The sequence below is a fragment of the Anser brachyrhynchus genome (assembly GCF_964034855.1).
Source record: "Anser brachyrhynchus genome assembly, chromosome: 2".
NCBI classification, from domain to species: Eukaryota; Metazoa; Chordata; class Aves; order Anseriformes; family Anatidae; genus Anser; species Anser brachyrhynchus.
Window position 1 is genome coordinate 119073070 of NC_137695.1, and position 72089 is coordinate 119145158.

Here is a 72089-nt window from a genome sequence, read left to right on the forward strand (position 1 = left end):
ACCTGCCGTAATGCAATACTGCCCTCTTCTGGTGTGATTTGATACGCACACAATTTTTGATACAATTCAGCAACAAGGTGAGAAAGTGTTTTTTTGTTTTTGTTTTTGTTTTTTTTTTTTTACTGAGCAAACAGTACAAAAATACTGCACTATGTTTGCTCTTGCTGATTAAAATATGCAAATCTACTCTACCATTTAGTAGAGAGAAACAAAACAAAGGCCAATCCAACTTCAAAAGCTTAAAAACAGATATTTAAAGGGCTTAAAATGTCAAGCAAAATCTGTTTTCAAGTTAACATACAAAGATTACTGATTGTATGGATGCAAGAAGAAATACGAACGGCTGAACAAACTGGTCTGTTGTTACTCTTTATCTGCCATTTACTCCACCCCATACAAATTTCCCGTCCTTTGTTTCTTTATCCCTGCTCCTGTCCCAGCATCCAAAAAAAAAAAAAATAAATCTCCAGTTAACCTAGTGCCTATAGCTAGACATGGTGTCTATAGCATGTTTTACCCATGTTTATCTTTGTGGCACAAACATAGCTTTACATTGACAGCAGTGACAAGAAGCTGTTCTCAGCAGGATGAGGTATTCATGACCCTAACGTAAGTGCAAAGAAATACTGGCCTGCTACAAGACCAGCAGCCCCGGGAAGTCACTTCCCCACAGAAATCCACCACATTAGCCATGCACGATTTGCCCTTGGTGATGCCACACTGGCAGTCTCAGATCACCTCCTTGTCTTGCACGTGCCTTGAGATCACTTTCCAGGAGGATCTGTTCCATGATCTCCCCAGGCACAGAGGATAGGTCCACAGTTCCCTGGATCCTCCTTTTTACCCTTATTATTTACAGAAGAGAAGGCTGCAGGGCAACCTCATCACAGCCTTTCAATACTTAAAGGTGTTTTATAAAAAAGATGGAGAAGGACTCTTTACTCAGGTAGATAATGACAGGACAAGGGTGGAATGATCTTAAACTAAGAGAGGGTAGATTTAGATCAGAGGTTAGGGGGAAATTCTTCACTCAGAGGGTGGTGAGGCACTGGAACAGGTTTCCCAGAGAGGTTTGGGATGCCCCAGCCCTGGAGGTGTTCAAGACCAGATTAGATGAGGTCCTGAACAGCCTGATCTAGTGGGTGGCATCCCTACCTATGGCAGGGGGGTTGGAACTAGGAGATCCTTGAGGTCCTTTCCAACCCAAGCCATTCTGTGATTCTAAAAATGGGAGTGATGTTTCCCTTTTTCCAATCACTGGGGACTTTTCCTGTCATGACAGAGAAGGGCTTGGCAACTGCGTGAGCCAATTCCCTTGGGACCCTAGGGATTCCTTTGAATAGAAGCCATTAGGCACCAAAAATCAAAGTACACAGAACCTGTTCAAACACAGCATGCTAGTGCAAGACCCTGAAAGGATGTCTGAAAGACTAGCATACAGAGGGTGTATCAACAAAGAACAATAAAAAGTAGGCTTGTGTACAATGATAATTTCTAAATTTATGGAGATCATCTATCTGTTTGCATTACATAGTTGAAGGAGTTGAGTCAAATAACCAGGGGAGTAGCAGGAGAATAGCTCTGCATTGTCCTAGATGAGGAAGCAGAAGTACTAATGAATTAGGAAGATGGCAGGAAAAGGGCAAGGACACTGCTCACAAAGGGAAAAAAATAGTATTGATAAGCTTTCTACTTCAGTTTCGTATCCTGGACACTGGCCATCGTGGCTGCAGGTGAACACGAGGGAGGAAAGGAAGTATTTCACTGCTTTGCTCCAGCATTGAAGTAGTTTGCAAAACATCCTGGCAAGGTGTAACAGCTTCCCAGTTTGCAGACAGCACAGACAGCAAAGGAGGGACATTGAGCTGGGAGGTGCAAGTTTCTTTACCTCCCCTAATAAACTTCTGAAACATTACAGAATAGAAAATGTGGCAATCGATATTCTAGAAAGAAAATATCACCATCATATCAGAGTATTAGAAAGCATTAATTAATATTCTTGGTTACCTACTGCCTGTAAGCATGGTGCAAACCTGTCGCTAAACAAGCCAGCTTTCCTTGCAGAGTAATTCACGAAGCTGACATGCACTCTGGAGTTACAGAAGGAAAACAGGCATTTATCAAGCCAGCAATGTAGATTTTACTGGAAGTATATCAAGAAACACTTAACTTGAAAGCTTCAGTGATCCAATAAGGTGTCCAAGGACCTTCTCAAAATAGGTTTATGGGAAGTGCCTCACAGAATTCTACTGTTGTCAGAGTAATTACTAGCTCATTAAGGTAGCCTTCTGTATACACATCTAGGAAGAACACAGCACACAATTCCTTTACTTTTTATAATTGATTAGTAAGTCATAAAAGTAGAAGCTTTCACTTTTAATCAACTGCACAGACAATGGAAGGAGACACTCCTGAGGAGACATTACTATTTAATGAGCTAAAACAGCTTTAATTCAAACTGAGCACATTTGTTTAAATTCCTTATTTATTTTCAAACTGACCAGTAAAAAGTAGCTTAGAGAAAAGCTGGGTGGCTATATTAAGAAAACAATACCCCCCTGAACAGACCTGGTCCAACACATTTAAATGTAAACAGATTGACAAATTTTTGGGACAGCTGTAGTTCAATTTTTCCTGTATATGACATTAAAAACTTCAGGTCTTCCAAAAGACTGCAGTAGTCCCAAGACCCCCTCCAAACCAAAGTATATGAAAAATATCTGAAAAAAACTGAAGTTCCAATTCATCACATCCTTTCTTACTGTGATTACAACTGCAGTATTGCTAGTCAGCTTAGCCTACCCACGTTTTTCTAACTGCTAACAACATATGTCAGCATTAAGACAGCTTCAGTAAGTAGTGAAACTCATTATTTGCTCAGAACCCTTGCTACTCTTACCTCAAAGTTTTCCTTCTTTATTTTGACCAAGTATTAGCTTTGTTCAGGGTTAAACCAATCTCAGTATTTAGAAAAAAAGTAAAAACTGTTCTGGAGTGTATATACATCTTAAGCTGTATACTCAAGCTTTTGGGCTCTCCAGAAAAGCTAACTTTCCACGTAAGTGCTTCAGAAGTAATACTGGGCCCAAAACAGCTTTCCTGTGTCATGAGTAGTATCTCACCCTACAACCTTTACAAAAATTCAAGATTTATCGAGATTTATCCATTATTTCTGAGCTTCAATAATAGTCTTTATTATGAAGTCAGTGACCTAACTATGAACACACCGATACCTGAATTTCCAGATGATCCAGATGAACTTAATACTTTCACAGAAACAAATTCAAGCAAGCAGAAAACACCAGAAAAACCATTTTATTGCAACAATGTCCCCATCATCAACTGAGATGGCAAAAATCAAGTTTTAATACAATTTGCATTTCTACCTTTTTATTTATGTAAATATAAATTCAAGAGTGTAAAATAAATCCACATATAAAACACAGAAGAAACATTCTCTTTCAGTGAATGCAAAAAAACTTACATACTGAATAATCATGACAAATCATCCGTTGTCCATTTTTCCAAGTACACAGGAGTGAAAGAACGCAGAAGTTTACTCTCCAAAAGCATCCTGTATAGAGTCCTTAAAGTATTTAATATTCAGTAACCTCAAATCCTTGAGCTTATAGATGTAGATTCCAAGAAAAGGCTAGAGAAAACATCTCAAGCTTCAGATGATCTGAACCCCATCTAAAACAACCCATTTAAAACAAGATTATGCTCAATTCTTACAGCTGAAGCATCACAATTACTTTATTAGTATCATTATTTTGGAAAACTATTTCCTAGTAGTTTTTCCCGCTTTCAAAATAGTCAAGAGTATTTATTTCAAATAGTATTGTTTACTTATACTGTAAATATATTGCGGAAAGTAACTCCACATGCTGGTACAACAGGCCTTCATGAAGTTCCACTTAAACATTACTACCATGTACCTTAAAAAAAAAAAGGAGGGGGGACTAAAGCATGAAATGCACAATAAGGAGCCAGTGTTGTGGGATTATTCATCTTCTTTCTTAGCTTATATATTTCGAAGTCAATATTCGACTGTTAGACCGCGTGAGTATTGGCTGGTTATAAATACTTAGACTATGAACCTTTACAGTTTTAGAAAAATATTTTCTCATTATTACAACAAAAAAATTATTACCAGCATTATAAATGCATCATGCAGGGTATTTCTTCACAAGGAATGTTTTTCACTGGGTCCAACAGGCAGATTGTTCCAATGACTGTGGCTTTTAATGCATATCATGCCAAATTCTTAAGCAGTGTTTTCCCTCATGGTTATGTTACAACACAGAATGAAGAAATTAAGATGTTAAAAGCAAACAGATTTAAAAAACAAGAACTGCAAGTAACTTCACAACTAGGAGAAGAAAAATTGTAGAAGGATTAAGTCAGCACTATTGTGGGTCCCCACAGTTGTACTGCTACTCTTAGGTTTCCAAAAGATGCATATGATTTTATAAATATTTTTGTGCTAAGAGCCATGCTCAGAAACAAAATATAGGCTAGCACAAGTCTACCTTCTTGGAGACGCATCTTAAGTATAAAATCCACTTACTAAAGTGCATTTGCCAAACAAATTCTAACTTCTACTCTAACAGCTATTCCAAAAAGCAATACAAACTAAAGTTTGTTGAAGTTCTACCTCTACTTAAAAGCAGTAAATATAGACGACTGAAATCTACATTACAATCTTGTATTGCCAAACATTGTGTCTCAATGCCATGAGCTATAGAAATAAACAAAATGTACTGTCCTAAGCTTCCCACAACTGAGGAAGTGCCTCTAGTTAGGAATACTGAAAGCATAGAATGGAGTTAAGTATAAGCAGAGCTGAAGCAAGCATTGCTTTGCTTTATATTCAATATGTTTCTTTAAGGCTCTGAGAGAAGCTATTACTTTTCTCAAGATCTTTTGGCAAAAGATGCAGAAGTAGCAGGGCCATCTGACGTTCCAGAACTTGTATTTTCATATTCCATTAAAGCCAGCTCATTCAGTGTCTGTATACATTTATTGCACTTGTGTTGTTGGAACACATCTATACCAACATAGTAATAATGATTGCAACAAAGCCATAGTAAAATAAACTTTTAAAAGGGTCTGATACCAACATTAGAGGATAAGTGTCTGCATGTTTAAAATGTTCCCCTAATAATAAATACAGACAAATTGCTCAAGTCAGATGCACATGTTTAACAATTATTTAGCATATATAAAATTTCACTCATCCTTTATCAATACAAATCTGTTAGGGATCAAAAAGACTTACCATGCAAAATATTGATTAGTGCTGCATAATGGAATATATATTTTTATCAGAGTTAAAACAGCATTTTCAAAATTTAAAGAAAAATAGATTTTTAAAAAGGGAGTCTACTGTTGAATGCAAGTCTTCCTTGTAGCAAAGACAAGATAGAGATAAGTTACGATTTATCGCTGTACTTCAGTCTTGATGAAAGACTAATAATCTGTCCACCTATTTCTTAATAAATGCTACATTTTCAAGAATAAAGGAACTATCAGTAGGCATTACTTCTACTTAAAACAAGTTACTTCTCTCTGTAATAGGTCAAGTATGCTTTTAAAGATTCAGGTAACGGTAGACTCATAATTTTCTCTCTCAGTAGATTTCGAGGAGGCTCTTCTGGCTTCAAGGCCTCACTGTGATCTTTATCCTCCTCCTCTTTATTATCATCTTCCATTCTTTCATCTTCTTCACTATCTAGAGGCTGAGGAATGAGCTGATTACCAACAAACACATAGGTATTAATCCTGCGTCTACGACATCTCCTGCGTTTTCGTTTTGGAGGAGCCTTCTGAGCAATGCCCTTGGCTTTCATCTCCTCATTTATGAAGTTTCTAAGGGTGCGTCTGATATATATTCGAGCTAGGTCCTGGAGATTCCTAACAGCGCATGGAGCTAAAATGAAAGAGAATGAGTTATATTCACTTAGAAAAATTTCCCTATAACAAAAACATCTGCAAGACAGCAAGACTTATAAGAACAAATGAAATTTTAAGTACAGGATGCAATATACAAATGAAACAAGGGTAGAGAGATCTTGGCAAACCATTTAGAATATTCACTACTGAAAAATGTCCCTTACTTCAGACACACTCAGATTTGAGCTGAAGATGACTTCTGGAATATGACTGATCTTTTAGAGAAAATACATAGTCCAAAAAATTAAGAGATCTTTTGACAGATGTGCAAGTAAAGCAGAAAAACATTAACAGATTAAGCATAAATTTCAGAAAACATACACCATATACTGCCACCTTTTAGGTTTCTGACACAGCTTGGAACAAGCTGCTGGCATTCTCTTTTAAGGTTCTGCTGCTAGAAAAGTTTCCCCTACCATGTCACATTAGTTTAAACAAGTGCTTTTCTTCCTTTCCACTTCTACTCGCTATGATTTTTCCTGTTTCTTGCTGATGAGGGAGAGCCAAGTCAACTTCACAGCTGACCAACCACGTAAATCACCCTTACCTTTGCAGCAGAAAAGGAATCAAAATTTCTGAGGTTCTAAACAAAACAAGTAACAAAAAAACAAAATACATTTTTTCAATGGTACATAGGTGATGATTACGTGCTACTGAGCTGGTGGATGACCTGCCTTAGATGACCTATGGCTGGATAACTCCAAGTAAAACAAAGCAAAAATGGCACACCAAACATGCAGTGTGTTCAACTTTGTCATTTTTGTTCCTACACAAAATAGAATAAAATTTATGGGACTTACAGCAAAGGAAAATTTAGTGAAGAAATAATTTTGATTAAAAAACCCTTCCAATACACATAGCATTCAGTTTAAAAAGATTAAATTTCAAAACTTTGTTTCATACACTGACTTCAGCGGCATGCTAGCTAGTCAGAGTGTAAGACAAAAAATAGGTTTATTACTGGCAATACTAGCTGCAGTTAAAGCGAACAGAAAAAGTATATCTAAGCAGCGGAAAGTGCATCTTACTAATTCCATTTTACAGGGCAACTTCCACCCCCTAATGAATTTATAATTGTTTAATAGTGGCAAGGTAGTAGCATATTTGTATATTATTTCCTTCTTCCTGTTCTCACTAAAGAGCTAGAGGATCCTATTAAACTACTTACAGGAAACACTTATATTGTATCATAGATCAGTTCTGAATGCCACTGGTCTGTACTGTTTTCATCTTTAGTATGAGTATTCAGGAGTGGTAGTAAGGGAACACTTGAAAATCCTCCTTTATCTTCTAGGGAATTAGGTTGTATTAAATCATATTGAGACCAGAAAATAAGTTTAAGCCACCTCTGTATTTCACTGTTAGTCATGATACATGCTATCTATTATGAATTAAGTCTAATGTAAAAAAACAGAAGAAAAGTCTTGTATTAACAAGTTAATTCTAGGAAGTAACTCTGAGGTCTGAAAAGCAAGCATTAAAGTATTAAAGTGAAAAAAATTGTTATTTTTGAAAATAAGCGATTACATAAGTAAAAGGATCATCTGTACTTCGAAGAAAAAAAGTTAAGGTAACTATAATAGAGAATCCTTTGCAAGCTCACACATACCCTCAAAATTAATAGCCATATTAGTAGTTACAGGCACTGCAACCTGACATGATGTCCTAGACTCCTGAATGGTTTACACCTTTTCATTTTAAAATTGTGCATGAAGGCAAGAAGCATGTGATGAGTACAGGGGGATTAGTTCACGTTGGTCATATGTTAACACAACAGAACAGTAGAGAAAAGCTGTTACTGTCTAGTTTCTTTGCTGTATTTCAGATCCAGATGCTACAGACGCCCTGTGTATTACTCCACTCTCGCAGAAGTTTTCATCTCTGTAACTTCTTTTTAACCTCCTTCTTATCACACTATCTTACCTTGGCAACAACTGTGCTTTCACAGACTTTCTAAACCCCTCTGCTAACCTAACTCAAAAGCTCTGCAGTTAGAAAGCCCACCCCAGTGACTACTAGAAACAGCTAGGTGTCACCATATCAGCTGTAGACAGACATAAGCACACTCAGCTACTAACATTCTACAGTACCAGAGCAGTGTAGGCCAGTTTCTTCCTTTTCAGGGGTAAAAGGAAGTTTTTCTCTGGGAGACTGTCAGAAACAAAGCTAGTATTAACTCAGTATGTTATCTGTGCCTCATTAGAAAACAAGAACCTGAACGGAAAAGTAGTCTGGAAAAATAAGCAGGAAACACAGCATCATTTTGATTTGGGATATTAACTGCAGAGCAACACAGAATAGCCAGCAGCACAAACTTATCAATGAGCTACTGCTGCGCTAGATTGTATGTGTCTGTTCTACCATACGTCTGTACAGGATAGTCTTCCCCATTTCCAGAATAACACCAACAGGCACTCTGAAAACCCACCAAACCAAAGAGAAACAGCACAAGTGTCACTTACGCAGTCCCACAGCATCATGTTTGCCGTTGTCATTTCTGTTTGGTTGCACTAGCGGAGCAAATGAAACAGCAAGGATATTTTTACTTTCCCACGTGTTTTGTCCCGTTCTCAAGATTTGTGTTAGCTGCGTAAGAACAACAACAAAACAAAAATCAGTGGTCAGTTTTGTCATACTATTATTCAGACTAGTATTCAAACAGCAATATTTTGATTTGCTTCAAAATTAATGTATAAAGTTTGTTCTCTGAACAGCCAGGACTTCCATATTCCTTGAAGTATTTAGTCACTAGAGGACTGAAGATAGCTCTTCTGCAATGGGAAGAGATGCAACAGGAAAAATAAAAGCTTAAGTCTTGCATTTTTCCTTAATTTTTCCAATACTTTAGGTTGGAAACAGCTTCTGGCATCCAACCTCTAACTTGTAGCTAGCTTTGTGCAAGCAAAATCAGGCAATTCAGAAGCATTTCCAATTAAGTCACAAAAATATCTCCTAGGACTGAGATTCCACAGCCTCTCCAGACAACCTGGTGTGATATTCAACCACTTGTTACGAAAAAATATTTTCCCTCTATCAAGGCAGATTATTCCTTTGCTGCAGTTTGTAAAATTCTTCTTTCAGTCTGCTGTGCACCTGGGACAACATTGTTCACAATCAAATCCCACACCCTTTCGGGCAGCCAAATCAGGAGGTCAGATGTTCCCTAGCTGTTTTTTTCTTCAGGTTAGACAAACCCAGCTCTTTGAGGCTCTTATGTTTTACAGGTTATAGTATCCCAACCACTTGTAAGGCAGAACTACTCAGTTTTAATTTTATGCCCAAATTTGGACTACTTTTAAGTTGAATGCCATCAATTTCAACTGATGGTATCTTAGTCCAATAAATATAGGATAAAGTATTTATGGAACTGAATGACACAGGCTACATTTCAACAACTTGAGTATTTTGATAATGTAGGTATACATGCACTGTGACAATCATTTTTGGAAGGTAACTAGAAAATTTATCAATTTAAGTGTTTCAGTAATTATCTGTACTCATGAAAACATCAACTGAAGTCATAGTCTTTCTTTCTCAACTTCCCTATCAGTAATACAGGGAAAATAATACTTACCTTTGTAAAGCCTTTTGAGATCTAAGGATGAGAAGTGATAGAAGCGCGAAGCATTATTAAATTAATACACCTGTCTGAAAATGAAAAACATCTAATCTAACAAGAAAAAGCAACACTGAAAACTGCTGGAAATAAATCCTTTTTTGTCTTCCCTTACCATTTCCCGTTAATTACAGATATGTCATCATATTTCTCTGAAATCAGTGTTCCTGTTTTAGAGGGTGGTTTTTGTTTTGAAGTATTGACTGACAGAAAGCATGTGGCAGGGAAGATTTCAAAGCAGTTCTGCGAATGATGTAATATACTTAAAACATTTACAAATGGAGTTCTAGCTTCACTGAAGACAAAACAGTTTTGTTACAGACAAGAGGATTTCAGTGTTTTAAGGGGGGAGTTCAAGACTGCATTGCAAAAGACTGGTATCTGCTTAATTGCAGCAAAACACTGAGTCAAGATGTCATCAGCTGAACATTAACTTAGTACAACATACATGTAAAAACATTTCTTAAAATTATATATTTCTTATACTAAAGATAGCAAGGGGAAATTGTCACTAAGTCACCTGATCTTCTATAGGCATTACTAAAATGCCTCCAACTTTCAACAAAATTTTCATGTAGTTTTCATGGTCTTTCTGGACTCCAGCTCCACAGTAAATCCGGTCATACTGATGACTGTCTGAAGCTATTTCCAAACAATTACCAACCACAAAGGCAGGTTCACAGAACTCAAATCTAAGGGGAAGAAAAAAAAAGAGGGGACATTTCAAAATTAGGATTTTTGAGAAAAGTCAGTCGATATAATGACAAAAGTATTTTTCAGATCTTCCCTTAAGTAATGGAAAAAAAGATAAGCATGCATACTTTAAAAAAACTGTATTATATGGAAGTGCTAAATACCAAGCCATTTATTGCTTCTGTCCCATCAAGGACCAAATAAAAATTCCTAAGTTATAGTCAGTATATTACATAAAAAAAGCCTGAAAGAAACACCAGACTTCCTAACTATAAGCAAATAAATTGGTCTAAAGAAACCTTATAAGCCATACAGGAAAGTCTCTTTAAAATAGAAGACTTGTAAACACTTGTGCAATACCCAGCCTGTTGAATAAACGTGGAACCAGTCCAATTCCTAATACATTCTCCCATCCCAGCTTTTAAAAGAGTATACTCTTATGAGTAATTTTTCTCTATGTCCCCCAAATTTCCACCTTGAGCCCAATCAGCTTTTCTCCAAAATAGAATTCAATGGAAAAGTTTGGACTGCACACAAAGAAAGGGAATAAACGATTAGTTCTGAGAAGCACCTGTTCTAATTTTCATCAGCAAATGAAAGTTACATAACTGCTTTTAAGTGGACTTGAGCATACAAAAGAAGTTGCAAGGACTAAGTTCTCCTGGACAGTGCATAAAACGGCAAAGAAAAGACATACGGGATAGAACTTCATTTCCAAAGCTGTGTATGTTTTCTATTACAATGATATTTTCCTGACATTTTTCAGGTCTCTGCTACACCTTTCTGCTTACATCATTAATGCCATGATAATGTAATTTACATCTTTGTTTAAAGAAACACAACACCTCTCTACACACACACACCAACAACATTCAGCCAGTAACTTTGTGTCTCCTGCTCCCCCCCCCACACACACACACTTGAAGAAGAGAGGTTACAGTTGCTCATAGAAAAGAATTATGGTTTTCTTTGAAAAACCACTGAATGAAGTCTAACACTTTGTTGTGGCATGAAGTAGTTCATAGGTCATCTGACAGTATCAAAATCCAAGACCCCTCAAAACTTCACCCAGAAGGAACGAACTTAAGAGTTCTAAATACTTCATTAAATGAATACAGCCATTTTATAAACTACAGCTGATATTCAAAAGGAAATTTTGACTTGGCTTGCAGTAGTAAATCCCAGTACAACTACTACAAATCAGTATTTCCTCAGTTACAGTGAAGCCTGGCAGTTGTCACTGCTTAGGGATACGGCCTATAAGGCTTAGCTGACTCTGTCTACAGCATTGCCATTCACAAATTAAAATTATTAAACTGAATTTTTTGCTTGAAGTCTATTTTGTTCCCAAGATGGGGTGTTTGACCTTGAAAATAATTCAAGGCTTCCTTCTTTGACTAGTCATGGACAAACCCCAGAATCCTTTACCAAGAAACTGCAACTCCCTTATGTGATGTATGTGGCCAACAGTCCATGTTGTTTCCTCATCCAAGTCAAGTGGAAGAAATTAAAACTATGAACAACACTGGTAGACTGAAGAGAAAAAAAGGAAGGGGGAGTGAGGAAGAACTGTACACGACCAGGCAGCTAGCCTGAACTGTGGATGAAATAATTTCAGAGGAAGAAAGAAATATCTGGAAATACATTAGAAAAGGTTAAATGTTGGGAAGAAAATTAAACCCAAAGCACTCATTACTTCACTGAAGAACTCATCTCATTTCATAAGCACGTGGAATATTGTCTATTTTTCAACATTCAGTGAAGGTCAGGCAGTTCAACACAGTTTTAATTTCAGGTTGTCTACAGATGAAGTTAAGCTTCAACACACTGATTTATCTTGAAGGTTTCAGCAAAGTACCCTTTGTGGTTTTAAAAAAGTACAATAAAGACAGGTGGGAATAAAGTACTTCTCTAAAATGCAGTTTTAGATCTTAAGACATTCACTGGTTCTGTGTTCTTAGACAACAGAAGAGAGCCTGCCTGCCTAACCTGGTAACTTTCACAACTTCTCTTCACAAAATGCTCCTTCAAAAGCTGACATAATTACCCGGTACTTCTAAACTGCTTCCTCTACTGGAAGCCACCACTCACACCCTCGGAAAACAAACACCAAATCCTCCAAGGAAGCAAAACCACAAGAGAGACAAAAAGACAAAACATATCCCAGACGCAAAATGTATTTACAAAGCATGGACAAAAAAGGGTTTATGAATACAGTAAAAGCTGAAAATAATTTTTCATATAGCTTCACAGCTTGAAGCCAGATGAACACTAAGTGCGAATGACACAGACATGGCTTCCTATTACAGCTGTAACAATCAGACAGGCTAAGCAGTGGAGACCAACTCTGCCTATAGAGGCATTAAATTGTGGCTCGATCATGTTATTAGTACAAATTTGTGGAGACACGGCTTATTACCAAGACAGACAGGTATTGGTTAGTTCATTCATTTCAAAAATATCTTCACCCCACTAGCTTCAGCTAGTTCCAACCCAGTTAATCAAAAGCAGGAGCATCCTGAAAGACTTCCAACAGCACTATGACACATGCAATTTGCAAAGACTCCTCTTTAACCCATGTCAGATGAAAAACAAGGGGGTCTACTCAGCTCACTTGGCAGTGCAATGATAACACCCACCTAGACTGCAGTGGTATGCTGGCTGTCCATTCAGATCATATGCAGTTCTCAAACTGTCACTCATCTTTCTGGGTAGCAAGAAGCTAACAGTTGTTAGAAGTGGGGCAAAAAAACTAAGTGGTATCTCATCATGGCAACACTTTAGCTCAAAAGCCAACCCCATCCATTCATGCTGCCTGTAGAATTAACGGCTTTGCATGTTATGGTATGAACAGTGACAAAACACCAAGAATAGAAAGGCATATAGGGTTGATACTTGGAGAATTATGGACTTCTTAAACCTAGTTAAGTTGTACAACAGTAAAGCTTACTTCTCCACACTACAATGCAAAATAAACCTAACTGAAGAAATGAGACTCCTTCCCCACTCCCTTAATCTTCAACTGATTTCATTATCATGAAAAGATGCATGCACCTCAGAATCAGAAAGAATTGATAAATGCATATACTAATGTGTGGTATTCATGTAATCCAGCACCTTTACGAATACCTCCTAGTAGAGACTAAAATATAATTTAGAGAATGTCATTAACTTGCCCAAACTATTTGCAAAAAGAGTGAGGTTAAGTTCAACCTCACTGAAGCCTCCCCACCATTTGATAAGGGAATGATCTAAAACAAACAGAAAGATCCTGCAAATACACAGGAGTAAGCAATTTTAAGACTACCTGCCCAACAGTAACACAAGCTTGTCAGTCTTACTGCATGAAAATAGTATCAACCACACTTTTACGATGGAACTTAACCTCAAACCCAAACTACTTTCAGTCCTATTTAACACTACATTCAACAAGCTAATTTCATTCACGTTGCCTTTGGGATATCAAAACAGATCAGATATTCAATTTGTGTTACACTGAGTTATTTTTAGTAGATTATAAACTCTGCTGAAAAGGAATGTTTTATTGCTCTAACATGTAATAGTGACAGTCACATAAGCTACCTATTCAGATGAGGTAGTATTTCACTTAGTTACACATTTGAAATGAACTATGAAAAAGAGTTAAGAAATGTCAAGTGCTATTTACCTTCTGTTGATCTCTATCAAATTGTCAGGGTGGCCTTAGAGACAACTAGATAAGTAACATGAAAAAATTTGTTATTTCACAGATTAGATGCCAAAAAAATGTACTGGAACGACACAGAGAAGTTTGAATCACACAAGGTTCTTCAGTTCAATCTGGTATTTTGATTACAAGCAAGCAGCTAACCGAAGAGAAATTAAGAGTTCCCATTATTGATAGCATAGCAACCAAGTTTCTATGTCTGAATGAACACTTGCCACAAGAACAGATTTAATTTCACACAGATCTTGTTTAGCAATGGCTCAAGACAGTCAAGTACTTTCAAGATTAAGTGTGTTGACCTGATCTTGTCCTTTCCTTTTTATTTCTGTATTCTGTCCCCTGGGGAAAGGAATTCCAAATCCATCCTCCCAGTATTAAAGCTTTATAAATTCAATATAGCCACAGCACTTTTCTTCCAGGTAAGCATCAAAAATTACCTGCAGAATTTAAAGAGCATTTTTGTATTCACTGCAGCAGCTTAAGAGAATAATTAAGGAGTAGATTGTCACTGTATGTGTTTGAGTGAAATTCTCCATAGGTATCAACAGAAAACAACGCTACCATTGTGATAAAACAAACACTCATTTAAAAACGTTTCCAGTAAAAAACTAAGATTAAAATGTATTGCTTTTGTATCCATATCCACCAATCTAGTAGTTGTGTGATAACAAAATATTAGTAAAATATGACAGTACAATAGCCTACCCTCTAACAGTTCCCCCCCACACACACACCTACACACGTTCATTTGCTGGTCCTAAGATAACATCTATCCACACAACCCACAATTTAAGTACTTCTAACTCTGAAGATGTATTGCATGATTTTTTGGACTAAGCTCTTCTGCCTATATGAGTGCAGGACATTATTAATCCTCATGTCTCCTGAGGATCAAACCAGAGGCAATTTTTTTTTTTTTTAAGTAGGAGACATACTTGATTCCCTAGAAATGAACAAGTTCAATGGAACTATGCATAATATTATGTAATTTGAAGGAAAAACCACCTTTAACATCAACAGATATGTGTTTCAAGGGTAAAATGTATCATAAGATACTTAAAAAAACAGTACTGAAGAACTACTTAAACCGCTGACACCTGTCTTCTGCTAATAGAAAGATCAGACAGTTCTTAAAACTACTATCACTCCAGCTACATTTTACACCTCTCCATAGCTATAATTCATTACCAGGATACCACCTAATAGTACACTTCTGCCTATTTTACTAACCACGCTCACATCCCAGCTTGCTGCTCACAACCCTTACAGGAAAAAACTTTTCAGTATGAACTTAGGATTTCTGGGTATTTGTTCACCCACTTTCTTTGGTCAGTCAACTCAAACCCCTCCAAAAGGGTCTGAAATTTCAGTATCAAATGCTCTAAGTGATTTACCGCATAGTCTAGACAACTAGAGTTTCACAGAAAAAAAAGATAAACAGTAATGCTCAGCAGCTCCAAAAAGACAAAAATTAAAACAAATGACTATCTTATTTTTGCAAAGGAAGAGCAGTAAGTTAGGTACATTTAAGCTTACTGAAATTTACAGCACAGAGCACTACTCTTCAACTTTAATGATATATAAAGAGAAGGCTGGCAAGTTAGTAACATTTGCCATTTCAACTGTGCTGATGCTACAGTGGCATAAGAAAAACTCTGGAGCATCCCAAGTTTTAGATACAGCCATTCCTGGGGGGAAAAATATGTTTTAAGATACGTTTTAATACATATATGCAAACAGTAGTGAATCCAGCATAAAAACTCACAGAATGAAATATGTTAAATTCCCTTAATATGTTAATAAGCAGACATTAAAATGAATCTGCAAAGAGTGGAGATTCTGAAAACGTGTGCTATAGACTATTTCTTCTACTGTGACAAGCAAGTAACAAACTTTTGTCCTATACTATACTAACTATACTGTTGACCATGTTTTGCAGCAGAAGGATCCCTCAGAATGGGGGATGAGGATGACAAAAATTAGATTAAGATTAGTAAGCATCTTTTAAATGATTTTCACTAAAAACGAAAACAGAACTATCTTTTTAAAACAGCTACAGAAGCTGAAAAATAAGTATTTCCAGTGCTTATCTGGAAATACTTAAATTACAAATAATTTAATCTACAAAGTTCTAGCTCCTTCATCCATTTGTACTAAAAAGATAATGCTCAGAGCTGCTTCTATATAGAAAAATTTCATAAAACTGCTAAATCTTACTCCTAAAACCTGAAGGAAACCTTCAAGAAGCCCTCAGATCATTTAATCAATTTCAGTTTTTAAACTGACATAAAACTTTCTGCTTTGAAAACCACAGGTGAAGGTCAATGATCTCACATGGGCTTTGTGTAATCTAACATGTCATAGCAATGTGCAACTGAATAATGAAATTTTCTAATTTTCATGCCTTGTTAACATTTTTCAACTTATTGTACTGCAAAACTAATATAGAAGTACTATCAGCCAGATTTAAATGCGTTTCTTTTATAGAGGAAGCAGTTTTCCCATTTCTCAACAAATATTTCCCATGTTCTATCCTGACAGTGATCTCAATTTAAGATCAATCACTAATTAAGAAACTTAAGATTAAGAAACCTAAAAAAGGCAACATGTAATATCAGAAAACAATTTTTAAAGGATGTTAGATCTTTTCCTATTAACTGAAACAGAGGAGCAAGACAGTAAGTTCTTTCCATCCTTTTTTGGCATTTTTCTCCATTGTTCATTCTGCCTTGTTTATGTATTTATTCAAGCTCTTTAAACAACTCTTTGGTTCATGTATAAATGCATTTTCATGGCTTGCTAGCATTTCTACTGAAAAATTACACGCATTTTACTTAATATTGCTATTTGTGAGACCTTCTACGTGTACACTGTGAACATTAGAATAAACAGAAACAGAAGTATTAAATCTTTGCGAAGAAAAACAAGATCTACAATAGCAACTGAAGTTCTTTACATCCAGCTACAATAACGGTAATTAGCATTAGAAAAATAGCCAGAAGTGATGCTGGCATAATTTCTATCCAGTAATCTTTTCCCTGAACGTTTTTTCAGCTTCCAGGCATTGCTGTAGGACAGCAAGCAAGAAATATATTCCAGCTTCACTTCTGTTATCTCAGTTTTTCAACAAGATTGTCATGGTTCTTCTATCACATTTGTCATGGTTCTTCTATCATGTGACTTCAGCTACCTTGCTTATAATTTCTGATACTCAGTTTCATTTAAATGCCTAAAAACCCATTCATTTCTGAAGACAAAACTTAGGACTAACCTCACTCTCCCCTTCAACACTAGTTTACAGAACTTAAACTTCACAATTACAAATCATGATGGTAAAGAGTGAAAGATATTCCTTCAGTTTACTTCTTTAATTCTGCAGTGAATTTTAAGAAGGATAGATTCCTAAGAAATACCAAAGTCAAGTAAGTTTTTCACTTCAGTTTGTCAAGGCCCTAATAAATACAAGGATAGATGTCTGGAGAACACTGTTTCTGGAGACTACACTACTGCATACTACAGGCTTTTCTGAAGCCAGTGATTTGTTAACAAGACACTGAACATTTTCATCAGCTACTTTAAGGTAACAAGTGTTATTAATACTATCGAAACTTGCAGTAACTAGAGACTTTCAAAGAATGACGTTGCCCACCATGGGGCTTATTATTTCTAGAAGATATTTTCTATGTGGTTTTGAGAAAGCAAGAATATAGCTTTCTCCAATTATCAAATACTTTAAAAATACACTTTTAGTTTCTTTCTAGATAGCACTAGACCCAACTATCATTTTTGGAGCCTTCTGGCTTATGAGGTATAGGTGCATTGCTTCTTTTTAATGTCTCCAACTAAAAAACGGACATTCCAAAAGCCTATTTTCTTTTTTGTTTGTTTAATATACCTTCTGGCCTCAAAGAATCCCACTAGATTTCTTACAGTCCTATGTTCTTGTGGTTAGACTAAACCTCAAGAAGAATTTATTCACCACTTTAAAAACACGTTTACTACTTGAAATTAAGAATAAGTTACCAGTTAAATTTAAGTTGAAAAAAACGACAAAGGAGTTTGAGATGGAATGCCTTTCCTGCTTAGATTTTTACTGCTATCATTATCCAGCTGCACAGGAAGGAATGTGCTTTTTCTTTATGTGTATACAAGGAACTTTGTTTTAACTCTGCATTTATGAAAGTGAGCTTTCAAGCATCCTATCAGTAGCCTTGAATTTCAATGAAGACAAATACTTGGTTGGAAGAATAAGCTATTTTTCAATGCCCAACACAATTTATTACAGAACTTCAGAAAGAAGTTTCACCCATAACAGTTATCCCAGAAGTAGTACTAGGGTTCTTGTCACTTACCATTGAAGTGGTTTCTTTTGATCCCGAGAAGGGTTCGTGATTTTCTTTCACAGCAGGGACTTCACCAGCTTACCCAGGTTTGGTTTTTGATAGGGTGCTAGAAGATGGGCAACCTAGCCTTGCCCTGTGGCTCTCTCTCCAAGCTGGATATTCTAGGTCTAGAAGTTGACTGGGAGCAGAAAAGACAACACATTCCCCTTCAATAAACAGGTGAAGCGGGGCCTGGTACTTGCACAAATGTGTTTTAGATAGAGCCTTCTTAAGGAATGTTTTTTCCCCTTAAGTAGCATGCATTCCTTCAAGGGTTTAAGCATGAAAGAGAGCCTTACAGGTATTTCAGACTCAGAACTTTCTTTACACCTAAAATCTTTCACGCTTCAACCATGACAACACTTAAGATGCTGAAGATGGCACATTTCCTTTGCTTCTGCTGGCAAATACATGTTATCAAGTAAAACCAAGGCATCATTTTACCTCTCAGAAGGAACAACTCCACCTCCATTTAAAGGGAAGATATTTTGATAGATTGGTAGGATATGGATACAGATACAAGTGATCATTGGAATTATCTGTCATTCTGAAGCAGGTATCTGAAAAGCTTCCCCTCTGATGAAGGGTTCAATAGACAACAGATAGAAGGATAACCTGTCTTTTAAACAGAGAGTGTAGTGTCTCAAACCCTTTTGTACATTTTTACTTTGCTATCAGTCTTCAGTCAAGCATTTGCCCAATCATAGAAAAACATTACATTTCAAGAGTATTTTTAGCAGTAATCATTAAAAAACATTGTATTATACTACTCAACACTGGATTATTCCCTCATAAAAAGTGGCATCAAAACAATATTCCCTTTTATCGGAGAGGGGAGGAGTACATCATAACAACCCATCTCCGTGCCCAACGTCAGATGCAAAATTAAAGGCACATTGCTTCAAGTGAAAGAACACCACAAATAAAGTATTTATTTAGAATCCTAGCTGAAGCTTTTCAAGGATTTACATATAAGATAAAACCCCCATTTTATTTCTGCTTAAAAAGGAGACTGCTTGAAAAATTCAGACCAGACCGAAGAATGTTATCCACTAAGAAAGAACACAGGGAAGGGACAACACAGTTTTATAGTATTCCCCATCTGCACAACTACGGTCAGGAAACCATAATGTGGTTTTCTGTGCTTTATCCCCTACATGCCTCTTTAAAGGCTGCTGACAAGTGTAAGGTACTTTTCCCCAAAACATGCACACATCCACTGAGACAACTAGCTTCATTTATATCAGTCTGCCAGATAAAATCCATTTTCAAGCAGAAAGGACACCTGCTAGGTATACACCTGTGTTCAACAGTAGGCAGATACTGAAAGTCTTAGGAATCCTTTTTGTTTGGCAGTCTTTCATCCAAATACTAAGCCGACCAAAGCAGTAGTTCAGAAGTCAGTTCACAGAATTTTTCGCATGTCTTTCTTTTGCAAACCAAGATTCAGGAAAAAGTTACTGAAACAATAATTAAACCTAGATTTACTGACCCAGAGCACATTATTTTGAGGTAGATTAAAACTTTAGACACACTGCACACAATTACGTATTTTAATAATGTATGGAAAGGACCCAGTCCATCACAGAAAAAACACTACCCAATCTTCATCAACTATATTAAAAGACAGTTAACCAGGATCAGCTATGCAGACACGAAGTTACAAAGCCTCCCACAAAAAATCCAAACAGACCAGTATTATGTCAACTACAGTTCAGTTATTACGAAGTAGATTTATACCAAAAAGCACTTTCACAGGTATGTTTAAGTTGGCGAGGATGGTACTTCTACAGCCATTGCTGAGAATTTTTCTGTTGTGAAGAAAAGGCAGATTATCATGAAGTATATGCCAAGTGATGTACGTATAAATCAGTGAAAGTTTAGAGGATATTCACCAGCCTGGTTCCGTTCCTTTGCTGGAATAACACTGTATAACTAAAGACCAATTTAGCTATCATTGTAAGTAACACACAACATTCAGAACACTGTTCCCAGAGTCAATCCATCACTGAATTAGCCAAAAATACATTTCTTCTACTTTGAGAATAGTTACATCTTTTTACTAAAAACAGTCTTTTTTCCTTCAAAAAAACACATTATAACATACAGTTACTCCAAATGTAACAACTTCGGAATTTTTTCCTATTTTTTAGAGGCTTCAAAGTGTAAACCCCACTGTTCTAGTATTTATTCATATACACATCAGTTTTGTTTAAAAAATAATCATGTACTTCCTTGGTACCCCTCCACTCAGTTTCTCCTCATTTACGTACATAAAGGTATTACCAAACTGGAAAGGCATTTCAGTCAAAACCATCTTTTTTGTATGTCAGCGTACACATACAGGAATAAAGGTATGCACAGGAATTCATTAGCTGTCAGTTGCATCTTACTTACAGAGCCATTAATGCAGTACTAGTAATGATCATGAGGAACCACAGTTCTCACTCGTACATATACTAACATCAACTAAGGTTAAAAGCCTGTATTAAAATCAGGACAGTGACGATGACAAACTCATTTCATGTTACATAATTTTAGTATTATATTCACCATGTTCTTCAGTAGAATAAAGTTCTCTAACAAATGTTAGAAGTACAGAATTGAATACAGGTAACACTAAGACAACGCTTTAAACTGAACTTCATACTCCACTTAGGAGAGCCTTCTGGTATGCAGGAGCAGAAGGAAGAAGGACTATGATATGACCACAGCTCCAGAAGTTTGGTTTAAGGAAAAAAGTGGACTGAGCTCCAGATAAGAAAACCAAGAGCACAGCAGTTCTTGAAGCACGTTACGAAGGCAAGATGATAAAACTTCTCTGCTCCCCTCTGACCAAGAGAAGACAAGTAAGGACATGCAACTCTTACGCTACATTGACAATTCAAAAAAAAAATCTGGATTTTCAGCAGCTACTTTATAATTACTGCTGGAGAACTTCCTGTCTGTAAGAAAGCCTTTACAGAGAATAAGAGGGCTAGAGGCCTGTTTTTCCTTTCACACAGGCGAAGAGGCCCAAGATACAGATTCTTATGGACACGCTTAAAACTAGTAATAGTAAATTGTTAAGTGGAACCAGCATGTTTCAAAGCCCTGTAAACCTGAAGTAACCAGTAAGAACGAGTTGTATGTGAGCACAGATGAAGACTCCAAAGTCCATCTCTTCAAGTAATAAAGATGAATACAATCAGATAAATTCACTTGTCTTTCATATCTAGATCAACAGTAGTAGATTAGAAAAAAGTTAATTCTGTACAGAAAGATGTCCAGTTATATAATAAAAACTTAGATATTAATTGTCCTATACATGCTAAGACACCTACACACCAGCACACATCATTCTTTACCTATGTATACATATATGTACCTGCATGTACATACACGTGCCCAAAAATGCAGTGAGATCAATTCTGTTAAGTATTACACAGCAGGAATACTCCCACACTTTAAGCCTTAACTTACCTCATGAATTATAGCAACAAATTGAAATTTCTATGTTGCAGCAACAAATACCATTTACCACGTGTGATGCCATTCTCCTCCTCCCCTTACTAAACTCATTTTAAACTAACTACATCATTACAAAACAGAAAATCTGCTGTGAAGTGAACTAGACAAATGAGATACTTACTTATCAAAGCTATCACTGTATTTTATGAAGCTCTCCAATTTTTCCTTGGCATATTCTACCACATCTGAATGAAGCTCTATTCCATGATTTATCCCAAAAGGTCCTGTAAATAGAAACAGCAGTTTTGTTGTTTTTCTTTAAACCACAGCACAAACACATGGAACAATATTGTACCTTTTGTCTATGAAGGTACTAACATCACATAAAACAATGAAGTCATCCAGCACTCTACACAAAGATAATCTGTAGCGCAGATAGAATGGTAAGAGAAAACATAAGGTAAAAGGGCAAAGGATCAAAAAAACAAGGACAGAACCGTGGCAAAACAATTTTGTACAACCGACTTTCATCATAAGGATGCAGAAAATCTTGACTACGTGTAGGACAGTCTGAGCAACTTCCTTTTCAATATATAGCTGGAAGACAACAAATTCAAATTATAATTTAGTCTATTTTGTTATTCAAATTTTGAAAGGTTTTCTTATCGTAGACTTCTCAGTTCCTAAGAATTCAGAGAGATTTTGTATTATATTCATCTACATTGGTTCTTGTATTTATCAAGTTCCTAAATCAGAAGCTTACTCCCGATTTACTCACAGTAATTATCTTCCACTTAGAATACTGCAATTGACTTACATTATGTTCATTCCTCACAATACCATTACAGTTGCAATACTGCTTTCCTGCAATCAAATCCAAGTATATTTCCAAGGTAATTTGTGGGCCAGAAGTTTTTTTTTTTTTTTTTTTTAGGAACAAAAAGAAATCATGAGATAGTTTTATGACTATTATCTACAACAGGAAAGACTCCGAATCAAATAGTCACATTTGCTGTGGGGATTCTATATTTAACATGTATTCAACAGCCCACAGACTTCAGTCATGGAAACACAGAATTGGAAAAGGAAGATAAAAGGGGAAGAAAAGAAAGAAAGCAAACATCAATAGCATTAGGCAAAACTTACATTTAAATCCTCTACTGCATTCTAAATCTCACCTAAATATTTCACTATTTATTTCCAATAAAATTGAGTAAAATGTCTTTTCTTGGACACTGATGAAAAACAAACAGACCTAGGGTTACTGAGAAAACATTTTCTGCAGTAAAAAAACCCTAGTATATGCTACTAAGTTGATTAATAATCGCAATTTTTAATGCAGTTTAGAATATTTTCTATTAGGTAAAGTACCAAACAATAGATTACTATATGTGCTGCTCTTAAGACCTCTCCAACATCAGCCAAGAGGTAGGTATATCATCCAAGGGATGTACTTTGAACTTGTAGAAACATGTACCTCCTGTTGACATTCACACCAATTTTAAATTTGGTTTATTATCTATCACACTGAGAAGCATTAGCATAGGTCATCTTTCAAGGTGTTTATTTAATGTTCCCTTGCACTGTTATAGACTATGACATTCCTAACCAGCAGTTACACTTCCATGAGACACTGCAGCATCTAATGCAAGTTTTCTTTTTATTAAAATTGTCATTCCTTTTGGCCTCTTAACTACAAAGTGCCACTTGTCCCAAAACTCACACGTGTTCCTTTCAAAACTCAGCTTTAACAAACCAAAGAACTAAAGAGCTGTACATGCTGGTTATTCCAAGTTTCAAATTAAATCTGTGAATGTAATATATACACCACATCAGGATACACCACAATAACACTAATCTAAACAGAAATAAAAGATATAGATTCTATTCTTTCACCAGTAAAGTCAAAAGCCAAAGAGTCAGCTAATCTAAAAAAGTGAAACCAACTCCTCTGTTACTCTCCAAAGTCAGCTGGTCTCTTCCACGATAATTGGAAACAATTCTATCACCCAGTTTGAACTACATTTATATTTTAATGGTAGCAACAGTTAATCTCTATGGAGTGGCTTTATTTTTTTTTAAATATGTCACTATATTTGCAAATGTTCACCAGTTTCAACTCACTAATTTCATCTATTTAATTTTGACGCTGTCAGCATGGCAAAAATACACTCGCTATATTGTCAAATTGAAAGATGTCCAACTACTGTCAAAGAACACATGGTTCCCTGTTATACTACACACTGAAATTGGTTTAAAAACATGGGCTTTTAAAAATATCCATGCTTTATATTTATCAGAAGCATACTCCTTTCCTTCTATATTATTTCTACTCCTCTATAAAAGCTGCTGTTCCTTTGCTTAAAACAAACGAAATAATTATTGTAACTAGTGATTTTTATCAAAAGAAGCAGAAAGTAAGAAAATGAAGAACTACATAGCTATGGAAATCCTGCTTTTGTCACTGTAGCACTAACTGCTACAGGCTCCTTGGTGCTGCTGGAGAGGTATCAGCACCTGAGCTGGCAATGTGGAAACATCTGTAGTGTAACTATTTTCCTTGGGGCTGTCAGCCAATCTCACCCTCTACAGAAGACAAGTCTTTTCCTTTCTTATTTCTTCAACTCCACATACAATACTCTGAAGGACAAGGATTCTGCTTGATAAGATTGAACCCAGGAGCATTCAACAAGCAACCAATAGCCATTCATAACAGGTTAAGTACACAGATACAGGTGCAATATATATGATCCAATATCATACTTTTAAACAAAGTCCAGAAAGAATAATAAAAAAGCAAAGCTTAACTACACAGAGAAATGGATGATTACTATTGCACGCTACTCTTAGCACCCATTTTAGAAAAAAGAACTGAACTTAAAATATTCCTAATTAAAATACATTTTTTCATAAATAGAAACACTCAAAAGTGACAAAGTCACTCTAATAGAGTAGGTATCTTTGGTTTTAACTTTTTTTTTTTAAACCTGTGAATGAACATCATTTGTTTGCACAAGAGAATGTAAGTTTGCCAATGAACTTAATTGCAATAAAAGACCGTCAGAGATGCCAACAAATGAAGTTTGTTATATATGTATTAGTGGTAATTTCTACTTTTTAATCACTGAGAAGGAATGACAAAAACTGAGATAAATAAACCAACTCTTCACACCTCAGCTTTGTGCATACACCAACATACCCCAAAACCGTACCACCCGTTACCAAGTTTGCTGCAACCAAAGAAATACACAAAACTCCATTTAATAGTCATTAAAATTACACCTGTGAAAGGTATATTCTAAAGTAGTTATCTTATATAACAGAATTTGTAAAAAAACAACTGATTTGCTAGCACACATTCTATATTAAGTATCATACAGGGTTTGGGAATTAAAAGCACTTTTCTCTAAGGTAGGTTGGTTCAATTTAAAATTTTACAATGATTTCTCATTTTATCTGTTCTCCATACAGGAAGTGTATTTGAGGACAGAATAAAGAACAGTACTAAGTAAAATAGCTTTTAAAACCTAAAAACTGCTTAATCTCTGCAGATCTGAAGTCTACATCCCAGAACTGATTAAATACAACAAAATGATTCAACAAACACATCTTGAGAAAGCTGTCTGCATGCTCATGAAGACTTATTTTTCAGTGAAGTTTCTCCAAGAGATAAGCCTTCACCATTTACTTTTTTGGATAAACAGAAAAAAAAATCAAAACAACGTAAAATAAGGGCATAAATATGGTAAAAATGCAAACTAAAATTTTAGCACTCAAATTGTTCCTCTATGCTTTTCCATTTTATGCAAAAAAAAATACTGTTTCCTTTCTCTCAAATTGAAATTTTAGGCTATAGAAAAAGACAAACATGAATAATTGCACCTTCCAAGACATTCCATGAAATGTCATGGAACAGCTTGTAGAGATAACCTATCATATTGTAAAAGCACAAACACACTGTTTTAAGTATAGGACTATATTTTGAAGACAAAGATTGTACAGGCCCTGTAAAGTGTACAAAAGATATGCAGAAACGATGTATTAAAAAATTCAAAGTTACCTAGTATTAATCCCACCATTGTACTCAAATATCCGGTTCCACTACCCAGATTTAGAAAAGACAATCCAGGTTGAAGCTTCAGAGCTTCCATGACTTCAGAATAAATGCAAGGAGCTGACAAATGTATATTTCCATGCTTCCAGGCCAAGTCTTTGTAAGCATTGTCCCTGTATCCTTCCAGATAATAATCACCACGATCAATTGCTCTGAAGGCTTGCTCCACACTCTCAGTGCGAATATACTGAGCTTCTTTCAAGTTATCAATTAAGTCATCATTGTCTTCTCCAGCACTCACAGCTCCTCCCATGCTGAATTTCTATGGTGATTCAATTAGTTTGCAAAATACATCAGGAGGGGTTTTCCAAAAAGCATTAAGTATGTAATGGATTCTTGGTTCTTCTTTCAAAAGCACATCACAAATGAATCCTGGAAAAAAAGATGTTTACATAACTTGAGTTTCCAAGAGAAACAAATCAACAATGATTAAAGGGTGATAAAACATCATTAGTACTGGACCACTTCACCAAGCAAAGCCATTATAGACTGGACAGTTTATTTCATAAAAAAAATCTGCCCTTCAAATTCATGCCACCTCAATCCACTGCTCTTCAGCTTAGCTTTAATATGTCAACACTGCCTGTCTGCATTAGCAAGCAACACAAGAGTTTATACAGACGACGAAAACACTAACAGCCTCTCACCCATTACTACATAGATTTGTGGGGACAACAGCTGTCTTTGGAATAGATCTAGACCCATTCAGAGGACTAGATGTCCAACAGCAGTTGGAGCATACATCAACTTCCTTATGTTTAAAAGGAGCTGAGTTTACATGCTCTGAAATCACCCTGCAGTGGGAGACAAAGCCAGGTGATTTGTGATGACCGTGAGACGCATTTCAGATACTCACTTTGGAGTTGAATCGAATCAGAATACTAGTGTTGACAACCACACATTGTTCTGGTCTGGATCCAGCACCAGGAACGGTTCTGAGATCCTCCTTATGCCTCCCATATGCACTAAAGGAGTACCATTTCCTGAAGTACCTAAAACCTCTCATCTTGCTGGCTTTTAAGTAACTAGAAAGTTTTGTGAATTCCACACCACATATTCTCTTCAAAATAATTCCTTCAGAGCAGTATTTTATCTGCATTATTACATAATTAACCGCTAAATTAAATAAAAGCCAGATGTTAATGTTTTGATTTTTACATGAATTATCAGCAAAATAGTAAGAGTACTGGAAAGGAAAGATTTCAATCCATCAGTACTAGACTAATAGAGTAACCACAGCGAGCTAGTTGTTAATATTAATTAAAAAGTCACCTTAGCCAAAAGAACAAAACCCAAAGAATCTTGGTCCATATGCTGCTATGTTATCTCACTTCCCTCCTTTCCTTCCCCCAGCTTTGTGTTTTGTTTTAACCATACATCTAACAATACACAATTCAAGTATGAACACAAGTTGTTTTTCCCAACACTTGGTAGACTTTTCTCAAGAAAAATATTGGCTTACAATACAGAAGACAGACTAGTTCGTTCCCAAAAGTATCATTCCAACTGTACAGTAACAAGTAGTATGTTAGACAAAACATGACAACAAATATAAGCAACTGCCACCTTCGGTGCTTTATTTCTAAATGCCACAAACAAAGCCATTATCCCGTTAGTTTCTACAAAATAGGGGCATTCTACCACCAGCGTGAATGACTTCAAGTACGTGATACTTGAAAAAACACGAAGAAACACTCACTCTCTTTAATTGCATTAAGTACCACCATTTTAATACAAATCCACCTGCTTCTTCAAATGTGTGTATTTCACTGAGCGTTCTTTTTTAAAAGATGAATCTTTTGTCTGAGATTACTCCAATACAATTCAGCAAATTCCTGTTTCGTACAAATTAGGCAGTAAGTAATTCTCAGGCACAATCAAGATACCAAAGATACCAGTCACCAGAATGAAGCAGATTCATAAACAGATTGTGGGGATCATTGCCACGGAATTTATGGTTCAATACTTTAAATGAAAATCCTTCTTACACTAATGAATCGTCTTCCATATAACAGGTCTGTATCAAAACTGTACTCATAAGCCTTTCCACGAAGCCTAATGAAAATCTCCACAAACTATGACCAACTTCTAATTTGGTGTGTTCCCCAACCACCAGTATGCAAGATCTGTGCTTCCTGGAGCACTAAGAGGATCAGAATGGTGAAGCTCTGCAAAGGAGAGCTAAACCTAAGAAAGCATTGCTTGAAGCTATTCACTGTAACTTCTTAAGGAAATGAGACTTACAGACTCGTGAAATCCAGAAGTAAATCCACACTTACTAACCTGAGGATTCAAATTTTATTTCAAGCAGTGTTACTTGGTGAGGAAAGGGAAAAACAACTCGGAGTTTAACAGAAGAAGAATGAATACCAAGTGGAACTGTTTCAGCTGAAAGACTACATGTTCAAGATACAAACATCCATTGGTAGGATACACAAATGCACCCCCAGCCTGCTCGCTGGCCAGGTGGTGAGAGAAGCAGGGAAAACCTTGATCTTGTGTAAACAACTCAATGTAAGGCAAAACATCAGTTTTATTGACACTGTTCTCATCACACCCCCCACAAAACAGCATCAAATGAGCTACTACCATGAAGAAAATTAACTGTGTCCCAGCCAAAACTAGTATAGCAAGTGAAAATCTAGTGACAAAAACATAAGTTTTTGCCTTCCCTTTACCCTAAGAGCATTGTGATCGTCTCGATGGATATGTTTAGAAAGAATTATAACTAAAAGAATCAAGTAAGAATCAAGTTTTTGAAGATTAATGCAGCTGGCTACATTTGAGATAGAAACACCACTCCCAGCCCTACCTGCAGAATGCATTCACTACCTCAAGCCAGCAGGTGGAGAACTTCACTAACTATTTATACTCCACGGGTGAGCAGGCACTATGAAACTGCTCAGAAGGAAAAAGCCTGTTCTTTCAACTTAAAATAAAGCTTTGTAGAGTTTCTATCAGTGTCTTCAGTTTCACATAATATTTTTTCCCTGTAAATAATAGTTTACAATTTCAAGATACTCAATAAACTAAAACAAAATTTATTTAGGTATTTTCTGATTTTATGTTCTTGGGATTCTTTGATACCTACAGTTAGTTAATGCAGTATCACCAGAATTTCTGCTGATGACACCCATGAACAAACACCTTAAGTTAAAGAAAATGAAGTATATCTTTTCATGAAAAATGACTTCCTGTGCTGTGGAGAAATATTCTGTCAAGGCATAACATACTTCCTTCCAATGCTTTTATGTAAGATTTTGCCTTGTGAAGGTGAAATGACTTGCTTCTAACAGAGGCAAGAGATGTGTGAAGTCAGATAAACTTTCTGTAATTTTAAATATACAAAAGAAGCCACCCCACAAGCTATTTTAGTAGAGGCTAGAGGAAAAAGGCAAGTCAGTCCAAGGTTCCTTGTGACTGCTGACCCAGGACCAAAATAAGCACAGCAGAACATGCAATGATAAAAACATTCTATGTAGCTACACTCCACAAAGCTTACAGAAAGCATCCTGTGAAGCTCAGCAATCCTAAATTGCAACACCTGCAGAGACAAAGCGTAAGTATCATTGTAATGCCTGTTTTACAAAGAGTTACAGAAGTTACAGAAGAAAGGTGCGTAAAATTAACAAAATGCAGCCATTGTCTAAGCCTCTGGAATACAGCAGCCAACAGAAATTGTAGTTTAGGAATTAGAATTACAATGAAGTCTTAATAAAAGTCCATGCACTGATTAAAACCAATTAAAATGTTTCTCATTATACACTATTTATGAATGTATTTTTACAAATTGGAACAATTTTGCATTTTCTTCTCTTATCCACAAATAAAAATATCACAATTTTCAATTTCTGTAAAACTCCACACAACTGTATCACACCACCTCTGACCTGTATCTGACCTAACTTATAACCAATTTTTACTGTAATTCCTTATCATAAAGAGCTTGGGTTGAAGCTTTTTTTTTTTTTAAATATTGTCACATTAAACAAACAGATTCTTGGGCTATGAGAATCTAAGAAGTGTTAACTGGTTCAGTGTATTTTAATTCTTAGACTTCTTATCCACAAACTATTATCTGAGAAGTTAGTAAATGAATGCAAGCTTTGTCAAGATCTGTTTGCCAGTTCTCAAACGGACACAAATTTTGCACATTTCAGAAGCTAATTTTTTTTTTTTTTTTTTTTTTTTGCTTTTTAAGTTCATTCTTCACATCAGTAAGGACTGCATGCTTTACTTAAAACAGACTGGATACCACACTAGCAAGGCATCCAGTTAATTCAGTAGATAAATTCTTGCCTTTTCTAAGTCCATACAACATCAAATGTTACATATTAGTACCTTGTAATATTGGCATATCCTGACCCCACATAGGTGACTTCCTTAAAATATGTTATTTTAGCCTAGAAAAACAACATGAACAGCATAACAGATGTGATCACCCATATTTTCAAGTCTGCTCCTCAGAACCAACGCATTCTGAGAAAGTCCTATTTACATTAGCATATCATCCCTGACAATCCCACACCATATCAAATTCAGACTGTGGTGCATTCCTTGCAAGCCACAGTGGGCATGCAAAGTTGCTTGGTGAACCTTCCCCCCTTTTCTTGGGAAGAGCAGCACACAGAGAAAAGAAAAGGTGACAGTAACCCACACAAGTATTCATAAAAGTAGACACAGGAGCCAGCTGTTGAGTTTACCTAACAAGGAATGTTCTGTGACTGTCAATAGGAAGGAATTAACCACACATGACATAAGAGCCTGAAAAAAGTCTGTTTTACAGTTTCAGTTCACTCAGTTTCAGTTGTTAGACCTACTTCTAAGTTTCTGCCACTCCTACAGCTGTAATGAACTTGAGATCTTATTTTGCCTGTTCTTGTCCCACCCAGTAACTCCTAAAACCAAAGGACCCCATTTTTTGTCCAGCTTTCCCTTTCTTACCAAAGATTGTGCAAGTGCCACAGTAGGAGGAAATTCAACTCCCAACCGCAGAGCTGAATCTAAGATTTCAGCAGAACCTCACAAAAACACAGAATGGTTGATTACTATCTGAAAGGGAAAAAGAAATGGTAAATTTCGCCATGCAAAGACTGAAGAAAGCCAAAATGTGAACTGTGAGCTGGAGGTGACTGTAACAGGTGACATCAAGAACAAGAACAAACTGTGGGACGTGGGTATTTCACACTGAATTCTTCACACACATTTTTGAAACTTTTATACATGTGCCTTGTTGCTAAACTACAATAAAATGAAAAAATCTAGATGTTCAGGGAAGAGTAACTGCTACTTGAACTGCCTTCTCTTCCACAGCTATTTGTTTTCTCATTCCAAATAATTTAGAAAGGAAGGAAACAGTTGTTTTCAGGGTATACTAACATACTTCCTGGTGAATTAAGGGAAATTCTATTGGAAATACCATCATTTATTTATTTTAAGCCTATTAAATTTGTCTCACTCAAAAAACATTCGCTCCTAACCTACTGTTTAGTCGATTGTTTCAACAAGCTTTTCGAGCTAAACAGAAACAAGTACAGTCAGTCCTCCAATTTAATACACTCCACACAAAGCACACTTCAAGGTTCTTTGCAATATAGCAATGGAACAAGGAACAGACCACAGGATTAAAGTTAAGCCAAATGAATGTAAACAGATACAACTACTGACTTAACCTGAATTGCATTGACCTACTTGGGCAGAAAATGTTTGTCAAGTCTGCTGTAAGCTTAAACCCTGATCCTCCTGCTCAGGCCTTCAACAGATGTTTACACAAGGCTCCAGGTGTGCCCTTATTGTCTCATTGTCTTCCTCCATCCCCAGTCACCTGAACACACCACATGCCACAGACAGTACCACACTTCTCTTGTAAGATGCAGTAAGGATTATGGCTCCGCAAAAATTTATAAGCAGTGACAGACATCAGGACAGATCTCATTATAAAGTTACCTTTATAATTACACAAGGTTGTATAATTTTCAGATCAACCCTGCTGAATGTCTAGTTGTCCTCTTGGCTTTTTTCTGCTTTTTATTTTCAGTTCCTGTAAACTTTTTAAATAACAAGCCTAGTTTTGTTGGTTGTCCACCTAGATTTTTTTCCCCCTTCTTAGAACTGGGATACATTTCTTTTTCCATGTTTTCTTCCATACTGGATTTTTTCCCCCCAATCTGAAATTTTATCTACCCTCTTCACACAACAACAAAGCTTGAATGCCAAAATAAGCATTTTCTATATACCAGTTCTGTATGCCATGCCTGTTTTCAAGTATGCTGATAAAGAATATAAAATTCATTATTTCACATAACAAATAAAAAACCCACGTTATTTCCTGAAGAGGGCTTTTAATGTGCAGTTTACTACCACATCCTGACTCAATTCTCACTACTACTTAAAATAAACAAAAAGCACTGTTTGCAAAGCTGAACCATTGCAAGATTTAGAAGTTTCTTCTTCAAACACCTTTCCCCACCTGTGGCACCACACACGTGCATTCCCACTGCCCACTTAGAAACACAGACACGAGGTCAGTGTTTTCACCAGTCAACCAACAGTGCAGGTTGCAGTACGGGGCTGAAACAGTGCAAGTCAGTTTCTGAAATCTGAAGTTGTAGATCTGTAACAAAAGAGTAAGTACTAAAGTAGCTCTATGTCCTCAGATAGGAAGCCCTCACCCATGCTGTCTTATCCGGGGCTATGCTTATGATCCTTCGATAATTGTCACTATGGTCACCACAGACCCAGCTTCAGTGTTCACATCCTAGAATACCCCCTGGGCCACCAGCTGACCTTGCTTAATTATCTCCTGCAGAAACACCCTGCTGAGAAACAGGAAAGCTGTCCAACTACCCTGTTGTAGTGAGTGATTAATTGCTAGGAAAAACTATCCATCATCTGCACAAAACTTTTTCCTCTCCACCCCTCACCTCAGATGTACGAGATCTTTGGGATTTACCTAACCATATTTTGAATCTAGTCATTCACATTACAGAAAGTTTAAACTGGAAGCAAGCACAGGAACATTTTCTCAACAGGATTTGCTAGTATCCAATTTCACTGAAAGTTTCAGTTTAGCCAGTATTTTTTAGTTTAGCCAGTATTTGCTTTAAAATTTCAATCAGTTGTTGCTTCAGCCCCTCAATCAGGTCTTCCTCATATGGTGAAGCATACGATGAATAAGAAAATGCTCTAAGTGCTCTGAGAAATCATTTTTCAAAGCAGCAAGATGCTGTAAGCTAGTACTATAGCTACAGAAAACCAAAAGAACTAAAATGCTGTACATCAGTCCTGTAAGTCTATAAAACTAAAGAGTTATTCAAAAATTATTTTCCCAATTTCAGAGAGCACTTATCTGCTAAGAAGTAGTGTCTGAATACCTGATGAAAATTACAAGGACTGATGCCTATGGCATCGTATGATGCAACTGGAATAATGGTACTGTACAGTTGCTGGAAACATTACTTCAGTACCAGTGATGGACCAGAGCAGCATGATGTGCTTTTTTCACAACCTGTGGTGATAAGTAGTATGTCAATAAGACATAGTTGTCAGTCTGCTGCTTATCATCAGCAGTCAGACATGGAAATTGGTGATTACACCTCAAGAGGTTGTATGTTTACCTCTATGAGAGGATGCTAACTCTGGCCTAATTGTGTTCTCTATAGTATCCTACCAACTGTAGAAATCAAAGCAATTAATATCACTTCTCTTCCCCCACCAGCCCAGAGAGTTCAGTGGTGCTCTTTTGCATTACACTGCATAAATTGGCCTCATCTCCGAGAAGCCTAAGATGCTGCAATGACCTGTCAAATTTCCACAAGAGCATATCATAAGCAAAAGGATGTCAGCTTAACCCACCATCCCAACAGAATACGGAAAATCCCCTACCCTTCCTCTGATAGCAGAGTCCATGAAACAACCCAGAAACAGTCCCCTTATAGTACACTTCTTCTTGAAGGACTCAGTATTCTGACAGCTCTGTGTATTCCCAGGTTATAACTATTTTAAGTCTGTCAAGCATAAACTGGAAGAGTACTGCTTTGTCATACGCTGCCTGGGAGAAAGAGGGGAAAAAAGAGAGAAGCTGCTCTAAAGGACCTAACAGACCCACAGGAACAGCAGGTACCAGATAATAACAGCTTGTTCAACAGCAAGACTAAACTATCAGGACTTCATAAGACTGATATAAATCAGTGATGCTCGATATATACAGATATCTGTTAGTCTCTGAGTTTGTATCAAGCACCTGTTTTTTCAGAAGAAAAATTGCTGTCTGTGCACATATTTCACAGGAATTAATGAGTTACAGAATGGCCAGGCAGCAAAACTCTTTCCCACGATAAAGAGCTTTATACAACAGTATTTAACAAAGAATACTCCTTGCAAGTAGTTTTATACAAGCTGTAATAGTCAAACATTAAGAATGAGAAGGCCAGTAAAGATGTTGGGGAAAAAAAATTGGAATATCTAGTCCTATTTAATCAGTATGAAAAGTAGTAAGGCATACAAGTGATACAAACATTTCTGCAAAATTTAATGTTATTCTGACCATACCACAACTAGGCAAACACCTTGATGTAAAGGACAAGCCAAATCTTCAACATCTTTAAAAACAATCTATGTCTTTCCATGAAAGAAAATGCTTAATAATTTAGTATGTAGTGGCCAGAAGATAGCAAATCACACAGTAAAATATGATACTCCTTTATCTTCAGCGTCACCTTCACAAAACAGTCACTTATAGAATAAATCACAAAATAAAGTCACTTTTAGAATGAAATGCAAAGCAGGTTTAGTACACAAATTAAAACATTCTCCTAAACTCTTACCAAAAATGCAGTTTCTGCAGCAAGTCTTAAGCAGATCAAGTCACAGTCCATATAATTTTCAGTAGGATAAATGTGGCTCATGACAAAATATTCACTAGTTCAGCTACTGCTAAAGTTCAAAAGCTTATTGCACATAAACATTTCCAGTTATTTAAATAAACTCGCTTTCAGCAGCAACAGAACAACACAGGCCTGTTGCCTTTAGCAAAAGAAAATAGAAATGAGGTCAAGTGTAAAAATAGAAAATGGTTACATTCCTGACACTTGAAACCTCATCTCAGAGCTATGTATTTACAGCACTCTCATAAAAAAATCACCACAGCTGATCAACTATCAAACTCAAAGTGTACTAAAACATTTGTATTTTCTGCTCTTTAGATATAATTCTAAAAGGATCACAATTACATGCAATAACAATGTTATGAACAACTCATTACTATACTATCAAAATGTTTACTTTCACAGCCTGAATGTCAACTTCTATTATGCATTCCCTTCTTCCAAAAGACTATATAAAAAATTTCGTCCTGATCTTGTTTACTTGATTCTTAAAACGGTCTAGTGCAATACAATACACCTCCAGCATACATACAACATACACATACACGTTGTATACAACAGTATGTTTTAAGAAGTCATTACTTAGGCCTGTAATCTTCCAAACAGCAGATGAGCAAGGCCTGCCTTCTCGCTTCCTGCCTTTCTCAGAACCCCAATACAAGTTTTCACTGACACAGACTTCCAGAAGCATCACAACGGATCCACCCATTGTTTCAAATGCAACTGCTAACAGGCATACTGGTTCACACGTATACTAATAATTACTCAAAGGCACAACCTCATCCACAGACTCGTATTTCTTAAGATATCCAATGCCTAGTTTAATATAAAGCAGAGATCAACTACCCCTTCACGGTCCTTACCAAAGCAATGGTTTACCGTAACTCTGAAGACCAACAAATCAAGTATGAACTAACTGTATACTTAAAATCTACCAAAGGTCTCTATGGAAATGCAAAAGCCGCCCATGATGACAGTCGTCTCACTAGACTTTTGCAACCCTCCTGCGTGAGGGTCTCTCTTCTGTGCACACAGAGGTTTGCACAGCAGCAAGTGGGGGCCCTCATGGCAGCAGGTCACTGGGGCGCACATGTCCATGGTGCCAGCAAAGGAGGATGTGAGCTTTAGCAGGGGTACCCACGGACACATGGAGTGGCCTAGGAACCAGTAGCTGGGGGAAACAACTGGAGGAGACAGCTTTTGGAGGGTAAGGGGGAGGCCCAAGTCCACTGCTGGAGTGCCTGAGGCATCAGGGGGCTGCTGACACACAGTGTGCACACACAAGGCAACAGGGATGAGCGGACCCAAGGAAGTCAGGGGTAGAAGAGTGAAACTTTTACTGCAAGTGCTTGAGAGCCTCTCATTTTCAACTGGCAATTCAAACATTAGTCTTACATTCAAATGTGTTCCACCCAAGTCTACTCCTTCTCCTGGAAGTCACCCAGGTGTCACTAGCACTCAAACCAAGCCCAGTTCCATGTCTTGATGACAGGTGCCTTGCCCTCCTTAAAGCCCCAATCCTTAAAGCTACTGAACACACCAAAACATACACATAAGCAGGCCTAATTGTATTTTATAGCAGTAAGAAATTAGTAGTACTTTCAGATATGAAAAACTAAATCAGGATCAAAGCCTAACCACATAAAACAACCTTTCCTTTGTGACTAAGGAGACAGTTTCAGAAGGACACAGTGTGATGCAAGAACAGACTCTAAATTTACTTTGAGAGCAAGAACCTATGCCCAGTAAAGAACTGCAACAACTTTATAGAGAAGGGTGACATTATGCTTATTCATCCAAGTTCCAACAGATTTTAAAGCTACATAAATTTAGAAGAAACTGACTTCTGTTTGCCTTCTCAATCATACCCTAAAAAGAATACATCTCTGATCAGCACAACCCCATGGTTATTTTTAATGTTTTGTGGGGGGTTTTTTTGAGAGCTGTAAGAATGTTTTTCACTTACCTGAGTATTTGCCATACTCACCCCTCTTTCCAAGAGCACGGAAATGCTTATACATTGTTGTTGACATTCCTTTACTCTACTCATGGCTTACACTTTGACCATGATTGACAGAGGAATAAGAGAGGAAGCAGGTAAGGGGAATCATTTTATAATTTACAGAAAACACTTTTGTATATCCTCTTATAATTTGCTTTTATCTACATAGCCTATGATACTGAGAAGCTCTACATCTAAGGTTACAAAACGAGAACAGATTTTTCAAAAAATGTGACATACTGAACTTCACTGAGTTGATAATGACCAAAACCATGAATAAAATTTAAGTAGCTACTTCACTGCTTTGAATTATTTTTTTATGATTTTTTTTTTTATGTTCTTCACAAACACTCCAACCTACCTCTGACCTCTCAACAACCTCAGGCAGGCCTGAAGTCACACAGTTTTCCAGAACTTCTCCAAATTAGAAATACTTCTTATAGGACTTCTTTAGGAGCCAAACTCAAACTACCTAAGCACATTTTTAACTTGAAAATATTTCTACATTGTTATTTTTTCTTCATGGAAGAATGAAGTATTACTGAAAAGTTATCATTTACTTACAGTACCAACAGCAGGTACAGTCTGGAGGGGTGTTTGGAGATTTTGGGAATGCATCACCATTTCAAGATTCTCAAAAATATTTCACCAAGAACTGGAAGTTCAGAACCTTTTATCATTCTTTGATGTAACAGCTGTGCACTGCACACTGTTAGGTAGTCATCCCCATAATCCTACCCTATCAATTTTTTTCAGTCAAAAAGCATATGGCCTTCACCTGACAGAAGTGTAGTTTACAGATGTAACACAAGAGGCTGCTACAGTCACATAACCTGCCTTGGTTATACCATGAACAACTCCAATTTATCCAACATATTCCAGAACTTGGAAGTCAAATCCTACACTTGACTTTTCTCTTGAGAACTCAGTTACTCCAGAAGACATCACAGAATCTCAGGAAACTCAGCAGTAATGAGTCTTAGTTATAATTAACTGAAGTAAATAAGCAGAGATTAAAGCCTATGGGATTTATAATGCTGCAAATTGTCAGCTCTGCAGAAGTCATAAAGGAACTCAGCAACAATTTGTCTGTTTCCTTCCAGTTTTTACTGAGCTACTGACTGCAAAAATACCAAATTTAGAATTTGTAGAAAGAAGAACACAACAACACTTAGGAGAATTGACAGCAGGTGACTACATTGAATGAAAGCAGAACCACATTTCATTCTCAAAAGGGTAAAGGGGAGAGTTTTACAAATAAACAGCAGGTTCACGTGCCCCAGCAGAAGAGCCAGCAAACCCCACCTGCCAGAATCCAACATTGACAAGAGCAAACAAGAAAACTCTGGGTCTCCAGTTTTTTCAGAAAGAAATTATTTTAGTGGCAAACTGATGTCCCCATAGAAATACTGACAGAATTCCTTACTAACTGAACATATTAGTAATGCAAGAATATTAACCTCTTGTTTTCCTGAAATTAAGTACTAATTTGGTGATTTTAAGAATTCATTCTTTCAGCACTTAATTTCCATACAATTTAGCCATACCTACAAGCAAAAAAAATAACTGTGTTGAAAATCATTACCAAGACAGTGGCTCCAACAATTTTCAACTTCTACCATTATACAGTACAGTGGTGGTGATTGAGTTGAGGAGTATTACTTGACTTTTTCTTTGAAAGATTTGTCAATAAAAATACATTGTAATTCCTGAAAATCTGCTGAAAAATTTGCTACAGAAATAACACAAACCAATTCTCAGAATAGTAACAGCTTCTCATTTTCTCCCCACCACAGTCCTAATTCCTCTTTCAATGTTAAAGCAACCACTTATAGGAATGTAGCCTTTCATTTGGGACAGGGACACCACAGGCATACAGATTTCTGTATGTAATTCACTAGCTGATTACTACCATTAACAATTCCAATGACTGTCAGACCTTACTGATGGAAGCTATGTATCAATGCAGTTATCTCCTCCCGGAAAACCAGCTTTGGAGGTACTTTTAAAACAAAAAAGCATGAATAAAGAATTATGACATCACCTCTGAGATGTTCTCTAAGATTTAGTTCCCTTTCACTCCTGAAGACAGAAACTGATGTCAAATGCTATTTCTTTTACTTGAAGACTAGTACCAATACTTTGCAGTGTCATTCAGACACACATATTTTGTATCTGCTGTATTACTGCGTACTACATGACTATATCTTAAGCTGATATTATGTAAGAATCCTAACTTGATTATACCTCTTACCTCTAAATCTATTGACAGAGGTAGGTAGATATCAACTGAAAAAAATTGCCAGTGACAGTCAAATGCCTCCTGATTGAACATTATCTAGTATTACCAAATTGTTGCTACTCATTCTGAAAACAATTTTTGCATTTGCTTGATTTACCATTAGAAATATGTACCCATCATTAAGGACAATAACGAGCCAATCGTTAAAAAATGTAAGGAAGAAACAATCATGATTGACAGGTTAAATAAGCATTTCTATTTAGCAATTATGCAAATAAAAGCTTTTGTAATAACAAACTGTTGATACTTGACATGTGATTCAGGTGCTTAAACACAGACCTCCAGTATTATTGCAGATGCTCACACTAACTATAGGCTACCCAGGCTATGATAGCAACAATTAGTGTTAAGTAATGCAACGGAAATCGCTTCTGCACACATCCTGTCCTTGCTTCCCTCTGAATATGTGAGAAGAGTTGCTGCTGCTGGGTGATTTAAGACCTGTAGAAAAAACACAAACTTCTCGTGGCTGAAGGAATGGGTCCTTTGAAAGGAAATGGCAGTTGGGTCTGGAAAAGTATCATCAGCCAAAAGATTTGTAAGACAAGAAACCAAAAGAAAAGAACCTGGAGGCATTGCAGGTCCTATGAACAAACTAAATACAGTCACTACGCAGGCTGGTTGTGCATATGCATATTTATATATATGTAAAAACACAATCTCCAGTAAAGCATGCCTGTTAGCAGCCCAGACAAAAGTTATCCTTTCTCTAACTGCTAGGCTACTTCTATCTGGATTTATCCTGCCTGTCACTTTTCATTCCCAAATTTCATAAAAATTTAGACCTTCCCATATAACAGCACTAGACACCTATTTGAAGTTGCTATAGAGTAAACACCTTTCCATATCTGCAATGTGAAACTATTTTCTTTACAAGCTTTCAGGCACTACATTTCACTATCAAACTATTTGCTCCCTAAACCCAAGTTTCTAAACAGCATTTTTAAACAGTAATTCTATTTTTCTTCCTTTACAACCTAGAAACACTGCAAATCAAATTAAGCATTTGTTTTGTGAATCCACAGTGATCAAATACTATCTTGAGAAAATCTGCAGTGAAATACAGCATTTTAAATATTGAGGGTTATGATTTCTTAAGTCACGTTAATGATACTCCCCAGGTATCTTAAATCTCAAACTCCCTGTAATTCATACAACTCGGTATTCTGCATTTGGAACACAATAGATCTTTACATCTTTTCTTCACTAAACACTATACAAAACAAAAACTCCAAAACTAGCCTTCATTAAATGCATCTTCTAAGCACCGGGCTCCAAGCCTTGATCTGTCACACGGCAGCCTTCTAACTACAGGAGCAGTTTATTCCTGTTTCATGGTCACCTCCCCAGCCCAGAACTCCCCCACAGGAGAAAGCACCAGAATGTGTAGCCCAGAGTTACCATGGTGACTTCCTGATGTCACCTCTGAACTATTTTAGGGCTGTAGGGTTTGGGTGTTTTTTTTAAACTGCTCTATGGTTACTTCTAAAACACTGTTTTCCTCCTAACAATGACAGAGGGTTTGCGTATCATTTTAAAGGACTGATAAGATTACTTGAGAAGTCACACACCTATTGTAGTCACAATGTACAAGTGATGGACACCTCAGTTGCTTTCTAGATACAACTTCAAATACCTCTTGCATTCAGAACTAAGTTTCTTTGGATTAACCACCATTTTCAAAGGTATCCTCACTTTCAGTTTACTTTTACTTGTTATCTTAAAATTTCCCAACAAGCTTCTAATCATCTTGCAATTCAGACTTCTGTAGATTTTTAAAAAGAATTCACATGCAGTTGTCAGGATTTCAAGCTCCTTGTGATGAGTTAACAGCACTGCCAACTCCACAGTAGCAACGCTAACTCTGAAGTAAGAAGTTGGCATGATATATCAGGAGGACAAAAAGGAGAGAAAACTAACACTACTGTTCTGAACAGCAGCCCGCTAATCCTTCAATCCTGAAAAGATACTCAACATCCTAAACTGCTACAAATTCTGTCCTTTCTTCAAGGTGCAGAAGCCCAACCCAATTTTCTTAAACAAAACAGCAGCAACTGCTTTAAGGGCTTGCAGTCAGCAGGCCTGAAGCCTCTAATTAACATCCAGAACACACAAATAAGCCCCAGAGGAATTGGAGCACAATACTTATTTCCAGATGTTTTAATGTAATTATATCCACATTATTTAATATAAATTCCCTAAAACTCCATAAAAGAGGTAAGAAATGAAAAAGTGCAATTGCACTTCTGCAAAGCAAACATTAGAAAAGTTCTCTTTCAGAAAAACCCCATGTTCTAGTTCAAGAAGATGAAGCATACCAATCTACCTGATCTACCTCTGACCCTACCAGAAGGCTCCTAGAGCACCTTTATGCAAGTCACGTCCCTAATTATTTATTTGCAAAACAAGATGGCACACATTCTTCCCACCTTCAGTTTGAAGAAACTATATTCTAAATAGGAAAAATGAATTAGATAATATTCAGTGATGTTTGCATCCGAAACTGCCAAGCACTGTAAATTTCAAAGCACTTTTCTGACACAGAGGTAACTCATGATCAGCTAGAGAATCACTTGCAGTTCAAACAGCACAGTAAAACAGAGTTTTACTCTCTATTTTACTCTGAAACTCCTACTGACTTGGGAACATGGTAGGAAATGAAAGGAACAGGTACATGTAAAGATGCTTCTCCTCCAGAACTGACTGTATCCTCGGTTACTTCCTACCATCCACTGAAGACTTGAATAAATATTCCTTTACTATTTCAGAATTACTTTTATTGCTTTTGTCTTAAAAGTCTTAAAATTACTTGCATAAATGTTTCTGGAAAGCCACATGGAAAAATTATTTTGCCAATATTAAATTTTTGGAATACCTTCAGAAGAAACTGTGTTACTACCTACCTCTTGCAGTAGTAACCTGAAAATTGGTCCTTGTTTTACTGTTCTTTCAAGTTTGCCTAGAAAAGTTACAGGCAACATGCTTTTTAGAGACTTCCACCTGCATCAATATCATGCCTAACTTTACCTTCAGAACACACACACAAAATCTCAAAGCAAGAGCTCTTCCAAGTTTACAGAAACACAGCCAAGTAACTGCTCTGGTGCAGTCTAGCACAGGCATGGAAAACTACAATACATGTTTGGCAGCTAGGTTCTATTATTAGACTCTTATAAGGCAGAAGGCTCTTCAGAAGGAGCTGTTACAGCTTGGGCAGTCATCAACAAAAAAAAACAGAAGACTACACAGTAAAAATGACCAATCTGGCAGGATTCCAGATTCTTGCCAATCTGGCAAGGACTATAAAAACGGCAAGACTTCATAAATCAATAAATGTAGTGTTTCGGTATTGAAGCTGGCTGTTCAATCACCTGGAGCAAGTCACAACAAAAACAAAAAGGTTGAGGTTGGATGAAGAAAATCCATAGAAAAAGCCAATTAGGAGAGGCAGAAAATTTTTTACAAGGCCTTTGATGGGAAGATTATGCAGGGAAGGCACCTTATCCTACACAGACCCAGAGATAGCATTTGGCTGTCCTGAGTGCAAGTTCAACATTATGTAATCTTCCCCAGTTCTGCAGTTTTATGACGTTCTCCTCACTGCAGACCTCCCAACAACATCCAATTGTTTTTCCTTGCATTTCTGAGGGACACTTACTGTTGTCAAGCACATCTGGCTACATGTCCATCTCCAAAGCCCTCATTGTGGTTTTCTGACCTCCACGACGCACCTTACGTTCCTATCATTACCTTTATTCACCCAAAAGCAGTTAAGATGATGATAGATCTTTCACACATTTGTCCACCTACACATCCAAAACATTTTTCAAAGTCTTCCAATAAATCGGGCACAAGTTCCACAGAAAACAGCTCCATTTATCCTAACCTGATCCATTCCAGAGATGGTCTATCCTGTACCCACAATAAAGTAAAGGGGGGGGGGGGGGGGGGGGCAAGAATCACAAATTATTATTCCTTCACAAGAATAACACAAAGGCATCCTCACAACACTCTTTTGTAATTTACTAACTTTAAGCATCAGATTTACCAGATTTTTGCATCCTGAAGGCTTTCTTTTTAATACAGAGGGCACAGGAACAAAATGAAGTGGTATCTTCATTATATCATTGAAGTGCTGATTATCCTTGTCTGTGTGCCTGGGAGTTTACTGCTTGTTATCAGAAGGAAACTTCTTCGCTGAAGTGTGCAGTTGAGCTGTGCTTAACTTTTACTTGACAGGATACCCAGTAAGAGGGCAGTACCTACACGGCTACTAGTAAGTACCACAAGGACACAAGCATTCTCAGCACACTGCAGGAGCTCCTATCTTCTCTTACACAGACCCCAAAACTGTCTTCCTCCTTCTGTCCAAGAAGGAGGGATCTTCTTCTCCACCCCAGGAGCTCACTTTCACCACAGCAGTTTTGTTTTGTTTTTTCTGTTTTATTTTCTCCCTTCTGCTGTCAAAGTCAGCACTGCACAAACCAGGCCCCAGCTGCTGCCTGCGTATCCCACACACACCAAGATTCCTCCCCCGGCTCCGCAACGAGCGGACAAGGGGACGGCACAACGAGACGGGGCACAGCCGGGTGACGACGCCGAAGGGCACCCACCACAGCCAGCAGGAGGGAGAGGAGGCGGCCGGGTCCCGCTCCTCCTCCAACGCAGGAGCGCGGTGTAAACAGCGCCTTTATGGCAAAATCCGGCCTGCTCGCAGCACCCTGCCCCTATACCTCGGCTGGGGGGGGTGAGGGGGGGCAAGGGGCGTCCTCAGCCCGCAGCCGGGGTATTTGGGGCTGGCCAACGAGGCGTTTCGTCCTCCTCGCCGCCGCCACAGCACCTCCTCCGCCGGCCGGGGCTGCATCACCTCCCCTCGGGGCCAAACAAAACGCTGCTGCCTCGCCTCCTCCTGCTTCCTCCGAAACGCCCCGGGAGGCAACCCCACACGGCCCTCGGGCTGTTAGGGCTCGGGGGAGGGGAAGCGGAGTCACCTCCCGTCCTCGCTGCGCTTCCCTGGTTAAAAAAAGAGAAAGAAAAACAAACGCACCGGGAGGAGGAGGCGGCAGGGCACGGACCTCCTGCACGGGACAGGCGCTCCCCTCCCACGGCTGGAGCCCCCCCTTGAGCTCCGCACAGCCGCTCCGGCCCCACGGCAGCACCCCTTTTTTTTCCCCCTTTTTTTTTTGAGGGGGGGAAACACAAATTATTTATTACGCAGCCGACGGAAGAACGCGGGGGGGGGGGGGGGGGAGGAGGCGGCACAGGCTGCCGAGGGCGTACGCAGGCGGTCCCCGTCCCGGACCTCCCCCCCCGCAGGGGCAGGCTGTCCCGGCTCTACAAAAACAACCCCCCCCCCCAAAATCCCGATTCCTCCCCCCCAAAATCCAACCCTCCAAACCCCCACCTCCAAAAGAGAAAAAAAAAAAAAAAAAACCATGCGCCTGCGCGCGGGGCCAACGGACAATAGGCAACAACGCTCCCCCAAAGGGGGGGGGGGTTGCCTTGTTCCCCCTCAACCTCCCTGGCTCTCACACGGCGACACCCAGGACCCTTCCCCCCCCTTGAGCCCCCCGACCCCTCCTCGCCCTCCGACCCCCGGCGCTTACCCAGCCCGCAGCTACCCGCGCGAGGGGACGGTCGGAGTCGCTCCGGTCGATCTGCGCGAAGAGCTGCGGGGGCTATCTATCGCCCGCTGGGGGCTGGGGGGTGTTTGGGGGTGCCGGGGCAGGCGGAGGACGCTGCGTGCCCCCCGCTAGGGCCGAGGTGCGGGACCGCCGCCGCTGTTTGTTGGTGTGAGACGGCGCCGCTGGGGGAGGAGGGGCCCCAACAGCTGAGAGGATGTAAACAGAAGGTCACGTGACGCGCCCGGCAGAGGGAGCCGGGCCCCCTCCGCGCCGGCTTGAAAGGGGAAGGGAGGGGGGAGGGCGTTGGGTTCGGCCCGTGATTGGTCGCGCTTATCGAGCCCGAGGGCCAATGGGAGGCCTGCGTTCACGGTTGTCGTCATCGGTCGCCGAGGCACGAGGGGGTACTTTCCTTCCCTCCGCGACCCGAGCCGGCTGGCGGCGGGCCGGGCCCCGCGGCCGGGGCAGGGACGGGGAACGGGGAACGGGGCCCGGCCGTCGTCGGGGGGCGCTGGGGGTGTCAGAGGGACCGGGGGGTGTCGAGGGGGCGGCCGCGGAGGGGGGAACCGGCACCAGCAGGAGGGCGAAGGAGGACGCGAAGTTGCGTAGACCCGAAAAACTGGAAAAATTTGCAGTTTAGGAGAGATCCCAGGGCGGGCTGAGGGGAGTTTGGGAAGGGAGGAAGGGCTGTGGAAGGGAGGAGACGGGGCTGAGTGGCAGGGAGGGCAGTCCGAGGGCCCGGGGCTCCAGAAGTGTGGGACGGGACGTGTGGCGTGGGGTCTCTCGGGCATCCTCTCATGTTTGGCTTCAGAGGGAGGTGGAGGGATGATAAGGGATTTGGGGAGTCAGAGAGCAGGGAAAGTAGGCTGCTTCTGGTGGGTTCAGGAACCAAAGCAAAAGTTTAGCCGTGGTAAGACTTGCAGCTTGGCTACTCGGTTTTCCTTTGAGGAAAGGAACGAGAAAGATTGGAGATAGAGTCAGAAAATAGATGATGCTCTGGTGGAACGCTAAGTTCATACTGAGCAACTGTTCAAGCACGGTTTTTTTTAGGGACTTAAGGCCACTGGGATATGAAACCGGAAGGTCCTGAATGGATGTTACGATTGAAACAGCACCTTTGGTACCTCAGTGACATTTACAATGATAATTTAATCTGGAGCAGTTTAAGCATTGACAGTCTTGCAAAATGCAATTGCGAGGTGTGAGGTTTTGAGTTTTAGTCAACGTTTGAGTAGTGGTGGAGCAGGATTTCTAAAAGTCCTGAGAAATGAACTACATAAAAATGTAGCTGGTAAGAGGCTGGGAGTGAGTATTACAGGGGGGTGGGGCCCGGGGGGGGGGGGGGGGGGGGGATAGTTAATGTCTGCAGCACACAATTAAAGTGGAGGTAATTGGCAACATAAGGGGGGAGAGTTTCTGACAAGCTAAGACTGATAAATGATTTTACCTTTTGTTAGTTTGAGAGATTCAAATAGTCATTACTCTGATGCACCCTTGCATGACAGGAATGGAGGAGAAACAGAAAATTTCCATGTTTACATTGAAATATGCCTCATCCTCAGATAATAAATACTTTTTGCTGACCCTAAGAAGTGAATGTTTTTTCCACGAAGAATTTTTGGACAGATTTGTAAGTGTGTGCAATGCCCTGCCTATTGGGTGTGTGATTTCCTGCTTTTCATTCCCTCTCTTACCATCGTATTCCTAGATCTGCTCACATATAACCAACACATCCCCGTTACCTGTCAGACAAAATTCACTTAATCAATATTCACTCAGGATAGAAGTTGTGGCCATGTTTTGCTCATTTGATTTTAAGGACATTTTCTGATAGCGTTTTTCCTTAAAGATTACCATGGTATGCACTAACATTGTTTTCTTTCCATTTGCAGTACACATGAACGTCAGATTAGGAGGCTCATTCTGCCCTCCTCTCTCAAAGCTGAAAAGAAGCTTCAATATTGAGGTCTAACAGAAAATTCTACCCAGTCAATTATGGTTCTACTACTGCCTGTTAACCATCTTCAGAACAGAAGTAAGGTGCATATTTTCTGTTGCAGTATCTTGCGTCTTGATGAAAAGCACTTCTTAAAAGCACAGTGAACATCCTTTCACTCTCATAAAACAATGGTTATTTAAACTAATGTGCCCCTTAAACTCTGTTATTCTTTGAAAGTGTTTTTTTTTTGGCTTTGTATTTATTTTCTGTGCAGATTTAAGCATTACTTACTCTTTCAGTATTTTGTCCTGATGTTCTGTTATTTTTTGAATGATTGTACAAATAAAGTATGAAGTAGATGACAGGCTCCAATTTGTCTTCATTCTCTGCTGCTGGTGAAGGTTATAAAATTCACATGCCTAGTAGAAATATATGTACTTAAGACTTACATTTTTATAGGTAAATTTGAAATTGGCTACTCATGATCATTAAGGTTAAATATAGAAATGTAGCTGTTATCATACTGAAATGAAAATCAGATATGCACATCAATTTATGATGAAAACTATTCCAAATAAAGATGATGTCATATATATTGATTAGTTAGGCATATTGAATTTCTTACGTACATACAAAAATGTTACTCTTTAGACTAAAACAGCATTTTGGCCTTCCTAAAAATGGCAGTAGCTTAGAAGTAGAATGATGCAAACAGCATTCATTGGATATAGTCCTCTTAATTTAAAAGTAACAATGTATAATTTCAATGTTTATATTTTTGTGCACATCTCAGATTATGAAAACCATTTATATATCATTGCATTTAAATTGGCTTGCCTTGAGTTTCAACTTTATGTTCTGTGGTATTTTTCAAGTATTTTCATATGCTTTGGGAGATAATATATTTATTTAAAAAAAAAAAAACATTTTTGTTAAAATGTTGTTTTCAGAGATACTCAGTTACCAAAATGGCCTCTAAAGCTTGACGTTGTAAAATTTTTGACTGTTTTAGCTGACAGCATTCAAAATATTTTTGATGTTCTGCGATGCAGTCCAATAAAGTTAAAACATTATAATGTTCTGTTGGATTTCTTAAGGTTTGGATTTCTTAGGTATTACCCGTACCAAGTAAGAATTTCTTTCTTCCCTATGGAAGGACGTAAAGGACCCACATTTAAGCTCTATTTCTATGTCAATTATTTCATATTATGGTGCATGCATTTGAATGTTGACACAGGTTTTTAGACAATACTGAAAACTTAAAAATTGTCATTTTGAAACTGATCATTTTCTGATGCTGCCATTTTCTGTAGTTAATGAAAAAGATTTTACATGTAATTTTTCATTCTTTTTTTTTTCCTTTTGCACTGACTTTTCTAGATGTGTAAAAAAAGACATAGTACAAAGGCTTAGAAACAAACGCTAAAGTAGGTGTTTCAACTAAGACTAATGTTGTGTGGGTTATCAGCCATGTGTTTTACCTACTGACGAACATCAGAAGTACTGCTCTGAATGCTAGCACTTAACTTCCTCAACCACACTTGTTATAGCTAGTGTCTAGTTATATAGAGTTTTAGTTAGCTAAGAAAAATAATGAAGAAGTAATTGATCATGGCCCTGAAATCCAAAAAAAAAAAAATTCCTTCTTTATGGAAAGTACTTGTACCTGAGTTTTCAACTGATGCTTTACAAAGGGAATAAAATTAGGATGTAGTGTTGGGTCTGCACGAGTCTGAAAAACACACGTAAGAAGCACCCCCAGAAAGTAATAAAATAGAGATGAACCAATGTAGAATATAAGCTACAACTAAAATACTATGGGAATGTAATTATCCAAAAATGCATAAAACTAAATCTAAATTTCTGTTTAAAGCGTAATCCCTGGGTATTCTCTATATATTCAGATGAATTGGCTTGAGTGAGATGATGCAAAGATCTGGGTAAGTAGTATTTGATAATATATCATAATTTTTGTTACAGCTTCTTGTTTGAAAGTTGTTTTTAAAATAATAGAAATGTTAAGATCTTCTAATCCAGCAAGACCAATTGTTAGAGATCCAGTGGAATGAAATAATTGTAAAAGATATAGTATTGCCAACTCTTGCAAATTTAATGCTTTCTATCTAACATTTTTCCTTATTGAGAATGATCGTCATCTTCCATTATGCCAGTGAAGCATGAACAAAAAGTTGTCCTCAAAGAGATGGCAGCACCAGAGTTTACAGAGTTAATGGTAGTTGCTGTCTCTGTCTCCTTTATTGTCATTAGAGGCACAAGACATGGCCAATGTAGCATAGCCATTAGAAATTTAAAATGTTGGAGTTGAAGAACTCTGGGCAAATAGTTCCAGAAATAGCAGCCATATATAAGATAAGAAGAATTCATTATTTTCTGAATTTACGCTTAGTCTAATATTTAGATTGATTTGAAGATCAGAAGCTGCTGCTTTCCTTCTGCTCCACAAAATAAAAATAGTGTCTTCATACTAGAAACTATACCAAAAGCTGATATATTTTTAATTTATGTTTAAATCTTGTAACTTGGGGCAACTCTTTGAAGTATGACATCCTGTTTCTCATTTGTTTTATGTGTACTTTTTTTCTAAAGTTTCCACAATTAGACTTCCTTCCCCCAATCTAATCTCACTTTTCTTTTTTGTTTCATCTTTAATTATAAGGCACTTTAAAATTACAGTTGATTTTTTGGGCTGTTTGGTATGCCTTCTCCTTCTGATATTTTTGCCTTAATATAGTATATGCATTGAGCTTTTTTTTTTGTTGTTGTTGTTTTTTCGTCATTGCCTTTTATTTTTGGTGACTTTCCTTTCTTGGCAAGCCTTGATTGGCCATCTTATAGTCGTAGAGCACACAGAGCATGTGTTGTATAAGTAGAAGCTACACTTTTTGGATATTGTCCTCTGTTCCCTACGGTACATACTGCTTCTGGAAAGAGGATACAGTGAACATGTACTTCAGATTGTATCCTATATTGTCAATGACATAGCCTGTGTCAGGAAGAGGTCTTTGAAATTCAGCAGAGCTGCAGTGTCTTTCTCCTGGCTTGAAGATTTGGTCTTCCCACATTAGCATCTTGTCTCAGAGCAAAAAATACTGCAGTGTTGAGAATATTTCAAACAATGCAGAGGGGAACGTAATAACTTCTGGAAAGCAGTTTATTTTACCCCAAATGTTTGGCCTATCTATCTTACTTTTAAAATGTTTTATGTATTTTTTTTTCCCTCCCAGAGACTGGAATATACTTTTTGTGTCTCTCATCTATATCCCAGCAGCTATAATGTCACTTCCAAAGATTTATGGTGAGTACTGTTCCAGTTCCCAGGAAGGCTGATGAGGTCCCACAGAGTACCAAAGCCAAGCTGAGTCGGTTCAGTTGCATATACAGCACTGACAGTTAAACTGTAATGGAGTAGTCTGACTACATGGTCCTGTGTCACGTCGTAACCTCCAGCTCTAATGCATTAGCAAAACGTCGAGCTGGCTCTGTATGCTGTTGTTGTGGTCCTCTGAAACAGGAATGCAGTTACACTGCTTTCAGGTGTGACCTGGCTCTGGAAGTAGTTTAGTCACATTTGTAGGGTGCTGCTTTTACAGATGAAACTTGATAGATCTCACCTGTAAGACTGGTGAGATCTACATGTGCAAGCTGTAGTGTTTCTATATCTTGGGCCTATTTAATTTGCAGTTTGGGTAAACAATCCCAGGATAACAGTCTTAGATAAGTGTTTATATGCTGATCATGCTTAAGATCAGAGTAACGTCTCCCAAAGGCTCCAAAGCTAGTTGATTGAAAGAGGTATCTTTAAAGGGGGTAAATTTTTTTGTGTCTCCGAGTGAGCAGGAATAGCAGTGATATTTACACCTAAAAAAAAAAAAGCAGTGATATTTACACCTAAAGTGATATATATCTGCATAAATCTGGATGGCAGAGCGCAGGAGGTTTTTTCACTTACCACGGAGTCCTGTGTTAAGGTAGTGTTACCGTTCTCAGGTCCCCTGGAGCAGTCATGTTGGCAGTGCTCCTTCCTGGGTGTGGACAAAGGGTGGCACACACCCTTTGGGAAGGAGTATTATTTTAGCTGCCAAAAAGTACGTTATGCTCAATTCGTATTTTGAAAGATTGAAAATACATGCTAGAAATATACATATGTATATTTTAACTGAAGGATGAAATGAAACCAAATCTGCGGCCATAATCATTGGTCTTAATGATATGCCACATATGATCTGCTGTTTGACCTTCAGATTACTTTTCTAGTTTACTGCTCGTGCCTTCATCTTCTTTTCTTCTGTTAGGAAGGTTTTCTTCTGTTTCTTTCTGTTAGGATCATAACAATGGAAGGGTTCCAATGGTCTGTAATCACTGATAATTATATAACCAAAATCAAGATCAATTGTATAAACAATCAAATGTATAAAAATAAAAATTCAAATTTGTTACCAAGTCAAGTGTTTGTCTTTTAGATCTCATCTCTAGAATTTACCTATTCATCTGTATGATGTTTTACAAATAGGGTATTTTAAGCCAAAAATTATGAATACCCACTTTCATTATGTATTTTTTCCATGTTCCCTGATGGGAAAAGAAATGTCTTCCTTCAGTGTTTCTGCTTTCATCCATTTGTAACTTGTCACAGAGGTATATTAGTATACAACATGAATATTTCAGCAGAAAGTGTCACCTCTGTCCTACTCATGGATTGTAAACTGTAAGCACGAGACATTCTCCATGAAGATATGTTGATTTGTCTCTAGCTGTAACTGACAGTGAGTCAACAACAGATTTTGTGTCATTCTTTGCTTAAATCAAGAGGGTGTTTTGCTAAATTTATGATGCTGTTTTCTTTATAAGCAACACAGCATTTCGAACTGAGAAAAATTATATGCCACCATGATTAATACTTTGAAGCCAAACAGTTCATGAGCTTCCCTTGAACGAGTCACTGTTAAAAGGAAGTTACTATATTTTGCATCTTAAATAATTGCTCAATTTTATTCTGAAATAAGTGTTGGGAATTTTCCTGTTTGTTTGTTGTGTTGTTTTTTTTGTCTGATTTTTGTTAATCAAATATGGAACAATATATAATTTAATTTATATAAATTGACATTTAACTTGTAGAGCCACTCTTCTTGTGTATGAGCTAATAATACATTATCATTAATCCTCTTAAGGATAGTCAACTGGCCTCTATGCAATAATTTAAGAGGCTTTTAAGTCTAATCATTCACTTAGAGTTACAATCTGTTAGGTATCTGTTTCTTACATGCTGCCTTTAAGTAGGAAAGATGAGAAAATCTATCGGTATGTTGCAAATTTGTCAAAAATCCACGTCTCTCGTTTCATTTCTAACATTTAATATTTTGGCAGAGTGAGAAGTTTAACTTTTTTCCTATGAAGATTTAAATCTTTTAAACAATAGGATTCAGTTGTTATACACATTATGTTAATCTTCTTTTGGATGTATAAAACCCTTCTTTTCCATTGCTGTAATTACTTGAGTATGGATACAGAGAACAATATGCATATGGGTGAACTACATAGCAGTAGCAGGCATTGGATTACTTTCACGAGTTTATGGGATGTCAAAGTAGGTAGGAGAAGATAAAGAGTGAAATAAAGTAGATGGATAAAGGGACAAGCCAGGAAACAGAAGAAAGAGATTATGGCATGCAACTGGGATTTGAGAAGTTACAGAAGATTGCAGAAAATAGCTAATGAGAACAGTGTAAACAAAGCTCAAAAATACAACTTTTTTTTTTTTTCCTCTTCCTGACTACACAAATCTCTCTATGGTCATTTCTGCAGCTTTCTACTATCACTAAGTGCAGGATATTTTCTGCCTTCAGCCTTTCTCATACAAGGAGAGGTATACTGAGATACATCTAGGCCATAGTGTCTGTATCATGGAAAAAGTGTCACTAGCATATTTTGGGAAGGCTCTGGAAAGAAAGAGCAGGCGAAGAAGGAAAAGAATAAAAAAAGACTCTGAAGGCAACATCTTGTAAGTGAGGTATGCTGATAGTGAGAATGGTAGACTTGGGCACCTCCTTGCACTTGTGTGATATGCTGAACACTTTCAAGTGACTGACTTTTAAGAGAGATTCCCTTTTGACAGGCATGGTGGCCCCTGAGCTTATATAAGAGCAGGGGTGTGCTCTGTGTGTAAGGCAGGGCTAGCCAGGAGCACAGAATGTGCAGTGCCCTCACTGACACGGAACAGTCCAATAGCACCTGAGCTAAACAAGCAAAGCAGAATGGTCCAGCAACAGCTCCTGTGAACAGCCCATCCGTCACAAGACAAGGTAACATGCCAGAACTAAGAAGATGAATGCCGGAAATCCAAACAACAATTTAGGGATGGAGATGGTAGGTATGCTTGCACTGTACAGCAGCCTGAGGTTAAACGGATCTCCGGGGGCCATGGGCAGGGTTGTGAGTGGAGGTCCCAGGTGGGCCTGTGAAGGCTAATGGGTGCATTTAGCCCTGATATTGAGCATTTCAAAGTATTGAGCCCAAATTAAGCTCTTTTACAGTTTAATTTGGCAGGCCAAACTTTGCAGTGAATATGTCAATGCAAGGTATAATAACCAGATTAACTTTGTACTGGTTAGTCATGTTTAAGATCCAACAAAACAAAACAACAACAACAAAATTGTTTTAGATGATCTGTTGTGTTAAAAAAAAAAAAGTTGAAAAAAGTTGGTGATATTTTTCATTTGTTTTATTTGGCCTAACACATATATCTTACTGTGCAAGACAAGGAAAAATAAGCAGACCATTGTTAATGTTAAGCCTTGACTTAGGCTAGCATTTTCTTATTTCATACTGCTAATAGTGAAAGACCTTGTTAAAGCCAACTCATTCTAACATGCAACAACAGGAATGAACATTTTGTACTCCAGAAGGTCTGAATAAGTGTCTAAGCCTCCATCCTCTAAATCATGTGGAAGATCCTATCATCCTGACTCCTGACAGTTCTCAATTTTCTACCAACCCAAAAAAGTGAAAAACTAAATAATCAAATATTTGACAATAAAACAACTATAAATCTTCAAAGGGATGGAAGGTCCTTAACTGTTTAACTCAATCTCTCTTTAACTTTTCATAGAATTTACATGAAATTGAAGAAAACCTAGGTATAGGAGAGAAAGATTTACTTGACTGGCTTTTTGAATAGTGTGAAAGTTAGTCAGTCTGCTGAAGTCAGCAACTGCTCATCAAGTAAAATAGTAGCTTCCAATCAGTGGGACTACATGTAAATAAGCATGTAGCTAAAACTTTCATAGCAAATGAAATTGTTTGGGATCCAACTGGGTTCATGCAGTTTCTTCAGATACATATGTATTAAGATTAAGAGCAAAATTATATACACGTATAACATACATATAGACAACAAAAAATAATTAAAAAAATTACAACTATTTAGTCACACTCCACTTTGTTCATACATATCTTTTATCATAAAATATTTATATGAAGACTACTGCATAGTTTCATATATTTTATGATTCCCTTCAATCTTCAGAAAAGTTGTCAGATTCTTTAGAGGATGATTTAGGAATAAATAAATAAAAGTAATTGCAGTCATTTCCTGAACCTCAGTTGTGAAGAGGAGATGGTAGAAGTGTCTTATTTTTGTGGAATAATGCACTAGAAACATATTTTAGAAAACCACAAAGAAAGATGCATCATAGACATCAAAGAGCTGTTCTGAATAATTTTACAAATGGCACACTTTCTTAGACTCTTGTTTAGGATTTTTTTTTCTCTTCTGTTATGACAGAGAAGCAGCTTTAGACATTGCTCAGTCGAACTTCATTCCAGATCCTTGAAAATTTGTGTGACACTTGTTTGGAACTTTTGGGACTTTGACCATTAGGGTGGCTTCAATTCCTTGTATAATATGTGTGAGATGCTGTTAGATCATCTAGGCAAGTGAGACCCCAAGGCTTTTTTTGTGGCCTTTCATTTGCTGCTGTCTTTATGAGTACTGACATTAACAAAGTCAATGCATTATCTTTCTTTATTCTGACTTTCTACCCTGTAGCCAGGAAGAATCTTTGCAGAAGGGAAGAAGTAGTACAAGAACATTAGTTCTTCTGTCTCCTGGTGATTTTAAGAACCATCTAATGACCTTCATTTAAGTCATTCACTGACCCCCTTTAAACCTTAGAACTAATTTCTTTTATCATAGGCTAATCAGTTTCTGGCAACAAAAACAAAGTACATGCTTGTAATGTTAGTGTAACTTTTCTTAACTAATTTAGCTGTTGCAGAAGAGCGACACCATTCATCTCAATCAGATCCTGGAAATCAAAACACAATCAGATGCTGATGATCTAAGCCGTAATAAGTACTTGATTTGTGACTCCGAGATGTAGGGAACTGTAATGGCTGAAGACATTTATTGTTAGAGGATGAAATATGTTCTTCATTCAACATGGGGAAGCAAAGATCCAGCAATTGAGTAATGTGGATTGCCTTCTTAGAGAGGCATGCTGCAAAGTTTCCAAGTATGCTAGAATGAAAATCTGACCTGCTATAACCAGTTTCCAAAATTTCAAACCAACTTACTCAAAACTTATGTTGCATCTGAAGATATTTAAACTTATTAAATATAAATATATATGAAAATGAACTGTGGTAAACTTTCTCATTGATGGTTATTATGTAAGCACCCTCTAAATATTAAGGTTGCTCTTATACACATTTTTATTTCCATAAAGGTCAGAGGGGGCTAATAACACCCAAAGGTGGTGTTATTGCAAAGGTCAATAACACTTCTTTATTTCCTCTGCCTTAGAGTATAAATTCTCGAGGACAGGGAATGTCATTACACGTTTTTATTATTGCATTTCACCAGTGTATCTCAGCTATCACAATTCTTCCTTTTAATAGATCGACTGGCTTTTGACATTCTGATGTTGATGTGGTAATCTTTATGGTGACAATTCTTCTGATTTTACAAGAAGTGATTTGAGAAACATGGCTATTAGCACAAATGAGGGAGGGAGGTATGTCACACTAGTCATAATTGTTACTAATTCTTAATGGAACCTTGTATAGATCTTAAACTAGAATCATACTAAACAAACCAAAACGTTTGAAATAACTGTCAGCACTTTACTGAGGGGAGTTTATTAAAAATCTGCAGAGAGATTTGTGTTTAGTTGGTATCCTACTGTTGTTATTCTTCCAGCTGGGACATTAATAGCAGAAAGATTGATTTGCTTTACCTATTTTTAGATTACTTTTCTTCACATGGTAAATACTAGAGAATCATCATAATGTTAGCAAAGCCCCAAAACTCCTAAACCTAGCTGGGAAGAGCGTAAACTAAAAAAGATTATGTGAATTTGGTAGGGATTCTACATCCAACAAAAGACAGAGTGTTTCTCCAAAAGGACCTGAATCTGCCAGTCAACTCCTATAAGTGAACACCTCACCCATACAGAAAATAAAGGACCATGGTATTCGTTACTTCTACCCACTCCTGTTATATTTAATGGCAAAGTTTTTAATGGAAGTTGAAGGATAATTTTTAATACAATTAAATAACAGTGAAGTAACGATACTTTTCATTCCCATAGCTTGTCAATGTAAAGATAATTATCGTCACAGATCTCTGTAGAATAGGCCTGTATCATTATCCTTATCTTATAGAGTACAGCGAGGCTCAGGAAGGTTAAACAATTTTCTCAGAATTAGAAAGAAAATATGGAAAACCAAGAATAGTACTCTAATTTCTTGTCACCGTGTTCTGTTCTGTTATCACAAGATCAGCCTTTATTAAGTTGTCATCTGAAGCACCTGGTAACTGGTTATGCCATGAAGAAATTAAATGAGAGGCATCCAAAGATCATTTAAGAGTGTACTGGGTTTATGTGACAAGGTTTTGGTAGCAGGGGTCTGCAGGGGTGGCCTTTGTGAGCAGAGCTCAGCAGCTGCCCCATGTCAGATCAGAGCCAGCTCCAGCAGGCTCCAAAAGGGACCTGCTGCTGGCCAGAGCTGAGACAGGGTGTGACGCTGGTTGGGCCTCGAGGAGAGAGGGGAGGAGAGGGGAGGAGAGGGGAGGAGAAGGGAGGAGAGGAGGGGAGAGGAGGGGAGAGGAGGGGAGAGGAGGGGAAAAAGGAGAAAAGGGGAAAAGGAAAAGGAAAAGGAAAAGGAAAAGGAAAAGGAAAAGGAAAAGGAAAGAAAAACCTGCTGCACAGCAGCAGCTGGGAAAGAGGAGTGAGAAGCAGCCCTGCAGCCCCCCAGGTCAGTGCAGCAGGAGGGCAGGAGGTGCTCCAGGCACGCAGCAGCAGTTCCCCTGCGGCCTGTGGAGAGGCCCCTGGTGGAGCAGGCTGTCCCCCTGCAGCCCATGGGTCCCACACGGAGCAGATCTCCACGCTGCAGCCCGTGGAGGAGCCCCCGGTGGAGCAGGTGGATGTGGCCTGGAGGAGGCTGCGGCCCATGGAGAGCCCCCGCAGGAGCAGGCCCCGGGCCGGAGCTGCAGCCCGTGGAGAGGAGCCCACGCAGGAGCAGGGGGTCTGGGGGGAGCTGCCGCCCGTGGGGGACCCGTGCTGGAGCAGTTTGCTCCTGGGGGATGGACCCCGTGGTACGGAGCCATGGGGGAGCAGTTCTTGAGGAGCTGCTGCCTGTGGGCAGCCCCCGCAGGCTCAGTTCGGGAAGGACGGCATCCCGTGGGAGGGACCCCACGGGCAGCAGGGGCAGAGAGGGACCGTGAAGGAGCAGCGGAGACCAAGCGTCAGGGACTGACCGCAGCCCCCATTCCCCTGTTCCCCTGTGCCATGCGGGGGGAGGAGTTAGAAGAGGATGGTTGGGGGGAAGTTGTCTTTAGCTTGGTTTGAGTTTCTCAATGCTCTAGCCTGTTAGTAATAGGTAATAAATCATATTACTCTCCGTGTGCTGAGTCTGTTTTGCCCATAATGATAATTGTTGAGAGATCTCCCTGTGCTTATCTCAACCCTTGAGCCCTTTGCATTGTATTTTCTCCCCCTTTCCTTTGAGGAGGGAGAGTGAGAGAGAGGTTGTGGTGGAGTTCAGCTGGGTAAAATCACCACAAGAAGATAAACTGTCAAGGCATAGATTATAAAAAGCATTGCACTGAAAATGAGTTTTGTCAGATATGTACCACTTGAAGTCCCCAGTGTGCTGCTTTGTTGAATGCAAATTTCTCATGGACTTTCTCTTCCTGACTGGAACACTCACCAAAACAACAACAACAACAAAAAGTTTGATTATATAGCAGAAATGGCCAGCTTGCGTGACATCTAGATCTCATCTAAGCATAACAAGTTTTCTTCTGCTACAGGGAGCCGAAAATACTGGTGATGTTCTCTAGTAGCTTTTCTACTCTAAGCTTTCATTTTTTACTAGGCAAAGGTGAGTGATCTGGAACTCATGACATGCAGGGAGAGAGCCCTTAGCTGTAGTTTTGGCAGTCTTACTTGTTTGTGGGGATTTGGACAAAACAGGCGTACCTTCCATTATTATTACTATTTTTTTAATTCTTCAGTAGATCTCACCAGATTTTGGAGAACACTTCAACTTGAAATCACTAAATGAAAAGTCTCCTGACAAAATTGGATTATAGCTGTCAAGTACAGGCAGAATTAAAATCCCAAACATCCGTACAGACGGGTTGATGAAAGGTTTGCAAGCAGCTCTGCAAAGAAGGAATTGGGAATACTGGTAGATGACAAGCTCAACATGAGCAAGCAATATCTGCTTACATCCCAGAAAGCCAACTATATCCTGGGTTGCATCAAAGGAAGCAGGGCCAGCAGGTCAGGTGATTGTCCCTCTCTACTGTGCTCTCGTGAGACTCTACCTGGAGCACTGCAGTCAGCTCTGAGCCGCCGAGCAATAGGACATGGACATATTAGAACGAGCCAAGAGGAGGGCCACAAAGATGATTAAGGGGCTGGAGCACCTCTCCTACAAAGACAGGCTGAGGGATTTGGGGTTGTTCAGCATGGAGAAGAGAAGACTCTAGGGAGACATTATAGCGGCCCATCTGTTCTTAAACGGAACTTATAAGAAAGATGGAGAGATTCTTTACAATGACATGTAGTGATAGGACAAGGGGGAAATGGTTTTAAACTGAAAGAGGGTGGATGTAGACTAGATATGAGAAAGAAATTCTTTACTCTGAGGGTAGTGAGACACTGGAGCAGGTTTCCCAGGGAAGTTGTGGATGCCCCATCCCTGGAAGTGTTCAAGGCCAGGCTTGGTGGGGCTTTGGGCAACCTGGTCTGGTAGGAGGTGTCCTTGCCCATGTCAGGGGGGCTGGAACTAGGTGATCGTTAAGGTCCCTTCCAACCCAAGCCATTATATAATTCTATGCAAAATAAAAATCAGAATCAACACTTAAAGTCTTTTTTTTTTTTTTTTCCCTGTAGGAAGAAGGTACCTCAATATTAAACTGTAAGGACCATATACCAAATAGGGTGCCTGAAGTAAGTAAAAAATTGTAATCCTGACATTTCTATTTAGATTTGTCTTTAGGGGGGCTGACATTTGGATGAGTTCAAAAACTGTTTTCATGAGTTTTTGCAAATTTCATCGACAGCAAAATTTAGCTGCTTTCACTAGGCATCACTGCCAGTTGCCAGGAAAGTGTCAGAATTCTTCTCAGTAAATCTGTTTCTACATTTTTTCCCAGGTAGAAAAAAAAAAAAAAAAGCAAAGAAAATCAGTCTTCTGACTAAAGAAGAACTAGAGATTTGGAAAGAAAAACCCTGAAAGACACCTCTCTGAAGACAATCTTTTTATATACATATTTGTAAATTTTAAGAATATTATTTGTGTCTTTGTAGCAAGTTCTAGTGTTTACTGATCTCATCATTGATAAAAAAAAGTTACAACCTCCACGATATTTTTGTAATAGTTGAGAATGATAAGGTTTAAAACTGTACAAAAGAACAATTTTTCTGTTATTAAATGTTTCTCTCTAATATTTTCATAGGCTATTTTGCTTCTTTTAAGATGCTTAAATAAGTCAGTACATTTGCATCTCACTCCATGATGATGACTGTACAGAATGAGTTATTCCTTCAAGACCCAGTGAGGCATACTGCTGATGGGTGGACCCCAGCCTACTGAGGTGTGGTACACCAGAGCAGCCTGTATACAGAGCCTCATAGCACTTGCTGCCATGAGTGGGAACTCTAAAGAGTAGCCTGCAAAAATGCTGGAAGAATTCTTAGAGGACTTGAAAATCTTACTGCAGCTTTAATTTTTATTTATTTATTTTTTTTTTCTGAGAAGATCTATCATGGTATTTCAATTTGAGGGCTATAAACAAGAAGTGCTTTGCTGGCAGTGACTCCAAATACATTACTGACTGTATGCCTTACTTGCCAGAGGTCTTAACCCTCTAATGATAGAACGCCTGGTACTGTAAGGAGAGGAATACCCAGTACTTCCGCAGTAAACATGCAAACCATGTTTGAAAGATCTCCAAGATGCAGTCAGAGGTTCAAAGCAAATACTACATTCTAAATACATAAAGGACTTGCCACACTGGGGTTCTCTCTCTGTCTCTCTCTCTCTCTCTCTTTCTCTCCTTTTTCTCTCTCTTTTTTTTTGGGGTGGTAGTGGTGATAAAACACTCTTGGGCGGATTTACATTTTGGGGGAAAGTTTTTTTGCAGAGATGTAAGAGAAAGCTTGGTACAGAAGAAGAAAATAATTGCAAGCTTAGACATTACTTGGAAAGCATTCATTCTATAAGAACATAATCTGACACAAACAAAAAAAAAGTAAAAAAAAAATAATAATTGGTATTTGTCATGTCTAAATCTAATGTAAAAAACACGAGTCCAGGGTCTGTTGCAAAACCTCATTTTTTGGACTGGCTTCTGTCATATGTTTAAACCTATCTGTGTTTTCTTCCTGCAAACTTATATATATATATATATTTTGTATAACCATTTGCAGTGAGCATGGGAGCCCTAACAAAGAACTTGCAGTCCCAGGGTTTCTCAGGCTTCTGCATCCACAGCTCCAGGCCCCTTAGCTGAGGTCATTCAGTCTGTGACTGTAAGGCCCACTGGAATGAGTTGTATCACAGATGGGAAGGAGAAAGACATTTCTGTTCATTTAGGAAAGGATTATGTCTGCAAGCATAATGCCATTAACTTTCCTTCTCAGATGTAGAGAAATGTCAGGCGAAACCCTAAGGGAACCGTTCTAGTATGATTTCTTTTACATTTAAAGATAGTGTTCAGGAGAGGCAATCCACTTGTTAAAAGGGTAGGTGTTTTCATCTGAAGTGAAAAATGGAAGGCATTCTGTAAAAGACTTGAAAACAAATTCATCACTTCACACATTAGGCTATCTAGAGATGAGATTTTGGCACAGCTTTTGAGGATAAATGGCATGTCTATTTGATCAAAGAAGTTTCTGTAGATTAGCTGAATATTAAATATGTAAATATACTCGCCTCTAACAGGTATGTAATTGGCAAGAATGATCAAAGTATCCTTTTGACTCTCTAGACAGATACTAAGTATACATTTTCCAGTGTTAAGAATTGCTTTTTTTTTTTGTTCCTTTTTACAGCAGCCTCCTCATCTGCTCTTCTTGGGGGGGGGGGGGGGGGGGGGGCGGAAATCATACTGATAAAGACTTCTTTTGAAAAGCAGAAAGAGGAACATTTGTTGTGGAATACTGATCCTTTGGAAGCAAGAGATGGTAGCTGATTGTGGCAAAGCCCACTCCATCACTCAGGAGTCTGACATCTTTGGCAACAGGCTGGCCAAACTGCATGAATCTGTTGTTTGCATTGCATACATCCCTGTGCTAGCAGCTGTTCTCATACTATTAGCCTTCTGTAGTCCTCATGTAACCTCTTAAGACTTATATGGGCTCCATGCTCTGAGACTACCTGCCAAATATTTAAAAAAAGAATAATCATTACCTCTCACTTTCCTTTCATTTTCCACCTGGGGGAGAAATAGCTTGATTAGTTTGGGTGATGATAGGAAGCTGGAGGAAATCCAATCAGGATTTTTCAGTCTGAAGGATTTATTTCCTTTCATTTCATTTATTTCCATTCAGCTGAAGGTAATGAGGTTATGCAGGTCTGATTTCAAAGGGCACAATTTTGAAACGATGGCTTTTGCTTAGGTATACTATAGCTTTAAATAGGTGATTTTGATGAAGTTGCATAAACTGGAGTATAATCCACTTTCTTCCCCTAGAGACATGGTGGCTCAGCAGTGAAGACATGCAGTTGTTTGTTTTTTTGTGTGTGCGTGTTTTTTTTTCCTCTCCAGTAAAGCACACAAGAGCAGATCTGCTGAGTAGGAAGTGCTATTTTTACATAATCACTTTTCAAACTAGAGCCTCACTGTAGACATTTTGAAGAGACCAAACTAAGTGTCCTAACAGTCACTTCTCTGGCTGCAGAAGCGTGCATGAGAATCTGTAGCATAGGTCATTTAGTAATTTAATAGTTTCCTCTTTAGCCATGCTGTTGTCAACTAACTGAAGTATTTTCTGATAAGCGTTTTTCACATTTCTGGGACTTTCCATCTAGAAATTCTCTGCTTACATACAAATAGCTTATGGTTACTGAAAAGAGCTTTCTGAATTGTAATTACATAAAAGTAATGGAAATATGTATATTGTTTTTTCAAAATTATTTTTAATTTACTGGGGTGAATTGTTATAGTGTCTGAGCATATAATTTATTCTCACAAACAGCTCTCTGAGACAGAGAAATGTTATTATTCTTATCCTCATTATTCAGGTGGGAAATGTTTTTCTGAAAGACATCCAGTGCCTGCATAAAGGAGCCAAAGCCATCTTTCGCATCTCAAGACAGTGCCTTAAGAATTGTTCAAATGCTAATGAAGTAGGAAACGTGATTAAATGACTTGTTTACAAGTGATGCAAAGGCATCTCTCCCTTGATCATACTTAGTGTCTGTTTTCCTCTCACCTCTTACTTAGACAGCTGCCATTGACCCATGGTTCCTCTTGTTGGCACCAGCACTAGAGGCAGCATGTTTTTCCCTATGAGGGTTAGGCTAAATGCTTCATGTTTCTTTTGTCCGGGCCTTGCTATAGTCTGGGATGACTCCTAGCAACTCCCTTCTATCTATTGCCTACTACAAAGAAGCAAAGCTGTTAAAAAAAAAAAAAAAAAACAAACACATTCATTAATAACCCGATAATGATGTTTTAACAATAACTATTCAAAACTTTTGTTGAAAGCCAAACTTCGGCTAGAAAGCATTTTTTTTTCCACTAATTTTCTTACTAGTTAATATATAGATGCAAATATATCTCATCCGTAATTAGTTTCTATGTATAATTGCGGCAAGTTTTTACTTAAGAAGCATGGCATGAGGCAAATTAACCTTTTTGCATGGCAAATGAGTTGCATGGTGTTTGTGATATGCAGTTGATTTTTTTGGAGGGAAAAAAAAAAAGTGCCAAAAAAGGAGTAGGAAATATAAGGTATTTTTAAGGCCTCCTGCCACCTCTTCCTTGCAACATGAAGCACAAGTTCTGTTCTGTTCTATTCTGTTTTCAGAGCTCGGTTTAAGCACCTAAAGAAGATTTTATATCGAGACAGAGTGGGACTGCAGGGCCCATTTCCAACAAGTGGGCTGTGAACTGAGCTCTCACTCTCTTAACTTATTGGCTTGGTGGACAGAAGTTACTAAACATTAGTCAGCTTAAAGTCAAAGCACTTTTTCATTTGCCTAGATGATGCTGAAAGTTAATTTTAGGCTCAGCTGGACAAACGACTTTTCTCATCTAAGAATGACAAAGTGTTTTACTGAGTTTTGAAAAAGGCAGAAGGAAAGCACGCCCAAAGTGTTTGTGTGTCACTTACATGTCTCTGGGCATTTTTCTTTTTATTAGAAAAACATTTTTCCTATAGTCTTCTGAAGCAGAAGGAAATAGTGTTTTAAGTTTAGGACTGGACTTAAATACAAACATTGTACTTCCAAATGTGAGGTAGATTTCCAATATACACATTATTATAAGCTACTAATTTGCTGTGCCAGTATTCGAGTAAGGAAACAAAACCACACTGGATAAACAGGCAAGTGAGTGCATATTTCCCAGTAATGACATTTTGTAAGTCATCTTGGAAATCACCCAAAGGAACTGTAATATCCAAGCAATGGATTTAAGTCACTGCACATCCTTGCATTATAAACAAATAACAATTATGATATGTTCACTTTCTAAGATCTAAAGTTACATATGCATCTACGAACTTGAAGAGCTGGAATGCTTTGTATAATAATGTGGTGGTTTTACTCGGGTGGGCGGCCGAGCTCCACCACAACCGCTCTCTCACTCCCCCTCCTCAAAGAGGAACAGGGAGAAAATACGATGAAAAGGGCTCAAGGGTTGAGATAAGGACAAGGAAATCGTGCAGTAATTATTGTGACAGGCAAAACAGACTCAGCATAGAGAGATAGATAATAAGATTTATTGCCTATTACTAACAAGCTAGAGAAGCGAGAAACAAAGGAAAGAAACCAAAAGCACCTTCCCCCCCATCCACCCTCTTCCACCTCCTCCCCCCGAGCGGCGCAGGGGTACGGGGGAATGGGGTTTATGGTCAGTCTATAGCGCTTCTTCTCTGCCGCTCCTTCTCAGTCACTCTCGTCCCCTGTGCTGTGGGGTCCCTCCCACGGGATGCAGTCCTTGCAGAACTGATCCGGCGTGGGCTGCCCACAGGCAGCAGCTCTTCAAGAACTGCTCCAGGTATGGGTCCGTACCACAGGGTCCATCCCTCAGGAGCGAACTGCTCCAACCTGGATCCCCCACGGGCAGCAGCTCCTGCCAGCTCACCTGCTCCTGCGTGGTCTCCTCTCCACGGGCTACAGGTCCGGCCCAGAATCTGCTCCAGCAGGGGTCTTCCACAGGCCGCAGCCTCCGTCGGTGCAGGTCCACCTGCTCCACCGTGGTCTCCTCCACGGGCTGCAGGGTGGAACCCTGCTCCACCGTGGTACTCCATGGGCTGCAGGGGGACAGCCTGCTTCACCATGGTCTTCACCACAGGCCGCAGGGGACTTCTGCTCCGGCGCCTGGAGCACCTCTCCCCCTCCTTCTTCACTGACCTTGGCACCTGCAAGGCTGTTCCTCACTCCTCTCACTCTCCCAGCTGCTGTGTGGCGCAGCGTTTTTTTTTCTCTGTCTTAAATATGCTCTCACAGAGGCACAAAACACCATCACTTATTGGCTCAGCTCTGGTCAGCAGTGGGGCCCTTACCAAACATGGGGCAGCTTCTAGATCCTTCTCACAGAAGCCACCCCTATGGCCCCCTGCTACCAAAACCTTGCCACGTAAACCCTCTACAAATAAAAATATAATTGGCTGTTATATTCTTTACATCCTTGTGTAGAAAATGCAGTCCACTGAAGTAAATAATTTTCATTCTCACTGTTTGATGGCTCATCTGTATTTTAGTTTTTTTTTTTTTTTTTTTTTGCCTTCTTGCATAACAACAGTTTCGTCAGCAGCCCCAATGATAATTGAATATTCTTCTGGGAAGAAATGTATTATTTTATGCATTTTATTGAATAAGCTTTGTTTTAACATGTTTCAGAAATACTCAGATGTTTCTAAATTTTGTCTGATGGTTTGAACTAAAAAGTTTCTTTTCCTTCGTGTATTTGTTTTAAAAGAGAACATTTTACTAAAATTAATTGTAGGTCACAGTTAAAATATACATATTAGATTATTTGGTAACAGTTATGCATTGATGCATTAGTGTATGAACTCTCCTGTTGTAGTGCGTTGTCTGAGGACTCTGCTTCTACCTGAAACCCCCCCAGTACAGAAATGCAACTGATACCAAGTAGTGAGAAATTACTTGGTAGAAAAGCATTTGTAAGAGAACTTCTTTTGAAATCTAAAGATGAAAAGGCATGCTGAGGCAATTTCCCCCTCTCCATTTTTTTTTTATGACAAAATTATTTCTATGTGTAGAATCAAGGGATCATTACAAGTGTTACTAAAAATCTCAGACTTTGTCAAAATATAAATTCAAACATTGAGCCAATTGCAATGAAAAGTGGCACAGAACTATGACAAATGCTGTTTGCTTTGTTTTCCCCATCATTGCCTTTCAGTTCTAGTGACTGCATGAGTTTTGCTTCATATATAGAAAATTACAACTTAAAGGTATAAAATTAGAGGCTGTTTACCTGTTAAGCTCTTAAAAATGAAATAAATAAATAATAATAATAATATTATATCCAGGATTCTTGTAGAAGACCGGAGATCTGTAAAATGAATGCAAGAAAGGTTTATTTTTCTATTGCTGTTTTTTAAATAGCAAATGTACTGCCAGCTCTGGCCGATCTTTTTGACTAACGAGGTTCAAAGGCTGCCTCCTCAGCTGATGGAGTTCATGCTAATAAAGCAAAACCCACAGAGACAAGGTGAGAATGTGGCTCACCAAGGAGAAAAGGGCTGCAGTGTTGTTAGCTAAGCAGCAGGAGAGAAGAAAACACAAACTATCCCAGGAATAGGTTAAAAATAAGCATACTCTTCTTAGTTTCTGCTCAGTTTCAGCTGCTGAGAAGGGAAAATATAGTTTCAGTTCTAATCACTGAGTTTCACCCCTTGTTTACATGTGAAAACTAACTCGTTTATTGTTTTTCCCAGCGAAGGAGCTACTAGGGTGAATGGGCACTTGAGAAATATCTGTTAGAACCTGTGCTTGGGAAATTTCAGTTTCAAATAAGCTTTTGTTTAGCTTTCTAAAACATGCAATGTCCTCAGAAGGTCGGAAGAATATCCGCTTCCTTTGCAATTGTTTCGCAATCTGTATTTTCTTGAGGCATGCAATGCCCTCTGCTGGTGCGCAGATTTTATATCAAGTTAGAGCACAGACAACACGGTGAAGCTGGATGAAAAGTTAACAGCTGGGAAAGCATCTTCTCTTGTTCTGTGATTTATACTTCAGTGACAGAGCTTTGCTAGCTATGTGCAGCCTGCATAACCCATGTGGCAAATGGCCGGGAGTAGCAGTGAGGTTTTATTCAGAGCATCTTCAAAGAGGCACGAAGCTCTTCCAGCCTTGCCATGGGCTAGCTGTGCCACTTTGGGAACGTTTAAAAATTCTGTCAGTGCTGAAGAAAAATTAAAATCTGAATTATGCTATCATAAGACTAGAAAGAAATCACAGGCCTCATGAAGAATTTAAGGCTGTGTATCATAGTTTCACAAAGAATGACCGGATGACAAAAAAAAAGGATTACTCCTCCTAATGTAAATCAGTTGACTACGTCTAGCATTTTTTCAGAGCTCATCTCAGCCTTTACCCTGGCAGTTGAACAGCTCTGTTGCTGCTGAACATAAGGAATTTTTATTTTTTATTTATTAAACCTTATTAGCTCTTCGTATACCAATACATTTATAGAAAAAGAGCTGCTGTGAATCTGTCTCCATCTTTATTTAGCACATTTACAGAAACCACATGGTGGAAACATTATATTTTATCCCAGCATATATTCATATGGGAAGAAGAATTTGCCTAGCAAGTGTTGGGAAGGTGTTTTTTTTTTTTTTTTTTGTAAAATAAAGGATGGAAAAAATGATTGAAAAAGTGCTGAATGAAGAATGGGCATAGACAACCTTCTTTCCCCACCCTTGCATCTCAATCCCATTTCCCTTGGAAAACTGGGAAGTGGAGCTGGTCAGGGAAAAGTAAAGAAAATATATATATGAAGTAGTAATTCGAAATGGACTTCAAGCTGCAAGTAAAGATACTGTCTCTGCCCATTTTATTCCTGTGATGTTCCAAAAGACAAGGGTTTGTATGCTCTATCAACATCAACAAGACAATAGGGATATACTGGATAGATACATTATTGAATTTTCTTGGCCCAAATTAAAAAACAAAACAAAACAATTTATATATAGGTTTATGAATCTACTGGCTTTTTAACAAAGAAGTCACTTTCCTATGTCAAAGACCATCAGCCTTAAAACATTCTAACCTTTACACCCAAGACAAGACACAAAATATAAGCTAGACATAAAAAGAAAAGAAAAAAAATGCAAAACATTACTTACAGGATTGCAGCAAAATAGAAAGAAGAGCTGATGCACAAGGCTTTTTGAAAATTCAGACACACTATTGTGTTTCACTTCAGCTGTATTTAAATACTACTGGTGCTGAAAGGTGTTGAGATTATCCAGCATAAACCGATCTAGACATTAAAGAAATTTTTTGCCTTTGGTCAGATTGCTTATGACAGTGTTGTGTGTTGCAAACGGCTGATTGTGAAATCATGTGAACAACAATAATTCCGAAAGTTCATTTGAACATGACAGAGCTGACTTGAGGCTCATTATAAATACCAGCTTCATGTAAGGAAAAGCAGGGGGGAATTGACTTCAGTATCCCCAGCTGGTATTATTCCTGGGGGAGACAGACACATACACGCACACGTGGTCAAAATAAATAAGTAAAATAATTCTTGCTTGTGAAAGGTCAAATTTGTTTCCCCTACAAACAGTTTTGTTTTTTTTTTTATTGAAAATCATCAAAACAAAACAAAACATTGCAGTTGTTTCAGCTTCTACATCCGTTAGACTGAAAACCATTCTACACATTCAAACAAAAATCTTATTTTAGGTCATGGCTGTTCTATTCTTGGGAATGACCTGTCCATGCCTTTAAGACCTCTCAAAGAAATTCATGTAGAAGCATGTTTTGACAGTTAACCTGAGATGTGCTAATTAGATGAGAACGCTGTGGTCCATTTTTAAGTGTTTGCCTGCACTAAAATATTAAGGCAGCTCTTTTCCAATTAGTGCAGGTAACTTCCCCCATACAGCATATCTTCAGGTATGGGTACCAGTTGTGGGTTTTGTTTGTTTGTTTGTTTTCTTTGGGGGACACAAGTTCAGTCTGACTGCTCTGAACTGAGTAAAACCATATAGCCACATTGCCATGAGGAAGAGGCTGAGACAATGTACCAGTCCAGAACCAGTGCAAAGTAAGCATTCACCACCCTGAAGCTGCCACACCTTCTCCACACATTGCAACTGGATAGTTACTTCTCTTATCGAAGGTTAGCACAGTAACACTAAACTATGTTTTCTTCCTACTAGAAACATTCAGTACATATGTAAATGTGTATACAAACATCAAGTAAAAAATGTAGTGAATGATCCATCCAATGTGGTCTGAAACCATGAACAGCAGCTATCTGTAGGGATGAGACAAGAGGATCTAGAACTTCATATCTGCAAACATCAGCAGAAGCTGCCAAGAGATGTATTTCAAGGCATTAAATACTGCCTACCTCAGGCATGAGGCCCCAGAAACTGAAGGCAGAGTTATGTGGCTGTCATTTGGTATGGCAATCTGAACAGGGTCTGAAAAATCACAAGGCAACCTTTTACCTTTTTTTTTTTTTTTTTTTTTTTTGAGGGTGGGGTGGGGCAGGCAGGACAATGTCAGAATGACTCTATGGTAAATCCCATAGTCAAAGCTAATCCTAATAAAAACTGGAGAGTTCAGAAAAGGCTAGGGGAAACAGAAATGACACACATTACAATTCTAATGAGTAATTGCCATCTAGATTCTATTTTGTGGCTTACAAACTTCTGAGGGACAAGTCGTTTATTTTTTGGAGAAGCTGCTTGCATTTATCTGACATTCTGTCCCTGAATAATTTCTCAGTTTCTCAAACAGTATTGTATCGATTACCTTTCACTTTTTATTGTATGTTCCTTAAAGAACAAATCACCCAGAGTGCATTAAGGAGTAAACTGACTTTCAATTATATACCTTTTTATTATGCTAGGTGCTTTGAATTACTGGCACATCAGTTTGAGAAGTGTGTATACAGCTTCCTCTATTAGTGTACTTCCATAATATCTAAAAAAAAAAAAAAAGGAGAGAGATGTTCTTGGAAAAAATAGTAAATCAGTTGTGATGTAACTATTCACTCTACAGAGAATTTCATTGAAATAAAAGGCAATTAAGTTAATTGAGTGAGGTCAGACATTATTGAAGCAATATATATGTCTTTAAAGCAAAACAGTATGCAAATCATGTATGTAAAACAAAGAGAAAAAAAGTGCTAATTTAAATCAATCCTGAACAACAATAAAAAGTACAATGTGAAGCAAATTAAGAGAATTGTAGTTGATCTACAAAGCCAAAAAAAAAAAAAAGGGGGAGGGGGAGGAGGGGGCTGGGTTGAGGGATCAGACTGTATCCTGGAACAGGTTAAGGTCAGCCAGGCTGAAAGTGATATGAAAGGAAAAAACAAAACCATACAATATACTATATATGGTGAATTGTACTTAAGGCACAAAACCTGAAGTGTGGGAAGACAATATTCCTTTATTCAATTTAGTATGTTTACTACTACCCAAGTCCTATCCATTCCCCAAGCCCTGTTTGTTTTCTCTTCCTCAACTAGTAGATGTGGGAAGCGATGGCCCTTGCTCTTGGGGCTTTCATCTCATCATAAGAGGACAGGAGACATGAAAAGTACCAACACCATAATCAAGGACCAGTGGTCTGCCAGGGAACATGCTTTGGTCAGGATTAAGGTTTAGGATTATGCAGCATCCTTAGACCAATTCCATACTTGTGCAACACCTGAAACTACCCAGGACCTCAGTGAATTCTCCTGAAGGTAATGTTAAGGCACAAGGAGGTGATCTGGGATTAGCCAACATGGCTTCACCAGGGTAAATTGTGCCTGACCAATCTGGTGGCCTTCTGTGATGGAGTAACTGCATCAGTCAACAAGTCAACACTGACCAATGTCATCTACTTGGACTTCTGTAAGGCCTTTGGCACGGTCCCATATGACACCCTCATCTCTAAATTGGAAAGATATGGATTTGAAGGGTGGACCATCCAGTGGATAAGGAATTGGCTCAATGGTCACACCCAGAGTGTGATAGTCAATGGCTCTATGTCCAGGTGGGGATTGGTGATGAGCGGTTTCCCTCAGGGCTCTGTCTTTGGGAGCGGTGCTTTTCAATATCTTCATCAATGACATAGACGATGGGATGAAGTGCACCCTCAGCAAGTTTGCAGATGACACCAAGCTGAGTGGTGCACCTGTTACCAAGGAAGGAAGAGATGCCATCCAAAGGGACTTGGACAAGCTGGAGAAGTGGGCCCATATGAACTGCATGAAGTTCAACAAGTCCAAGTACACCTCGGTCAGGGCAATCCTAGATATGAGCATGGACCGGGAGAAGAACTCATCGAGAGCAGCCCTGCAGAGAAGGACTTGGGGGTTCTGGTGGACAAAATGCTCGACATGAGCCAGCAGTGTGCGCTTGCAGTCCAGAAGGCCAACTGCATCCTGGGCTGCATCAACAGAGGAGTGACGCCCAGCAGGGCGAGGGAGGTGATTGTGCCCCTCTACTCTGCCCTTGTGAAGCCCCAGCTGGAGAAGTTATCTAGTTATCTAAGAAACAGATGAGCTGGATTCTAACTAAATGTCTAGAGGCTTCCAAAGCCTTAGGCTATAGCTACAGGTCTCTAATCCCCAAAACTCACACAAAAAGTCCTGAGCTCATTGTAGGCTGATGATAATCAGGATAAATGACTAGCACTGAATACAGAAAAGGGACTTATACAGAAGATGGAGAGAGACTCTTTGCTCAATCTGATAATGACAGGTCAAGGGGGAATGGTTTTAAAGTAAAAGAGGGGAGATTTAGGTTAGAGATTAGGAGGAAATTCTTCACTCAGAGGGTGGTGAGGCACTGGCACAGGCTGCCCAGAGAGGTTGTGGATGCCCCATCTCTGGAGGAGTTCAAGGCCAGGCTTGATGTGGCTCTAGGCAACCTGATCTAGTGGTTGGCATCCTTGCCTGTGGCAGGGGGGTTGGAGTTAGATGATCTTTAAGGTCCCTTCCAAACCGAGCCATTCTATGATTCTATTCTGTGAATGTGCAATATGGATCCTCAGCCTGTTTCCCCAGGCTGATGTTTCTTCTTCAGCTGCTAACTGCACTATATCCCAGCAGGTGACAGAATGGAGGAGGAAGATGAATCATTTGGATTCTGCTGCCACAGAGTGATTTATCTCTGACTTACCTCTGACACAACTGGTGTGTTCACCAAGAGATGTAGCCTGCAGCCCCCGCTACATGACTGTTTCCCAACTCAAGGCCTCCACCTCCTGTGAGCATCATCTTTGGCAACATACAGACTGCTGCACCTCATGTTGATTATTGGTAAGATGACTGAAGATTCATTAATCCCTAAAGACTTTGCTTATGCAGCTCATCATATTTAAATTTTTTTCAGTCTCCTGTAGTAGCTTCTGAGCAGACCTACATGACTAATCACAAAAGCAGAACTGCAAAACTTATTGTTCAACTTGTGCTCCTTAGTAGTTTCCCATCTGCTCAGCTCTTGTAAACAGCACAT

At 38.5% G+C, this 72089-nt stretch overlaps 1 protein-coding gene and 1 long non-coding RNA gene across 8 annotated transcripts; one reads left to right on the forward strand and one right to left on the reverse strand.

The window, feature by feature from the left end:
• Positions 1-3299: 3299 nt before the first annotated feature.
• PCMTD1 (protein-L-isoaspartate (D-aspartate) O-methyltransferase domain containing 1) lies at positions 3300-44996 on the reverse strand. Of its 7 annotated transcripts, XM_080578723.1 has the most exons (7): positions 44712-44968; positions 40348-44118; positions 25863-26288; positions 21984-22086; positions 10092-10263; positions 8418-8541; positions 3300-5932 (listed from the first exon to the last, which is right to left on the reverse strand). In XM_080578723.1, exons 3-7 carry the CDS (start codon positions 26167-26169, stop codon positions 5562-5564), a joined length of 1077 nt encoding a protein of 358 aa, XP_080434849.1. In that variant the 5' UTR covers positions 26170-26288; positions 40348-44118; positions 44712-44968; the 3' UTR covers positions 3300-5561. The 7 variants fall into 7 exon arrangements, with proteins under 7 accessions (XP_080434849.1, XP_080434848.1, XP_080434851.1 ...); XM_080578722.1 differs by lacking the exon at positions 40348-44118 and having other exon boundaries at positions 44712-44988; XM_080578725.1 differs by lacking the exons at positions 40348-44118; positions 44712-44968 and adding an exon at positions 44153-44420.
• Positions 44997-45332: 336 nt separating this feature from the next.
• Positions 45333-51633, forward strand: LOC308189068. Its single transcript, XR_013945992.1, has 3 exons — positions 45333-46017; positions 46619-48605; positions 49911-51633. It is a non-coding gene; the product is annotated as an uncharacterized lncRNA (long non-coding RNA).
• The last annotated feature ends 20456 nt before the right edge of the window (positions 51634-72089 follow it).

Bases quoted from the DNA above. Each gene is read 5' to 3' on its own strand.
- PCMTD1 (XM_080578722.1), bottom strand. From the start codon at position 26,169: ATGGGAGGAGCTGTGAGTGCTGGAGAAGACAATGATGACTTAATTGAT. The intron at 10,264-21,983 runs GTAAGTATCTCA...TCTTCCCCTTAG, and splicing joins TACAGTGATAGCTTTGATAA to ATTTGAGTTCTGTGAACCTG. The intron at 5,933-8,417 runs GTAAGTGACACT...CTTTCATTTTAG, and splicing joins ACATGATGCTGTGGGACTGC to CTCCATGCGCTGTTAGGAAT.